The sequence below is a fragment of the Blastocystis sp. subtype 4 genome, assembly GCF_000743755.1.
Source record: "Blastocystis sp. subtype 4 strain WR1 chromosome Unknown seqid_0005, whole genome shotgun sequence".
In the NCBI taxonomy this organism is placed as follows: Eukaryota; class Bigyra; order Opalinata; family Blastocystidae; genus Blastocystis; species Blastocystis sp. subtype 4.
Window position 1 is genome coordinate 1 of NW_014569542.1, and position 66,561 is coordinate 66,561.

General features: G+C 39.7%; 28 protein-coding genes across 28 annotated transcripts in view; 14 read left to right on the top strand and 14 right to left on the bottom strand.

Moving 5' to 3' along the window:
• Window positions 1–735: 735 nt before the first annotated feature.
• On the top strand, window positions 736–1,961 carry JH06_2969 (putative rRNA-processing protein Fcf1; the record flags this gene model as incomplete). The annotated part of the gene is made up of 5 exons (XM_014674604.1): window positions 736–1,182; window positions 1,213–1,349; window positions 1,441–1,553; window positions 1,583–1,698; window positions 1,728–1,961. The coding sequence occupies 5 exons, from the start codon at window positions 736–738 to the stop codon at window positions 1,959–1,961; spliced, it is 1,047 nt and encodes a 348-aa protein (XP_014530090.1).
• Window positions 1,962–2,190: 229 nt separating this feature from the next.
• JH06_2970 (hypothetical protein) lies at window positions 2,191–3,885 on the bottom strand (the record flags this gene model as incomplete). The annotated part of the gene is made up of 4 exons (XM_014674605.1): window positions 2,191–2,247; window positions 2,283–3,522; window positions 3,553–3,753; window positions 3,785–3,885. 4 exons carry the CDS (start codon window positions 3,883–3,885, stop codon window positions 2,191–2,193), a joined length of 1,599 nt encoding a protein of 532 aa, XP_014530091.1.
• Window positions 3,886–4,354: 469 nt separating this feature from the next.
• Window positions 4,355–5,268, bottom strand: JH06_2971 (E4 ubiquitin conjugation factor; the record flags this gene model as incomplete). The annotated part of the gene is made up of 3 exons (XM_014674606.1): window positions 4,355–4,651; window positions 4,682–5,194; window positions 5,224–5,268. The coding sequence occupies 3 exons, from the start codon at window positions 5,266–5,268 to the stop codon at window positions 4,355–4,357; spliced, it is 855 nt and encodes a 284-aa protein (XP_014530092.1).
• Window positions 5,269–5,594: 326 nt separating this feature from the next.
• On the bottom strand, window positions 5,595–6,565 carry JH06_2972 (hypothetical protein; the record flags this gene model as incomplete). Its single annotated transcript, XM_014674607.1, has 4 exons — window positions 5,595–5,891; window positions 5,922–5,991; window positions 6,022–6,158; window positions 6,188–6,565. The coding sequence occupies 4 exons, from the start codon at window positions 6,563–6,565 to the stop codon at window positions 5,595–5,597; spliced, it is 882 nt and encodes a 293-aa protein (XP_014530093.1).
• A 267-nt stretch (window positions 6,566–6,832) lies between these two features.
• Window positions 6,833–9,149, bottom strand: JH06_2973 (CAMK protein kinase; the record flags this gene model as incomplete). The annotated part of the gene is given in 10 exon segments (XM_014674608.1): window positions 6,833–6,985; window positions 7,009–7,160; window positions 7,177–7,240; window positions 7,276–7,331; window positions 7,409–7,499; window positions 7,530–7,802; window positions 7,881–8,324; window positions 8,348–8,512; window positions 8,543–8,698; window positions 8,730–9,149. The coding sequence occupies 10 exon segments, from the start codon at window positions 9,147–9,149 to the stop codon at window positions 6,833–6,835; spliced, it is 1,974 nt and encodes a 657-aa protein (XP_014530094.1).
• Window positions 9,150–9,244: 95 nt separating this feature from the next.
• On the bottom strand, window positions 9,245–10,523 carry JH06_2974 (peptidase C13 domain-containing protein; the record flags this gene model as incomplete). The annotated part of the gene is made up of 2 exons (XM_014674609.1): window positions 9,245–10,413; window positions 10,445–10,523. 2 exons carry the CDS (start codon window positions 10,521–10,523, stop codon window positions 9,245–9,247), a joined length of 1,248 nt encoding a protein of 415 aa, XP_014530095.1.
• A 1,247-nt stretch (window positions 10,524–11,770) lies between these two features.
• On the top strand, window positions 11,771–13,700 carry JH06_2975 (hypothetical protein; the record flags this gene model as incomplete). The annotated part of the gene is made up of 3 exons (XM_014674610.1): window positions 11,771–11,978; window positions 12,024–13,612; window positions 13,668–13,700. The coding sequence occupies 3 exons, from the start codon at window positions 11,771–11,773 to the stop codon at window positions 13,698–13,700; spliced, it is 1,830 nt and encodes a 609-aa protein (XP_014530096.1).
• Window positions 13,701–14,182: 482 nt separating this feature from the next.
• On the top strand, window positions 14,183–16,101 carry JH06_2976 (hypothetical protein; the record flags this gene model as incomplete). Its single annotated transcript, XM_014674611.1, is given in 8 exon segments — window positions 14,183–14,342; window positions 14,373–14,693; window positions 14,760–15,110; window positions 15,141–15,403; window positions 15,435–15,625; window positions 15,638–15,687; window positions 15,797–15,955; window positions 15,986–16,101. 8 exon segments carry the CDS (start codon window positions 14,183–14,185, stop codon window positions 16,099–16,101), a joined length of 1,611 nt encoding a protein of 536 aa, XP_014530097.1.
• A 145-nt stretch (window positions 16,102–16,246) lies between these two features.
• JH06_2977 (ribose-phosphate pyrophosphokinase) lies at window positions 16,247–17,746 on the top strand (the record flags this gene model as incomplete). Its single annotated transcript, XM_014674612.1, has 6 exons — window positions 16,247–16,396; window positions 16,431–16,510; window positions 16,542–16,620; window positions 16,652–16,744; window positions 16,775–17,542; window positions 17,573–17,746. 6 exons carry the CDS (start codon window positions 16,247–16,249, stop codon window positions 17,744–17,746), a joined length of 1,344 nt encoding a protein of 447 aa, XP_014530098.1.
• Window positions 17,747–17,776: 30 nt separating this feature from the next.
• On the bottom strand, window positions 17,777–18,171 carry JH06_2978 (hypothetical protein; the record flags this gene model as incomplete). The annotated part of the gene is given in 3 exon segments (XM_014674613.1): window positions 17,777–17,953; window positions 17,983–18,097; window positions 18,113–18,171. 3 exon segments carry the CDS (start codon window positions 18,169–18,171, stop codon window positions 17,777–17,779), a joined length of 351 nt encoding a protein of 116 aa, XP_014530099.1.
• Window positions 18,172–18,288: 117 nt separating this feature from the next.
• Window positions 18,289–18,780, bottom strand: JH06_2979 (hypothetical protein; the record flags this gene model as incomplete). The annotated part of the gene is given in 2 exon segments (XM_014674614.1): window positions 18,289–18,666; window positions 18,682–18,780. The coding sequence occupies 2 exon segments, from the start codon at window positions 18,778–18,780 to the stop codon at window positions 18,289–18,291; spliced, it is 477 nt and encodes a 158-aa protein (XP_014530100.1).
• Window positions 18,781–19,378: 598 nt separating this feature from the next.
• JH06_0227 (chaperone HSP70) lies at window positions 19,379–22,030 on the top strand (the record flags this gene model as incomplete). The annotated part of the gene is made up of 1 exon (XM_014674576.1): window positions 19,379–22,030. One exon carries the CDS (start codon window positions 19,379–19,381, stop codon window positions 22,028–22,030), a length of 2,652 nt encoding a protein of 883 aa, XP_014530062.1.
• Window positions 22,031–25,550: 3,520 nt separating this feature from the next.
• On the bottom strand, window positions 25,551–26,386 carry JH06_0228 (hypothetical protein; the record flags this gene model as incomplete). The annotated part of the gene is made up of 4 exons (XM_014674577.1): window positions 25,551–25,751; window positions 25,781–25,986; window positions 26,018–26,250; window positions 26,271–26,386. The coding sequence occupies 4 exons, from the start codon at window positions 26,384–26,386 to the stop codon at window positions 25,551–25,553; spliced, it is 756 nt and encodes a 251-aa protein (XP_014530063.1).
• Window positions 26,387–26,619: 233 nt separating this feature from the next.
• Window positions 26,620–28,251, bottom strand: JH06_0229 (hypothetical protein; the record flags this gene model as incomplete). The annotated part of the gene is made up of 4 exons (XM_014674578.1): window positions 26,620–26,809; window positions 26,839–27,990; window positions 28,074–28,199; window positions 28,229–28,251. 4 exons carry the CDS (start codon window positions 28,249–28,251, stop codon window positions 26,620–26,622), a joined length of 1,491 nt encoding a protein of 496 aa, XP_014530064.1.
• Window positions 28,252–30,792: 2,541 nt separating this feature from the next.
• JH06_0230 (hypothetical protein) lies at window positions 30,793–32,118 on the top strand (the record flags this gene model as incomplete). Its single annotated transcript, XM_014674579.1, has 6 exons — window positions 30,793–30,919; window positions 30,951–31,157; window positions 31,188–31,305; window positions 31,336–31,430; window positions 31,460–31,615; window positions 31,646–32,118. The coding sequence occupies 6 exons, from the start codon at window positions 30,793–30,795 to the stop codon at window positions 32,116–32,118; spliced, it is 1,176 nt and encodes a 391-aa protein (XP_014530065.1).
• Window positions 32,119–36,309: 4,191 nt separating this feature from the next.
• Window positions 36,310–38,160, bottom strand: JH06_0231 (hypothetical protein; the record flags this gene model as incomplete). Its single annotated transcript, XM_014674580.1, is given in 8 exon segments — window positions 36,310–36,567; window positions 36,589–37,059; window positions 37,089–37,273; window positions 37,319–37,405; window positions 37,437–37,544; window positions 37,565–37,814; window positions 37,832–38,068; window positions 38,083–38,160. 8 exon segments carry the CDS (start codon window positions 38,158–38,160, stop codon window positions 36,310–36,312), a joined length of 1,674 nt encoding a protein of 557 aa, XP_014530066.1.
• Window positions 38,161–38,229: 69 nt separating this feature from the next.
• Window positions 38,230–38,785, bottom strand: JH06_0232 (hypothetical protein; the record flags this gene model as incomplete). The annotated part of the gene is made up of 3 exons (XM_014674581.1): window positions 38,230–38,346; window positions 38,395–38,586; window positions 38,621–38,785. The coding sequence occupies 3 exons, from the start codon at window positions 38,783–38,785 to the stop codon at window positions 38,230–38,232; spliced, it is 474 nt and encodes a 157-aa protein (XP_014530067.1).
• A 165-nt stretch (window positions 38,786–38,950) lies between these two features.
• Window positions 38,951–44,860, top strand: JH06_0233 (hypothetical protein; the record flags this gene model as incomplete). Its single annotated transcript, XM_014674582.1, is given in 7 exon segments — window positions 38,951–39,107; window positions 39,223–39,272; window positions 39,285–39,380; window positions 39,413–39,532; window positions 39,562–39,684; window positions 39,715–39,840; window positions 39,872–44,860. The coding sequence occupies 7 exon segments, from the start codon at window positions 38,951–38,953 to the stop codon at window positions 44,858–44,860; spliced, it is 5,661 nt and encodes a 1,886-aa protein (XP_014530068.1).
• Window positions 44,861–44,906: 46 nt separating this feature from the next.
• On the top strand, window positions 44,907–45,744 carry JH06_0234 (SCY1 protein kinase; the record flags this gene model as incomplete). Its single annotated transcript, XM_014674583.1, has 5 exons — window positions 44,907–45,073; window positions 45,106–45,187; window positions 45,225–45,334; window positions 45,365–45,488; window positions 45,520–45,744. 5 exons carry the CDS (start codon window positions 44,907–44,909, stop codon window positions 45,742–45,744), a joined length of 708 nt encoding a protein of 235 aa, XP_014530069.1.
• Window positions 45,745–45,914: 170 nt separating this feature from the next.
• On the top strand, window positions 45,915–48,116 carry JH06_0235 (kinase-like protein; the record flags this gene model as incomplete). The annotated part of the gene is given in 5 exon segments (XM_014674584.1): window positions 45,915–46,162; window positions 46,193–46,562; window positions 46,575–46,679; window positions 46,709–47,417; window positions 47,446–48,116. The coding sequence occupies 5 exon segments, from the start codon at window positions 45,915–45,917 to the stop codon at window positions 48,114–48,116; spliced, it is 2,103 nt and encodes a 700-aa protein (XP_014530070.1).
• A 43-nt stretch (window positions 48,117–48,159) lies between these two features.
• On the bottom strand, window positions 48,160–49,674 carry JH06_0236 (hypothetical protein; the record flags this gene model as incomplete). Its single annotated transcript, XM_014674585.1, has 6 exons — window positions 48,160–48,278; window positions 48,309–49,189; window positions 49,219–49,399; window positions 49,431–49,484; window positions 49,515–49,620; window positions 49,651–49,674. The coding sequence occupies 6 exons, from the start codon at window positions 49,672–49,674 to the stop codon at window positions 48,160–48,162; spliced, it is 1,365 nt and encodes a 454-aa protein (XP_014530071.1).
• Window positions 49,675–50,762: 1,088 nt separating this feature from the next.
• Window positions 50,763–52,812, top strand: JH06_0237 (phenylalanine-tRNA beta subunit synthetase; the record flags this gene model as incomplete). The annotated part of the gene is made up of 9 exons (XM_014674586.1): window positions 50,763–51,005; window positions 51,037–51,099; window positions 51,133–51,200; window positions 51,231–51,405; window positions 51,436–51,578; window positions 51,610–52,001; window positions 52,032–52,122; window positions 52,152–52,680; window positions 52,711–52,812. The coding sequence occupies 9 exons, from the start codon at window positions 50,763–50,765 to the stop codon at window positions 52,810–52,812; spliced, it is 1,806 nt and encodes a 601-aa protein (XP_014530072.1).
• A 1,671-nt stretch (window positions 52,813–54,483) lies between these two features.
• On the top strand, window positions 54,484–56,610 carry JH06_0238 (hypothetical protein; the record flags this gene model as incomplete). Its single annotated transcript, XM_014674587.1, has 8 exons — window positions 54,484–54,594; window positions 54,627–55,083; window positions 55,114–55,627; window positions 55,697–55,911; window positions 55,941–56,030; window positions 56,060–56,239; window positions 56,270–56,443; window positions 56,489–56,610. The coding sequence occupies 8 exons, from the start codon at window positions 54,484–54,486 to the stop codon at window positions 56,608–56,610; spliced, it is 1,863 nt and encodes a 620-aa protein (XP_014530073.1).
• Window positions 56,611–57,374: 764 nt separating this feature from the next.
• Window positions 57,375–58,652, top strand: JH06_0239 (hypothetical protein; the record flags this gene model as incomplete). Its single annotated transcript, XM_014674588.1, is given in 5 exon segments — window positions 57,375–57,504; window positions 57,536–57,744; window positions 57,762–58,130; window positions 58,158–58,346; window positions 58,377–58,652. The coding sequence occupies 5 exon segments, from the start codon at window positions 57,375–57,377 to the stop codon at window positions 58,650–58,652; spliced, it is 1,173 nt and encodes a 390-aa protein (XP_014530074.1).
• A 1,620-nt stretch (window positions 58,653–60,272) lies between these two features.
• Window positions 60,273–62,799, top strand: JH06_0240 (coatomer subunit beta; the record flags this gene model as incomplete). The annotated part of the gene is made up of 10 exons (XM_014674589.1): window positions 60,273–60,479; window positions 60,509–60,643; window positions 60,676–60,894; window positions 60,925–61,082; window positions 61,113–61,182; window positions 61,214–61,573; window positions 61,602–61,778; window positions 61,810–62,100; window positions 62,131–62,664; window positions 62,695–62,799. 10 exons carry the CDS (start codon window positions 60,273–60,275, stop codon window positions 62,797–62,799), a joined length of 2,256 nt encoding a protein of 751 aa, XP_014530075.1.
• An 80-nt stretch (window positions 62,800–62,879) lies between these two features.
• JH06_0241 (hypothetical protein) lies at window positions 62,880–63,504 on the top strand (the record flags this gene model as incomplete). The annotated part of the gene is given in 4 exon segments (XM_014674590.1): window positions 62,880–63,069; window positions 63,100–63,299; window positions 63,314–63,415; window positions 63,445–63,504. 4 exon segments carry the CDS (start codon window positions 62,880–62,882, stop codon window positions 63,502–63,504), a joined length of 552 nt encoding a protein of 183 aa, XP_014530076.1.
• Window positions 63,501–64,419, bottom strand: JH06_0242 (amino-hydrolase; the record flags this gene model as incomplete). The annotated part of the gene is made up of 5 exons (XM_014674591.1): window positions 63,501–63,586; window positions 63,617–63,697; window positions 63,728–63,999; window positions 64,031–64,136; window positions 64,170–64,419. The coding sequence occupies 5 exons, from the start codon at window positions 64,417–64,419 to the stop codon at window positions 63,501–63,503; spliced, it is 795 nt and encodes a 264-aa protein (XP_014530077.1).
• A 149-nt stretch (window positions 64,420–64,568) lies between these two features.
• JH06_0243 (inositol bisphosphate) overlaps window positions 64,569–66,561 on the bottom strand; it is a gene marked incomplete at both ends in the record, with an annotated part of 4,466 nt that continues 2,473 nt past the window's right edge. Inside the window, 10 exons of the mRNA XM_014674592.1 lie at window positions 64,569–64,952; window positions 64,983–65,276; window positions 65,307–65,483; window positions 65,513–65,612; window positions 65,638–65,738; window positions 65,769–66,034; window positions 66,079–66,152; window positions 66,183–66,277; window positions 66,307–66,502; window positions 66,533–66,561. The exon at window positions 66,533–66,561 is cut by the window's right edge and continues 220 nt beyond it. Coding sequence (XP_014530078.1) covers window positions 64,569–64,952; window positions 64,983–65,276; window positions 65,307–65,483; window positions 65,513–65,612; window positions 65,638–65,738; window positions 65,769–66,034; window positions 66,079–66,152; window positions 66,183–66,277; window positions 66,307–66,502; window positions 66,533–66,561 — 1,716 coding nt within the window. The remainder of the gene's footprint in view (window positions 64,953–64,982; window positions 65,277–65,306; window positions 65,484–65,512; window positions 65,613–65,637; window positions 65,739–65,768; window positions 66,035–66,078; window positions 66,153–66,182; window positions 66,278–66,306; window positions 66,503–66,532) is intronic.

A 66,561-nucleotide genomic window follows, 5' to 3' on the forward strand; every position in this document is an offset into this window, starting at 1 on the left:
TTGTGTAATAGAAACACACATCTTCGGGAAGTTTGGTACGAAGAGAGGTTCGAGCAACATTGTATAGCAATTCGCGATCATTCTCGATATCCTCTTCAGATTCCTACAAATCACTTGGAATAAACACTCCTACAGCAAAATCGTCAAGGAACTTTAATGTTTCATTCTTTGCAATTTCAAATCCATCTGTGAGTAGTCTAGGATGCACTCCCTATGGATTACTTTGTAATCTAACACAAACCTCAGCTACATAACGAGAAGCCATCTTCATCAATTCACCAATAAATAGGACTGTTGATGTTGTTCCGTCTCCCTATAGAATCATCGAATATAACTGCGAATCCAACAGTAATGTCATCCTGAGCCGTTGCTGTTCTGGCAATTAAAGAAGCGGTAGGATGTTGAATTTGCATTTCGTGAAGAAGAACATTTCCGTCCTTTGTGAGCTTGATTTGACCAGAACTGTTCACAAGCATTTTCAATGTTCCTTTCGGTCCTGATTCGTTAATACATAAACTAATGAACTGATACCGAGATTTGTTTTCAAGACTTCTTGCATTCCCGTTGCAGCAGTGATCTGAACGGCCATTGCTTGTTGTTTCTTCATATACTCGGCCTTTGGGTTCAACAGATTGAGACTTGACATCTTCAAAGTTCCTCTTTATTGAGAACAAAGCCAGACGAGAGAAACGGGAATTTAAAGATATTATCTTAATGTGAAAACCTCCACAAAAAATGACTAAGAAAACCAAAACTCGCAAGTATGCTGTGCGGGCGAAGATCTTGTCTACAAACGATACTCGAATTACGGAAAATGTGAAGAAGAAGGAGCAGAAGGAAAAGGAACGTCTTGAAGCTTTGGTTGTTCGAAAAGAACAGATCCCATCAAGTATGTTCTTCAAATATAATACTGCTTTGGGTCCTCCATTTCGTGTGTTGATCGATACGAACTTTATCAACTTTTCTATTCAGAACAAACTGGACATTGTGAAGAGCATGATGGATTGTCTGTTGGCCAAGTGTATTCCTTATGTAACTGATTGTGTGATTGCAGAATTGGAGAAGTTTGGATCTCGTTATCACTTGGCTCTGTGTTTAGCAAAGGACCCTCGGTTCCAACGTCTCACTTGTACTCACAAAGGAACCTACGCTGATGATTGTATTGTAGATCGTGTCCGAACGGTAAGAATAATCCTTTTGTTTCATTTTTAGAATCGTTGTTACATTGTTGCTACTTGTGATAAGGACCTGAAGCGTCGTATTCGTAAGATTCCTGGAGTTCCAATTATGTTCATTGTTAATCATCGCTATACTATTGAAAGACTTCCTGAAGCCTTTGGAGCACCTAAGTAATGTTCTTTTAGTAGCTGTTTGTTTGAAAGTGGATGGTTCACTAATCATCTCATTTTCCTTCTTTTTCGAGATGACAGACACTTCTAGGGATAGTGCGATTGTCAAAGTCTTAAATGTGAATGTGTTAGACAATCCAACGTGTCTCACGAATCCATTCCAATTTGAAATTGTTTTCGAATCAAGCAAGGACCTTAAAGAAGGTAAATCATTTGTAGTCTGTAAAACGTAGATTTGGAATGGCGACTCATTTATGTGGGAGATCATAGAACCACTGACGGAGATCAGGTCCTTGACTCTATTCTTGTGGGTCCAGTAATCCGAGGAACTCACAAGTTTTGTTTCCAAGTACGAATTATCAGTTTTGTTCATTTTAGACATCAGCACCGGATGTATCAAAGATCCCAGAAGACTGTTTGATTGGAATCACTGTTGTGTTGATTACTTGCAGTTATCGGTCACAGGAGTTTCTGCGAATCGGATACTACGTGAACAATTCGAGTCCAATTCGATGTCCTCAAGTGTCGCAAATTGAACGATCTATTCTTGCTGATAAACCTCGTATTACACATACTCCAATAAACTGGAAAGATAGCTATGTTGTTTCTTAACGAACAAACACAAGAACCATGATCGCGAGCTACATGTTCAAGAAATGCAGCTAATTGTTTAAAATGACGATTGCAACCACAAAACTGGCAAATCTGTTCGTTTTCTTTCAAACGCTTCAATATACAAAAACGTCTTTTAAACAGCGCCAAGTAGTTATGTTTATACTTATTACTATGATTACATTGATAATCCACAAATAGATTCCGATATCGAGATTTCCAAATCCATTCATGGGTCCCCAGTGTTAGAAGTTCCTTCGAACACGCACTCGTCGACAGTAAATCTCTGACTGTCAAGTACTGCATAGTATGTAGCAGTACATCGCTTCCAATATGTGAAAAGGCAAGTACTGCTTGATGGGACTCGGTGAACACTCGCTCAATCTCTTCAATACGATGACGTTTGGCTAGAGGTGCTTCGCTATCCTCTGAACTATTGGAAGTTGAATAGTCATAACAGCGAGTGTAGAACCCTTTCTTACAGAGACACGAATGAGATGAAGTAGAACAATCCCGATGACAAGCTGGACAATCATGAGTTGATTGAGGAGGTTGCCAAGAACAAGCAGATGAGTACGGATGAGGAACATAGTAGTTGAACGATAGACTATGAGATGTCGATGCACAACAGAGGACACAGTGTGTGTCAAGAAGAGCAAATGAGGATTGAGAACATATTGGACACAGATGCAGACACCATCGAGAACAACACAAGACCGTGGTTGGCGACAGGCGATGGATCTCACTACCACAACACCAGCGGAGTCGATATGGGATCTGTCTCCACAACGTCTGTTCGACTGTATCACACCATGTCAGAAGTCGGTGAAGCATCGTCAACGAGACTGCATCCAGTGGAGTCGAAGCATGAGAACCCTGAATCAGGATGCAATGGAGGATCAGAAGTAGACTCGATTTAGAAGGAGCCATCTCCTCTGTGATCATCCCTAGAATGTGAAGAATGGACTTGAGATCGAGAAGTGGTGAATGGGCAATAAGAGAAGAGAGTAGAGAAAGATGCTTCAAGGAATGAGGTTGATTCCAGAGGGACTCGATCACATCCAACAAGGTGTTGGTTCCAAGAGCATAACAACAAGAATGAATCATCTCAACTGTTACCAAACTTATTCGAAAGTGCTGTTGTGATGTGACTGAAGCCAATGTATATTTCAAGTACTCCTTAATAATCTTCTCGGCATGCAGAATATTGACTCCTCGTATGCAATTATTCCATGTGCTCATCATGGCTTCTCGCTGTTGGGAAGGATGGATCCGATACACACTTCGATGCTTGCTCTTCCCAATACAGTTCGAACACTCACAATTCTCAAGGAACACAGATTCTTTGGCATCCTTGGTAAGAATCAGGAACGAACTAACTACATTTTCGAGATGAGAGCCAAGCTCAGGATAAAGAGAATCCGGAAGAAACTCAAAGAGCGATAGAACCGTAGCCAAGGAAGAAGTAGAGGTAAATGAATGAGTAGAAAGAGCCTTCATTACTTGCCTTGTGGCCTTGGGATCGATTGAAGACTCCCTTTGCACACAGGAACCCACAAATCTATTCCTAATCCAAATCACCAAAATTAACCGAAAAAGAGATCGAGAGAGCGTTGCAGACATCGAAGATCCACACAACAGCAATTCCTTCATCACATCGTTTAAGATAATTCGCTGCTTCTTGGATCTTTTGGATAGTAAAATCTCAAATAAAGCATCAACAATCCCAGATTCAAAACCCTCATCACTAATCCACTTATCTGGAATTCGATGCACCAAATCAAAAAGAACCCTTTGTATAAGAAATAGATAATACATCTTACTGAAAAGCCACTTCATTCGCTGGATCCGTAGTAACGAGGAGAATTTGGTTTCGAATTGCTTGAAGTTGTGGAGATACTTGAGTTGACCACGATTTCACCATTCTAGCAACCCATTTCGTTACGATTCTATCAGAATCGACAAAAGAGGGCTACCGCAAGCCGAGAATTGGGAACCGAAATGACCCAAAGAGGATTTATAAGAAACATGTCAAGTCATAATATAATGATTATCACTAGCCCATTGATGGATTTTCTCTCTCAATTCATCTTCTATAATATAAATACGTGTCTCCAACACTTACGTGGTATCAACTGTTCTTTAGTAAGAGGAGTACGATCGAACGGATCCACAGGCTTTTCTAATAGTGCTCTTTCAATATTCGACCGGTCCAGAATGGTATGCGAGTTGGGAAGCATTACAGGATCATACATTAACTCTCCAGTTAGCTCATCCAGGAACTCCATTGGAGCCTGTTCTAACAGTTCTTCACGGCTCTTTAATTGCGAACTCTGAGATACAATCTTCTCGACAAAGATATCCAGTCGATGCTGAGCCTCCTATACATCACTTCACTGGGATTCTGTTACCGAGTCCAGTAGTCCTCGATTCCTACAGATTTGCTGAGCTCTCTGGAAGATATGAATATCCAGAGTCATTTCCTCGTTCATTCTGAGAATGAACTGTTCGTTTTCACTGAAGATCAAGACAGCTTGAATCAGGAGTGATAATAGCTTATCAGGATCAAAATGATACTGTTCTGGATCTTCCATTTTGAGAGTACTTCCTTCACTTCCGACTAACTGTTTGACAAGACGAGGAAGAGAAACAGCAAGAGGCTTCAATACAGCTGTACTCATCCACACATCCTATAAATCACTCTTCAATTGAATTGCTACTCCCCACGGCCGAGCTGCATCTAACAGAAGAAGAAGCGTCTCATATGTTAAGTCGAAATTGTACTGGACACTACGTTTCATCTGAGTGAGATGCAATTGTTTGTCATCACGCTCCTTCTCCTCCAACTTACTGAATTCAGGTTGGAGCATCTCCTTGATGAGATCTTTGATCTGCGGTAACATGCTGAATGCATCGTCTGTAAGCTTGGAGAAAGATACGATCAAAGCCTGAGCAAAATTCTGGACAGTTTCAGTTTCAGCCTTCATACCAATAACAGTACTCTGACAACGAGGATCATTCCACATGAATCGAATGATTGTCATGATGTACTTACGATACTGAGAACTCTCCAATCCAATACGCTGAACATCACTGAAGAGTTGGATAAGAGAATGAAGAAGACACACAATCAGACTGTTATCAGTCAAAAGGACTTCGGATGCATGAGGATTGGTTTGACTAAGAAGATGCTTCGAATCGGCTTGTTCAGGAAGATATACAGATTGAATACACTACAATCATATCCACAAATCATGCCCACTTTTGCAATATCAGCTTTGGTATGGACATTGAAGAAATGTCCCATACTTTGGTCATCATATGACAAACAACTGACTAAGCACTGAAGGATTGGTCGTGTGTAAATAGATAAGAAGGTTGTACTTGGGAAAACGAGACTACATAGATATCAAACACAATCACTACTTATCAAATACACTAAGCAGAGTCAAAACACAGTCAATCAAATAATAGGGCAGATAACATAAGGAAGAAGTAAGTTCGAGAGGATAATGATTGAGAGATGAGATGTACTCACAGAGGAAGGAGATCGAATACAACCATCGATTCATATTGGAGAGATTCCCTAAATAACACATTGTCTGTAATTCAATGGAAATGAACAGTTCAGCTTCATTCTATTGTTAACATAAATTGACTTGATGGTACAATATTGTCAGGATTTATGTCATTCACAGAACGATATCCATTTGGGCAAATTCGTGATAAATTACGAAGTGCTTTCTCTCGAATATCTACAATAGATTTGATGCTTCGATACAGAGCAGCACAGAGAAGCCAGATACAACGTGTTCCAAAAGATTGCTCACTGTGATTCACAGTACATTTAGATTTGTCAACATCATGATAGAATCGCGGTTCATTTAACAGAAGAGGATCATCAGAATAGAGATAATCAGAACTTGGGAACTAAGCATGATACGTCTTACAAAATCCAACCATCTTCTTATCAAATAACTTCTTCGAGAGATTGAACAAGCATGCTTCCATGTTCAACATACAGCCAATTCTAGTCATGAAAGATGACAAATAAACGAACGGAACTGATAATTGATAAGAAGGATGGGATTTCAAGAGTTCATTTCCTGCCTCACAAACAGTCATTAGCCACTCTCGAATGATCATACGAGAATCTGGACATCGCAAGAGTGAATTTAGAATCGATGTCTGTAAATTCTAGGTTGAAGATTGATACAATCACTCACATTTGTCACATTCATCGAATCCATTAGAGAGATATATTGAGATCGCATCATGTTGATCGAAGCCGAAGAGGAAATATCAGGTGAAACAAAGCGGAATCCATTACGGAAGTCGGCAGGATGCAAGTCAAAAAATGGGCAAAGATAATCAGATTGGAATGTCAGAGCAAGGGTTTTCGGATTGGGGTTTTGGGTGACAAGCTTCTGTGTCTCCACAAGAATCTTACAACCATCCTTGGCCTTTAAGAGAGTGTTAAGAATCTCTAAACACTGATTAAAGAGAGGAAGATTCGCAATTTGAATGGCTTTGACGACTTTACTTCGCAATTCGGAGAAGATAATAATGAGATGATCTCGAAGTTGAGCACTTGATGTTTCCATTTGGATGTATTCAGAAACAATTTGTTGAGGGTCACGAGAATACTCGAAGATCTCAAAGAAATGTTCCAGAAAGAGACTTGTCATTCCAGGTCTATGGGAATATTAAAAAATAGTAGTACTGATAGAAGTTATTGATGGTACTGAAGAGCATACCAAGAATCTGCTGTTTACAAAAGGATAATAAATCTCCCAGAAATGGAAACTCTAGAAATGAGAAAGAAAAGATGAGACCGACGAGAAACGCTCGACTCTTGAGACTACACATGATTACAACAAGTCATAGGTTACCTTGTCTGTGTAACGGCCAAAACACTCACACAAATACTTCACTTCGCTGTATCCCTTAGCTACAATAGCCTGTTTCTCTTGGTACAAGAACACTGGAAATGAGTCGATTGTAATTGATTCTCCATTAGGATTCTAATATTAAAAGAACAAAACACTTGTACAAAAGGTTCCTTGATACCAATGTCAAGGATAAACGTACAGGTATTATGAATCATTTCCCGCTCCTTCATAGCTTCATCGTAGACGATTCGAGGGGCAATCCTCGTGGGTGTTACTGGAGACAAGGGTTTCACTTCTTCTTTCACCACTAACGGTTACGAAACCGAGAAGTAGTTTCTTACCAGGCTTAATGGAATCTTTAAAGCGTTCTTCGCGAATGCGACGCAACTACAGAATAACAGGAACTAGACATATCTGTTTACCTCCTCTTTCGTTTTCTCCATTGGGATCAGAATCCAGAAGACTAACAACAGTGAATCTAACAAACAGATACAACTAAACAACACTCCTAAAACACCGTTCACCGACTTTAACAGTCACCATATGTAGTTATACTTGGGATATGACTTCCAGGAAGTGTAGAAGGCATACTCATCTGCATGATCGGTTGTGTCTTCTTCTCCCAACGCTTTTGCCACTTTGCACTCTACACATCACATTAACATCAAATTCAAACAGAAGGAGGTGGGTTCATAACCCAAGGAAACGAAAGAACTTCATCAATTGATAGACGTTCTTCAGGATTCTTAGCAAGCATGTTCTTCACCAGAATCATCGCATCTGAGGAAACAGCACTCCAATCAGACTCAATATATTCAATCCGATCACTCACAGTCTGTCGGAGAAGTTCTGTTGCTGTCTCTCCTTGAAACGGAGAATATCCCATCAACAAAATGAAGAGTGTAACGCCCAGTGAATACACATCAGCTTTCGCAGTATAATTACAGCTCTATTTCTGATCAGTTCCACAGAAATCCTACAGTAATCACTTCAGGAGCCATAAAGCCTGCTGTACCAACAATTTCACTAAAATGAAGAGAAACGAGTAAACCCACTTCGTATCAGCATTCAGATAATCTGCTTGCAAACTACAGCCAAAGTCCGCAAGCTTCATTGGAGAGTGATTATCATTACTCTCATAAATGATGTTCTCTGGCTTCACATCTAAATGATAGATGTGTTTGGAGTGAAGGGCCCTTAAAGCAGACCCAATACGACGAATCACATTGGCTGCCTCTCGTTCTGAGAAGCAACGTTTCTTCACGATACGATGATACAAATCACCTCCTCCCATGTATTCCATCACAATATGGACAAAATACGTATCCTCGTACAAATCAACAATACGGATGAGATTTTCATCTCGAACTTCATCCTTCAGTACCCGAAGGATAGATAACTCCTGATGGAGAATATCTTCGTTCATATTCCCGCGGTGAATCACCTTCACTGCATACATTTCCCCGGTTTTCTATGATTAACCACTGTACAAACCCGAACAGTGTTCCGGCCGAGTCGAACCACTCCATATCGACCCTTTCCGAGAGTATCGAGAAGGGAAATATGATCATGAATGGATGCTGAGACCTTTTGCGTTGGCTTATTAGAAAGACGACGGACTAACGTCAACACAAAGGTAAGAAATCGAATCCATTGATCCTATTGTCAATAACCATCGACCAACCATACGCGCTGATGAATACTATATGCTTCTAATACATAACTCCGTTCATTCTTATTGGGAAGAATCGAGAAAGCAAAGGGATGTCCAGGAATGTTCTCAACCATCACTTTGCCATCGGCGGTAATCTCACAACGCTTCCTCGCCACTCTTCGGTTGTTAACCTACTTATAACAATGGTCAGTCATTCTCTACATCAAAATAGAGTAGCGAAGAACCCATAATCTCGAAAAAACGACGCTTCCACAATTGCAAGCCCCGAAATCCTCGTTTTAGCAGATGACCTTCCAGACAGACATGAAACAAGAGATCTTTTACTGCTTCCACAGACATTGCATCAACTTCCTCTGAACTATAGGAGAGAATATCTCTCCCGTCAATAATTGTCTTTCGTAGAGATGAAGAGTATTCCGGGGAGTTTTCAAACCTGAAATTATCAAAGAAGACGTTCTTGAGCGACGACAAAAAGGAATTCTTCGCTAACTTGGAAGACTTTGGTTGAGGTGAGTCCGAAGGTGTCCTAGGCGAAACAGGCGATCGCTCCGAAATGACAGTACATCCATCGTTTCCGATAGTATACTCATCACTATCTGATGCACCCTCATTCGATGGCATCTTAACCGTCCTCACACCAACTTATTATGGAAGAGGCGTTTCACAAATAAGAGAAACGGAGAAAGTTGTATCAAACAAACAAACTGCATCACCCCTTACATAGCCTTAAGGATATCAGCATCCTCACCATTGTAGAGAGAACACATGTTGGCAAGAGTACGAGCATACTTCAGAGAGTAGTCATTGAAGCCATAGGTGGACTCATACTTAGCAAGAACAGCATTGTAGCAAGGCCAGTTCTTCTCCTCAATGTAGGTGTTGAGCAGGAGATCGTCGCTTCCCATCACCTTCTTCACCAGCTTGCTGAAGTATCTGTCAACGTTCAGATTTCTCTGAGCAACAGCCATGTACTTCTCATAAGCCTCGCTATCGTTCTCGTTCAGAGCACGGTTCTTCCAGTACAGGAGCTCGTTGTCACGAGAGTCCCAGACAGAAGGACGCTTGTTCTCAGAGCGCAGGAACTTTCTGCGGCTCACATCACCAGAAATGTAGTTGACAAGCACATCCTTAGCAATCTCCATATCTCCGAACTGAAGAGGATGAGAAGTAGTAGTGAACTCCTTAGCATCATCAAACTGCTTCTGAAGGGTCAGAGTCTTCAGATCAGCAACATCATCCTGCTCCAACCAGAAGCAAGACCAGACCTCTCCCAGGCAAGAACCAACATGCTTTCCATCAACAACATCATCAGGAGGACAGTAGGTACCCCAAGAAGACTCATCAGGAAGAGTGGAAGAAAGAGCATAAGCGTTGATATCAGTAGGAAGCTTCTGCCACATCGAACCAGACTCGCAAGCCTCAAGATAGTACACCAATCTGTTGTACATCTTCTTCTCGTACATCTGCTTAATCAGACCCACCAGAGTCTCAGCAGTCAAATAACCGCCAGAAGGCATAGCAACGATGTTATCACCTCCGTGATCAATGTAGTACAGGAAGATGTTATCCTCAGCAGTGGACTTTACAACCTTAGGATTCTTAATTCCAGTAAGCTCAGTAACCTTATCAGCATCACCCAGAAGAATAGCAGAGTACAACTCCACGTTAATCTTCACAGACTTATCATAATCAACAACCAGTCCATCATGATAGTTACGCTGATGATCACCAGGGTGATTATAGATGGTTCCAGGGAAAGGATTGTGAGAGCTGTCAGGAAGATCATCAACCATCAGAACAATGATGTGATCAGGATCGTACTTGTGATCAGTCAGGACACCATACATATGGGCAACATCAGACTGGTGTCTGTAGTTCGAATATCCTAGATATGAGAACGTTAGCAATTGTGTTACCCTCAGATCCAGCAAGAAGGACAGCCCATTCAGAGGCAGAAGCCAGGGCCAAAATCAAAGCAAAGGCAAAGTACTTCATCGTTTACAAAATAAAATGTGAACAAACATCATGTTTCGGTAGATGCGTCATGTGTGCGTTCCTATCTAAAATGCACATACAACTAGACGCAACGACATACACATCACATTTTATGTTGATATCAAATAGCTCCCAGACGCCTAACTGCGATACTTTGAAGCGGAAATTGATTTTAATGTGGAAAAGCTAGTTATAATGGAGATTCGTAACAATGACCATTTCCATAGAAGGGACTAGTTGTTATCATTATAGATCCCATCCATTAGGATCAATTATCTTATTCTACGGACACCACGTTAGCAAATTTTTGGGATCCCAACTCAAGATAATAAGAACTTACTGGTTCTATTTGTGGGAAATACTGTTCCCATGACCAAGGTGATACTTGTGGTAACACTGCTCCTCTTGAGCCTATCTCGTAAATCTCGTCTCTTTTTAGTTACTCTTAGTAAATGCAGAGGATTGCAGTGGCGAAGAGGTTTTCACTATCTTAGCTCGAGTTTCCTCCGCTAGAGTTACTCTTCAATATCGACTCTATCCACTACAATGGAAAGATTCTGATAAAGCTATTTGGAAGCAAATAATTGTTGAAGAATCAACAATCGCGGAAAACCGTGTCTGTATAGAAAAGAGCGTAGCAACCACGTATTCTCTTTCTGTCACATCGTGAAAATGTTAAGTTTATGTGATTCTATAGACAATCGAGAGTTTTAAACTTTGATATCCTCTTCTCTGTTTTTCAAGGATCACGAATAGAGGAATCGTCTCTTTTAGTTGAATTGTCCCTACCAAAGGGAACGACAGGCATTATAGAAACTGTAATCAATCTACATCAAGAGTCTTGTGAATGGGTACCTCTCCACCTTATTCACCACTTCCAGGATTTGAGCAATTGGGTTTATATTACTTTGGGTATTCATTGATAGGAAGCCTTTCAAATCGTGGGCACAAATGAGGACACAGGGAAATCAGAGGTATTATTGAATGTTAATGAGACACAGAAAATCGTTCGATCTCACTCTTTCTGTGTGAGTCCTGTCTTTACAGCGATTGAGGTACACTACATCTCCGACTCATTGATGGAACCCAATCTGTCATTTATCCAACAGTTCTATAAAGAATTCTCATTACCTACATTGTTAAAGACAGCTCCAGTATCCATTTTCCCACTAACTACCTCGTTTGAAGCATATGAACGTAGAGAAATCGGTCTTCTTCCTGTACGATTCCATTTTTCTTCACTTTCAATGATTGATCGCTTAGTCTCAGTTATTCACATTGAGAATGATCCTTATGTGTTATATGTGACCTATTCAGGGCAGAATGATGTTGCTTGGATACTTCCTGTGCCTTCAGAACATGGACTCCAGATACAGAATTATTGTCATGTGTCGTCTACTGTAACTATCACATTCGCCAATCAATCTATCCTTTATTCTCTTCCTCAAACCTCCAGTAGTTTTGTAGACTGTTGTTTCCTCCTTTTTCTCTCATTCATAGTCCAGATGCCAAGTTGTCCTCCAGATGTGAAGCAAGGGTTTATGTTCTATCGTCATGTAACGAATACGGATCAAATCATCGTTTCAGACACAGGAACATCGCTTCTGATTCGACATTGTTCAGAACAACAAGTTTGGGAGGATGTTCTGGTGAAGGATTGTGATTGTCCTTCGGTTACTTCTCTCTGGGGGATCGAATGGCCACAGACCCATAGCAATAGTATGGTAACGAAACCCTGCCCAGATGGATACACAGGAACTGTAGTACGTTGGTGTACATCGCGTTGTGCTTGGGATTCCTTAGAGGGATCCTGTGTGATGAATCAGTGTCCTGAAGAACTGGCTGAGAATGTTCTTTGGGAACGAGAGGAAGTGAATCGAGACCAAGTCAAGTACTGTGCTAATGGTCGAGATATTGCTTTTACCCGTCACTGTGCTTTGAATGGTATTTGGGAACCTGTTGAATATTATTCTTGTACTTGCCCTGAAGAGACTGTTGATGGAATTCATTGGATGAAAGGTCACAGCAATCAGTATTCACATCTTCCATGTCCTGCAGGATATAATGGTTCTATCATACGTCGATGTGATCGTTTTGGTCGTTGGATGCCTGCTGTGTATGAATGTTCAGTGAAACATTGTCCTTCAATCACTCTTATGGGTCATACTATCTCAGAGTCCTTAGAAGGAACCCGTATCACTTGGCCTTGTGATATACCTCTTGCAGGGTACATTTCGATTCGCTGTCTGGAAGGAGGTCGCTGGTCCTCTGTTGAGGATCACTGTCTACCAGTGAATTGTGACATGTTTCTTAGTGGAGATACAGCGATTGATAGTACCCGTTTTGTATACACTGGATCGGAGAATGTAACACGCACAACTGTGGAACTAATTCCGACTACAACAGAACTTGTGTGGTCAGATGTCCGAGAAGCTGGTATCAGTCGTTATAATTCGAGGAAGATTTATGATGTGATTCTAAGAGCCTATGCAGAGAATGATATTGAGTATGTAGCTGCTTTGTGCATAGTCAGATCGACCCAACTCAACTATATGTGTCACACCATGGACGCTCCCTTTCTTGAAAAACTCAAAATGGACAAGAAGGGAGGCATGGTTGCAACGATTGGCTTTGTTTATCCTCCTTGTCGTTTTGAATCACCTCCTGATTTTAATGTTCGTGTGATGTCCGTTGACCCTTGTCCTGTTCCCACAATCTTCTCATTACGTTTCTCATGTACAACTCTGGTGAATGAATGCAGAGTGAATACTGTTGGTCGCTATGTGATTCGAAGTGGACTACGATCGGATTGTTCCTATTCTGTATCTGTTGAACTTCTCACTAAGAGTGAGAGTGTCAACGTTCATCATTGGTCTCCACCACTTCTCATCAATCCATTCTCACCTTGTTCTTCATGGAAGCCACTTCTGACAGTGACACCTGTCTCTGTTCATGCAGTTCGTGTGGAATGGGCCATCAACACAACAGATCCTGGATTCTTCCTTCAAACAGTATTGATCCGCAAACGTAACAAAGCAACCAGAAAAGAACTCCAGACTTTACCATGGGCAAGTGCCGCACTGACCGAAGTATGTAGTGGAGAACAATCTTGTTCTCATATGAATTCAGTTCTGGTTCCTATAGAAACAGTGGACGTTTATCATGAAATTGATATGAAGTTCGAAGCTGGTTGTACTATGTGTGATCGAATTCTTTCCTCTTCACTCATCTATTATGCATCCCCTCAACCACAAGTCAGTCTCCTCTATGAAGTGTATGATACATACCTTGTTCTCATCCCTCAAAACATCTCCATGATTAGCCAACTCAGATATATGATACGGAATACTCTGGGTGAATTGGTTTATTCAGGAGACATTTCCATCTATCCTAATCATTCTTTACGTCACTATGTTAGTCGACTCAATCCAAACTCTCGTTATATGGTGCAGTGGAATGTGATTGACATTCTGAGTTATTCATACTCAGATTCCTTCATCATATCCACTTTACCGATACGTTTAAGCAAGCTTGTGTTTTCCGTGGTTACCACAGCACGAAATCTAGTTACACTCCGATTAGAACCAGATCGTGAAGGTATGTTGGTATGTCTCTCCGGTCAGCATATGCTCACAGAGAGAGATAACAAGTTCATACAAATGAATGGAAGTCATATGGGGATTATTCTACCAAGTGATCTGGTGTTGAAAACATTAGAAGTGGAAGACAAGGATACTGTTGTGAGTTGTCTTCAAATGGATAAGACAGAATCCTTTGTTATCTCTTCAATTGAGAGTGTTTCCTTTGTTAGGAATCGAAGTAGGCTTTTAAATGATGGATAAAGGATAGATTTACCAACTCCAGAACAGTATTCTGTTACTCCAGAAATAGGAACGATTCTTCAGTATGGAGAATTGATTCAAATTCATTATACATTCCCTGTGATGCTCAATAAATCTGTTCCTTGTCATCCGATATATATTCTTCCTTATACTCCATTCATTTATGTTGATTACTCTTCTGTCATCAAACAGATCTCAGAGAATACTATTGGGTTTACTGCAATGGCTCTGTTACCTGATACAGTCACATATGTGGCAGTTTCCAGTGCTTCTGCAATTCTGGGTACTGTAACTCAAAAGCCAGTGAGGTATCTCGATTCATTTGAAAGTTATTCATTGATATATCGTTACAGAACTCGGCCAGGTGATGGATTTTTCTCCTTCTGATAGATAGATGTGTTTCCATTGTACAAAACCATCCAGAATCAACAACATCGATCTGTTACGATCCGATTAGAAGATTCATTGACTCATCTTATTCCTTATTCGGATGTAACACTATCAAATACGGTTGTGTACCTCGTGGATTATGTGACAAAGGAGGTTCAAAATGTCACATTGCCGAATCCTTGTATTACAGTTATTCCTGATCAAGGAAAGACTCTTCTAGATGTTCGTCTGCGGATGTGTTTCCCTTCGGTCAAACTCTTCACCACGTACATACTCTTCTCAGCAGCTCCTCTCTTCCAGTTGGGAGTTCGTACTTATATTGATGACTTCATGACCTATGTTCGAATCCAAGGAAGTGAGAGAATGAAGGAGATATGACAACTAGGTGTGAAACCTCTTACATTGTTAGAAATCTCCCCTTCACCTCTTGTGATCCATCCGCGCCAACAAGTCTTACATTTCCTCTTTAGCGAACCGGTTATGGTTGGATCTGGTTCAATTGTATTCAGACAGTTTATTGACGGTAATGAGACGTACATTGTGGATACGATTACAGTTGATGTATCTCAACTGAATCTAGTGGAGGATAAAAATGAACTCATCTTTGATGTCTCCAGTGCTGGATTTGTTCCGAATGCTCAATATATAGTACTAGAAGAGTGAATGAGTTGACATCTAGATGACAATATCACCGTTGATTGTAAAGAACGATGCTTGGAAGTCTGTGCAAACACTAAACGAATGGTATTTGCTTACAACCACGGATGACAATTGTCTCAAGTATCCAGATACTGCAGTGGATCGATCATTGCTCTGTAAATACGAAGACTCTGTAGAACAGGGATTCTGTGTGTGTAACTACATTTTTGGGTAATCTTGAAGTTCAATTCTTTGTTATGTCAAAGAAATCAAAGAAACGAACAGAAGAAAAGGTTCCATTAAAAGAAAAGCCAGCAGCTGTGACTGCATCAAGAAAAGAGACCAAAGACGAAAAAAAAGCTGGAACAAAATGTATCATTCCTTTACTTTACTGAAGTATAGTACGAGATAGTTTAGATGCGCTATTTAAGGAGGCAAAGGAAAAGAAGGTTCAAAATGATGAAAAGCGTGAGAAGGAAGCTGCAAAAGAAGCGCGAAAAGAAAAGAAGAGAAAACAAATGGAGTTTGAAGCAATCAATTCAATGAAGGCTGTAAATGGAGGTTGGATTGTCTCTGTGGAATGAACATTAGATCCTATCGGTTATGACGAAGAGAGTGGATTGAAGGTATATCGAGTTGACCAACTGAATATTGGTAAGGGAGGTAATACTCCTCTGTGTCCTTTTGATTGTGATTGTTGCTATTAGTCTTGTTTGTTGATGTCGCAAACTGCGCATTGGGAGCCCATTTTCGGCATCTGTTTCTACTTTTATCCTTGCATATTCCGATTATCCAATGTGGAGCCGGTTTATCTCGAGCGCTACAAGACGGTCAACGAGATTTGCGAGAAGAATGAACTCTTCTCTGGGTGTGGGAGCTGCTCAGACGCGTTCTCACTCCAGCAGAAGTGCCTGGACGAATGGAATGCTCCTTGGCGCTGGAGCTCTCGGTTTGACGTGTGCTTACTTGACAACAAAGGCCTTTGCGCTAAACAAGGATCCTGTACTCATTTCATCCTTTTGAGCTTACAGAATAGAACAACCCGCATTGGAAGACAACCCGAGGTAATTATGTGTACAAGGGTGAGAGTGGCCAGTATCACAATAAGGAACTCCTGTATGTTGTAGGATGTGCTTTTCACAGATAGGATTTTCTCGGGAAGTGGTAATCGGGATCTTGCAGAGTCGATCTGTCAGTATCTGGGAGTTCCTCTTCAGAATGCGACTGTAGTATCTTTGCGTAGTTTCTGATTGATAGGTTGGTCGTTTCAATGACAATGAGATCAACATCCAAATCAACCGTAACGTTCGTGGAAAGAAGATCTTCATTGTCCAGTCTACCTGCCCTCCTGTATGTTAATAGGATACTGTTGAAAATAAGGTCAATGACAACCTGATGGAGCTTCTTCTGTTTGTGAGTGCTGCCCGAAGAGCTTCCGCCTCTAGTATCTGTGCTGTAATTCCTTACTATGGGTACGGTCGTATCACAGAGATTGGAACGATGCACAACTGCTTGACTGGTGCTGATGTAGCTGAGATGCTTCAGGCAGCAGGTGTAAACAGTGTGATCTCCATTGATCTTTACAAGGAACAGCTTCAAGGCTTCTACATGCCTCAAGTCACGGTGGATAGTATTCCTGTGATGCATCTGTTGGCAGCGTATATGATGGAGACAGAACAGTTGGATACACCTGTCGTAGTAGCTGCCAATGCTCACAATGTGTATCGAGCAAAGACATTCCGTGAGTCATTGGATATGCTGAAGTGTCCCAACACGTATCTGGGAATGGCCATTGAGGTGGATCGAAGTCACGTTCTGAGCGTGGATAAGAATAATACCAATGTGATTGATAGCACAGAGCGTGAGGCAGACTCATCAGCGTTGAAGACAGAATATTCAACTGTTGAGAATACTCATGAGATTGTGGGTGATATTGAAGGCAAAGATGCAATCATTGTGGATAATTACTCTTTAACAGGTGATACTATCTGTCGTGTAGCTAAGATTTTGAAGGAGCATGGTGCTAAGAAGATTAGCGTTGTGTTATCTCATGCTTTGTTTACGGAGGAGGCTGTAAAGCAGATTGATAAAGCACCTATTTCACGTGTGATTTCAACGAATACGGTACCTGCTTGTGAGATGGAGATGGTATAAATGGATGAAAGAGTTGAGGAATAGGAGAATCCAAAGTTTGAGAGATTGAACATTGCTCCTCTTCTGGCAGAGATTATTCGTGGCGTTTATCTAAACCAGAGTGTTTCTCCTTTGTATTCTTTGCAGAGTCCTGAAATGGTTGAGAAGAGAAAGGCAGAGATTGCAAAGATCATTGCTGAAAAGCCTACTCAAAGTTAAGTTTATTTGTTTCGATTGTTTACAAACACGTCAATCTGTAAAGTAATCAATCTCATTTGCTGCAATCCATGGATTTGGAGTTGCTGGCTGTTCCTGTAGATCGGAATCAGCGTCAAAATCAGCATCAAAATCGACTCCAGTAAATCCCTTCTTACTCTCTTCCTTCTTCTCTACTCGTCGAATGAGTGGGTTCGATGCAAAACATCCCTATTCTTCATTTCCTATTCCAATACTACAGCTTCGTGCCATTCAATCATTTGAGCGGTGTTAAACACGCCATACACTTCTGATTCGCCTATAGATCCATCTTCCTTAACTTGCCATTTGTATTCCCATTGTTTTTGACTTATACTATAATTCATCTACACATGATTCTTCGTCGGTACATCTACTATAACTAATCGAGCTAGATATTCCTTTTTCATCTCATAAATACTTGGAAACTCATCTAATAGAGACGAACAACATTCAGTAATAGATTCAATCATCTGCCGATAGAACCTCACTTCGTCAGGTGTTGCAACATGTTCATCATCTAATGGTCATTGCACAGTTCGGATCCAACCTTTTTCAAAAGCCATCAAATGACGTTTTGATTTGCTTTTCTTTGGATTTAAAATCTTTCCAAATCGTTGAATTGCATCTCTAGGGACCTCTTCGGCTTGTAAATAACTACAAAGGCGAACAAACTGCATATTCTGAGAAAAAGACTTGGTTAGGACATCCTCTTCCTTAGGTATAGGTACTTTGGCTAGCCCTTCCTTGTACATGTCACGAGTATAGACATCCATCTCGATTTCTTCTTCATCTTTGTTTTTCTTAGCGTGGAAATCACCATTTGCATCAAAACGTCCCTCTTCATTCTCTTCTTTGAGATTGAACGGAGTGATTCCAGAAACATCCTTCATCAAATCATTTTTCTATAGATCATTAACAGTTCCATGAATAACTGTCAAGAAGATACTTCGATCATGTTCTTTATCATAATCTGCTTCTGCTCCCAGATGCTTTAGTGTCCGTTCACTGCGTTTCATCTACTCACTGATAATGAGTCATGAATCCAACTTCTTCGTAGTCCTCCTCATCTCCAGAAAAATCCTCTTCCATTTGCCTTATCTCTTTCTTTCGTTGTTTTTCACTTTTTGAGGGATCATTTAGAGAGTCTTCATCAACATACTCTACTTGATCTTCAAGAATTGAAGAATCGAGAATATCTTCTTTCGGAGAATTCGGTTTAATCAATTTAGAACGTTTATTATCCAGTTTTGCAGAATAATCAGCTTCCTACAGTTCATTTGTATATTATTATCTACTCGTTTAGAATTCATTTTCCAATCTCATTAAATATTCTCCTTGTATTTGTTTAAAGTATCAACAAAATCATGTCTGAATTGGGAATGACAAATATTGTTCACATTCTATTTCATATGGTTTATATAGAATTGAAAGAGTATTTGTAGATATTCATAGGATGCAATTGAGACTTTATATCGACTTTTATCGATTCAGCAAAAAGGAAGATATGAAAGAAGATAGAGATAATGAAAGAAATCAATTAGATAAAAGAATCGTGGAGTTTCCATACAGAGATTCAGTTAATAGTAGTCTGGGACATATTTCAGGACATAGAGTATGTTCCACAAGAAGAGTGATTCTCTTCTTGCTATTGATTTTGGTCTCTGCAAGTCCGTTGCTTATTTATATGAGAGTAGATGTACACAAGTTTCTTTTGGTTCTGATTTTGATTTCCTTCCCTCATTTGTTGCATATAGAGGATATGAAGTATATACAGGCAGAAGAGCGAGGTCTTTCAAATACTGTGTTAGTTGTGTTAAGAGACTTCTTGGACTCACATGGGATGAATATGAGACTCTTGAGAAAAAGGATATCTTTGGATGTAAAGTGGTTCGTGGAACTGATGGTTATCCTCGATTCATTGTCTCAGATGATGGTCGTCAAGTTAGTGCTGTTGAAGTGGCTTCTGAATTGTTTCGTAAGATCAAAGATTGTTCTGAAAGGGAAATCAAAGCTCCGATTGATGAGTGTTACTTGACAGTTCCTGCATACTTCAATGATAATCAACGAGAGGCGATCAAGACTGCTGCTCGAACTTCTGGATTGAATGTTAAAGCACTAATACTGGAGCCAATTGCAACAGTCATGTCATGGTATTTAGGTCATGAAAAAACACTATTTCGGGATGATGAGATGTTAGTATTCGATATAGGACACAGTTGGTGTGATATCTCATTATTGAAGTATGATGATAAAGGTAATTTCTCTGTACTGGATACAGATAGAGATCCCAATATGGGAGAGTATGATGTTGATATTGAGATAATGAATAAAGTGTGTAAAACGTATAGAAGGTTCTATGGATGTGAGCTGATTCCTCAATCTTTGCCTTCGGCGGTGAAGAAGCCGTACAGAAGACGACTTCTTGGTATTTGTAAAGATATCAGAGACACATTAAAATATACAAACGAGACTGAAGTGAGTATACCAAGTCTTGTTAATGTAGCTAATGATACCGAGGACGAAGACTTCAAGTTCTGTAGAGATGATATAGACAGTATCGTGGATTGTCTATTCATGAAACGGATTGATGGTTTTATTGATCGTATTACAAGAAAGCCAGACCAGACTCGGGAAATGATTAAGAAAGTATTCATGATTGGAGAATCATCCCTTCAATGGCTTGTAAGAGAGGGATTGAAAAAACGTTTCCCTCATGCTGAATTCCCTGATATCAATCCTGAAACGAGTGTGGCTGAGGGTACTCTGAGAATAGCTCTGGATCAAATACAATCAAGAGAAATCTCTCATGGATCAATCAGCTGTTCATATGGTCTATTAGTTGGAAATGAAGTAGTGATCCTTCTACAGAAAGGAACTCATGTACCATGTGAGAGTGGCCCATTCACACTTCATAACAATACTGATTATCCTAAAGAGATTTCTGTTGCCATCTATCAATGGAATGGAACTCAAAGAGATGGAATGGATCATATTACCATACCAGTGGCTGAATGTACAAAAGTGAGAGAGTATTCATTCTCAAATAGTAATCCTTTACCTAAAGAACAACAAGTATTTGAGATTGTAATCCAATTTGATAATGAGCTTAAAGTAATTTGTAAGAATAAAAGTACAAATAAACTACTGAATTGTAAGGAGAATCAATCTGATATCAATTTGGCTGCTATGAGTAATATCAGTGTTAGAAATTGTGGTTCACTTGAATTCCTTGGTGATTATGTGATAAAGAGTGTTGAAATGAATGTTGATGAATTGAATGGAGGAGCGATAATGAGATTATTGATAGATGCTGAAGAATATGAGATGAGAGTATCAATGAAAGAAGGAAAGAAAGAAGGAATTGGTTTGTTATTGAGAGAGGATGGAACACTGTTTATGAGAATGATGTTTGTAAATGATGAATGTGAAGGAGAAGTGATAAAGAAGAATGAATATGGACGAACAGTATTGAAAGGAAGAGTATCGAAAGGAAAGGAAATGGGAATGTGGATAGAATATGATGATGGTGGAAAGGATATATGGAGAGGATTGTATCGAAATGGAAAGCCATATGCAACACTGAAGGAACAAGAAGGAATGAAAGGATTCTATTCAGAGATGCGTCTGAATGGAGAATTGTTGAGTGTGAGTGAATATGATGATAAGTGGATGAAGAATGGAAGATGTTTTGAAATGGAATCAGGATACCTGAAGAGAGAATGTGTGTATGAGAATGGAATGAAGAAGAGAGTGATTCGAGAATTTACTAATAATGGATTGATGATATTGTTTGATGATAATGGAGAGAAGGTGTATGAAGGAGTATGGTTTGGAGATATGGTGAATGGATTTGTGATTTATCCTCGAATGGAAGGAATGAAAGGATTCTTCAAAGAAATGAATGAGAAGAGAGAATTGTTGAGTGTAAGTGAATATGATGAATCTGGATTATTGAAGAATGGTAAGTGTTTTGAGTATGAAGGAGGAAGATTGGTTAGAGAATGTGAATACAAGAATGGAGTAATGATGAGAGTATTGAGAGAATGGAAAGGAGAATGTATGATTGAATATGATGTGAATGGAATGAGAGTATATGAAGGAGGATTTGAAGGAGATATGATGAAAGGATTTGTTCGAGAAGGGAAAGGTAAAGAATATGGAATTGATGGAAAGAGTGCATTGTATGTAGGTGGATGGAAGAATGGAAAGAGAAATGGATATGGAAGTGAATTCAAAGGACACTCTGCTGCGTATATTGGAGAATGAAGAAGTGGTAAGAAGAGGAAGATGGATAGAAGGTGTGCACGAAGATAAAATGAAACGATTTGAAGATGATTATGGAAATGATTTGAGTGTATTTGACACTGACTGTCTGAAAGGAATTGAGAGAATTGAGATTGGAGATGATTGTTGTAAGAAAGTGACTCAATTTGTAATTGATGGATTGAATGAATTGAAGAGTATAAAGATTGGAGAGAAGAGTTTCATACTCGATAAAGACACTAGAGAAGGAACCAAATGTGTGATAATGAATTGTGATCAGTTGAGACAAATACGCATTGGATACAGATCATTCTGTTGTTATGAATCATTTGAACTGAAGAATCTTCCTTCTCTTATATCCATTCAACTGGATCGATATGTATTCAAGTATTGTCATTCCGTAGTATTTGAGAGTATGAATGATTGAATGAATAATGATGAGATCTAACTCGACTTCAATCCATTACTCTTGGATCATACGCTCTTAAAGGTGATTCTGATACCAAAGAATTGAATGAATTGATTCTGAAGAGTATGAATGATTTGATATGAACTGATTGATAAGATCTCCCTTATCTATCTACATTCAAAGGAAAAGGCTTCTATGAGATAGGCAAAATGAAATTGGAGAGTGATGATTGATGATTGTATTTGAATTAGATATTCCATCACTCACCGAACATGGAATTCAAATGGGAGAGAATGTATTCAGTAGTATGAATGAGTTATTGAAAAGAATTGAGAGAGTTGAGATTGGAAATGAGTGTTTAAAGGAAGTGAATCGATTTGTGATTGATGGATTGAATGAATTAAAGAGTTTGATAATTGGAAAGAAGAGTTTCTTTCTCTATGAGAAGTTTAGATGTGAAAGCAAATGTGTGATAAGGAATTGTGATCAGTTGAGCGTACTCAACATTGGAGGTGGTTCATTTTATAACTATGAATCATTTGAATTGAAGAATCTTTCTTCTCTTATATCCATTCAAGTAGGTGATAGAATATGGGGTGCTGCATTCTATTGTTGTCATTCAATAGTATTTGAGAGTAAAAATGGTGAATGAATGATAAATGAGATCTGACTCGACTTCAATCCATCAAACTTGGATATGTAACTTTTTGTGGTGATAATAATACTGTTGAATCAAATGTATTGATAATGAAGAGTATGATGATAATGATGATTGATTGATCAGATCTCCCTTCTCTATCTTTAGTCGATGGAGATGATCTCAATTTCTGTAGGATAGGCAAAGTGATATTGGAGAGTGATGATTGATGATTGTATTTGAATTAGATATTCCATCACTCACTTCAAATGGAATTCAGATGAATGGGCGTACATTCAGTAAAGTGAAAGAATTGACTAGTTCGAGTATGATTGATTGAATTGATAATGATTGAGATGCCGATTCACTTGATAGACTCATTCGACAGAAGAGTGATTATCTTTAGAAGAATAGTTGTGAACAAAGTGATTATATAATATGCCAATGAATTGATTGTGTTAATAATGAAAATGATCTAACTCATTTTGTCATTCATTGTTCACAATGGAAGAGAGAATTGAATAATGAAAACAATGAGAAATGTGACAAATAGGATAAAGTGGATGAGAATAATGTACGTATTAGATTGATGAGGTAGTAAATCATGATATCATATTGAATATGATTTCATGAAGATAGATTAAAGTGATTGATTGAATTGTAGATGTAGTATTGAGTGTGTTGTGATTGATAATTCAATGGAAAGTGTGCTTGTTGAAGGTTCCTTTGTATAAGAGTGGATAGAGATTATGGTGATTGATCGTACTCCTATTCCATATTCTTCAACTCATACTATCCACAACACATCTCATTCTATATCCAATCATTATGATTTGAATATGAGTTGTGTGTCATCTATCTCTCTTCAACACATCTTGTTTTCATCATCATTCAATCCCATACACTCTATTAACATCTCCTATCCAAATCAACACACTCAACTATCTACTCTCTCTCTGAGGAATGATATCGTGATGAATGATAATATGAGAGACTGTTTGGAGAGTGTATGAATGATTGTATGAAGAAGGAGTTGAGATCCAATGGTGTTTTGCTGAGACTTATGAAGCGTATGAACATTGTGAGACGATATGAATTGGATAAAATGAGTTTCTGTTTATTGGTTCCTTCATTATTGGACCTAAGACGACTATAACTCACTGAAACACCTTTATCATACCAGTTGCAGAATTCATGTTTCTCACATAGGCGAAGTTCTTGCATATCATTCTTTTTCACAATTCCAATTGCTTTGACATTAGATAAACAGTAGATGAACAAGAACAACTGGTAGAAAGAATACTTGATGGACCGAACAGGTGAATTTCTGTCAGCAGTACGAAGTTCAAAGCACTTACGGGATGAAAAAGTAACGACAAATGATATAATTCGACCTCATCTTGTGATTGATCCTTTTCTTCAGAATTGTATGCAAATTGTAGTCTATACGCTTGATTAATGATAGTTAGTATAAACAAATAGTGATTTCCAAGAGATACATCAGTCGTTTCTCGAAAGAATGGAAAACTAAGTATCCATTATAGTTTTCAAGTAACAGAGTAGAAGTGTATCGATAGATGATGAGGCTGAAGAGTCATTTGGAAGATTTGAAACGGTACTACCAGAGTCAGAGGATTATTCGTAGGAAGTGAAAGCACTCCTTGCAGATCTTATGTCTCAGGTGAAATCGATATCTTTGTCAGAAAGTACTCTTCCATCACTCCTGAAACAGGAGGTAATCATCGATTTAGAAGAAGTAGATAATGTTATTCAATGTCACTTAACAGAATCTGAAAGCAGCTCAGGATCTGTATGACTCGGTAGTATTCTCTCATTCTTCATACAAACATATGCTAGCGATGTAAAGACTCTGTCTTAAATGAACTGTAGATTACAACCATCAAATATCTCCGTTAGACAGAATCATAAGACTCACTTATAGAATCCCCAAGTAAAACGAACCTATTCTATTGCTTCCAGCTCATCACTTGATTCTCTTCTTGAATCCATTCCTGACGAGGAAAAAGAACAGATGTTGAGTGAAAGTGTGTTGATTGAGGTACATGAATGGTAGTTTGTTTAACTATAGCGAGAATTAGAAAGTGAGTTGGTGAAAGTGAAGTGAGAATACTAAGTTTGCATAATCAACAGACAAGTGGAAAGAAATGCTCGTGAGTTGAGTGACCTGGTTTCAACATTCAATGAGCAAGTGGTCGAACAACATGATAAAGTCGAAACAATTGAGGACAACACCTTACGAGCGAAAGAGGATGTTGATGAGGTTGGAATATGGGAGCAGAATAATTCAAAGGGATATAAATCGCTTTTGAAAGCTGAAGAGAACAGCAGGGGATCCACGATGACTATTGCTTTGTTTATTCTAGCGATGGCTATTGTATTGATCCTATTGAACTATTTGAAATGGTGATATACTGTTTGATCGGATCTGCAACAATCATTCAATTCTACAAACATGACTACATATGACTTGCACAATAGTCCAAAAACTGCTGAATCTTTTGAATATACAAATCTTTATTCTTCTCGTATAGGTTACAATGTTGGCCATCTTCAATCCACCAGGGTGGATAAGCCGATTTCGATGCACTATACAACTTCTTACCCATTGAAAATGGAACAACTTCATCTTTCATCCCATGAATGTGAAAGATTGGACACTAGACTCAAATACATACCTCAAGCATACAGAAATATATGAGACCTCGGCTCCATTATTATATGGATCTTTCCTTCGAATCAAACACCCTCCTATAAGTGCTGAAGAACCCGAATACAAGGCAGATTGCAGAATCACACCTCCTAAAGGAACTGGTCTGGTACTCTCATGACCAGTATTCATCCGATACTCTCTCCAGAGAGATGCCCCAACTTGGCAGGTAGGAACACAACCAACTAAGAGGAACATTAGCTAAAAACCACATACTACTATCACCAAAAAAGAATATGTTCTTTCCCTCATAGAACTGACGAGCAAAGATATACACATTCATCAAATCCCGAAAAAAGTTTCCATTCTTCGCTTGTCCATCACTACACCCATAGCCTTCATAATCATAACAAATAACGCTAACTCGCAATGCATTGCCAAGTGTCTGCATAAATTCAACATAACAGCCATTATCTGTAGCATTTCCATGACTGAAAATGATTACTTGACTATGTGTTCACTTTCATACACTTCATACTTGGAATCAGGAATTCTATAATGAAATAGGCAGACAGAATACTTCTCATTTACTGTAACATAATGAATCAATATAGTTTTAGGGATTACCTTCTCGGTTGTATCCATTCCATACTTACCAACATACCCATCCTTAACAGTATCAACTTTGTCTATCTGTCAGTTTACAATAGGAATGACAACAGTACTGCGGGTATGGAGGAAACAAAGAGAGACAATCGATGACTTCTGATAGATTGCAATCTTTCACATACAGCAATCCAACAATGGACATAAGCTGCCCCATGATAAAAAGAACAATGGTGATTCAACGTAAACAACAAACAACATAATCTAAATAATTACTTCATTCCACTTTGAATCCAATCGATAAATCGGATTGCGTTACTTAGAATCTCCTGGAGATACTCCCTACAGTCTTCATCCAAAGCTGCATTCGAAAGAGAATGCTGAAGAGCACTTGTTGCATTCATCACATAGTTTGAGACATTCAATTCCTTAAAAACAGGTACATAGGATTCATTTCCAAATCTACTCTTCAGCCATCTATTCATATATACATCGTCATCATAAAATCAAGAACAGCTCCAAGAATCTCTGCATTCGAATTATTAACAGGATTATCCAGAGAGAGTACAACTTGGCGACACACCTCTGTAAGACAACCACGATTAACGTCAGAAGGCTTTGTAAGACTGAGAAGGCTGGAGAGCGTGTGTACTATCTGGACAACGATCTCACCAGAACTCATCGTAAGAAGCTGGAGAGTAGGTGCAATTTGATCAGCAAAACATACTGGATTCAATGTATCATTGAACGAAGTACTCTGAGTAGCTAATTGCGACCAGACCCACATTCCCTTGATACATGCTTGTGTAACCTCTATACCCAAGGTCATATGAGTTTGAAGAAGCGGCCATATGGTGACAAAGACATTCGAATCTACATATGGAAGTAGTGCTGTTGTTGCATCCAGGGCTCCTGCTAACAAACGTTGACGTAGGCTCTCCACTTGAGAATTGGAACCAGTCCCAAGGGCATCTAATTGGTTTATAACGGCTCCTACCACTCCTTCAATTCGTTTCACTAGTTCAGTAGGAAGACGAAGAAGTGATGTATTAGCATCGTCTTGTGAGAGGATACGAGTGATCACATCCAATACATTCAAATAAGCCTCAAGATCACGTGAAATCTCTTCACTACGTGTAACCACGTCTGCTTCTCGATCAGGAGAATTTCCATCCAAAGCTTCAGTATCCATCTTCTGTGTTGCTTCGTCATCAGCAATCACTTCTTCCTTTTCATCACTCTTTTCTGAACTCTCCAATTGCTTGAACTCATCATAACAGGCTTGGAAGGCCTGGAACTGGGCTGGAAGAGTGGCAACCTCCAGGATCTGAGAAGCATCATTCAGAATAGTCATTTTTTCCTGCAAAGAACTATCATTAACGAAACCCCCTTCTATCTTGAAACGCACAGTCCAAGGTAAAGAGGAAGCTCTGCGTCGGATCTCCTGTGTGAAAGCTTTGTTACTGACAAACTGATCACCCATTACAGAGATAAACTCAGCGACGGAGGATTGCATCTGCTGGGCCAATGAATGGAGTTTGTTACTTCCTTTTGGAGAAAAGGCAAGAAGGAACAACATTACAGAGAAGATGGTTTGTTCTCCTTCAGATTCTAACTCGAACAATCCACTCATGTCATAGTCACTATCGTAATATACATCATACAAAGGTACAAGATAATTGTTAAGAGGGAAAAGAGTTGCAGATACAGATTACAGCCGATTAACTGGTCATTCTCCTTTCCATTTTGAAGATTGATCACATTTCGATAGAGCAGACTCTTCAGCGGGAGGATGATATTTTGCTCACATAAAATGCGGATAAAGTCGTCACCGCCGACAATACACATATTCCTACAATAAACAAAGAAAAGATGGAATACCGTAATGCACCGAGGATGTTCATGCAAACAAGATATTCACTATCAGTTGCTCTTCCGATAATCTTCTTCAGAAGAGGAGAATTGACAATTAACGCCAAATTTTCCTTGTATTGGTTACTGAGATCTTCTGAAAACTTTAAATCGGATTGTAGGTCTCCAAACAAGGCACCAATTGCTCCGCTCGTACTAATTCGAGTTTGAGGATTTGTACTATCCAACTACATGTGATTTATACAAAGACAAGCATACTCCATAGAGGATTTCCTTAGTAATCCCGTTTTCCACTTCCGAAATGTTTGGATTTTTGTAAAATTGCCTCTTCTTGTTCCCTTTGTTGCGAGAAGCCTTACCCATTACCGTTTTCTAGGCCATTAGTCGATACCGCCTTTTTCTGTCATTCCTAAAATCGGTTAATAAACTCAAATTGCCTTGGTATTTAGTATAAAGAAAAAGACGGTGTTGTACATATCTATGGTACAATATTGAGAAAAAAGAACTTGCACTCAGCCATGTTCATAATCTGTGTTATTGACCTTTGAAATGGATAATTCATGTTCTATGAACCACAGAAACACTATTCGATCCTTCAAAAGGTAGAGTTCCTTAACAAACAACTCCCTATTTGCTAATGATCTGATAGGACTTGATACATTCTTTTGAGATATATAGCTGGAATAGTGATTGCTGATCAACGATCTTGCCCAATGGCTTATAACAGACCGCTACCGGCATTAGAAACAATGTAGTACCATAAAATAGACTGGATAGATTCACAATCAGATACAGACAGTTCACATGGAATTCCCGTGATTTTTCCGATACAACTGTTACGAGCCAATCAGATTCACTGGTATGCATTTGGACAGGTAGCAGGACGAGCAAATGACGTCTCATGTGCAGATTCTGATTCTTATTTCTCTTTTTCTTTCTGTTCTCAATATATTCGCTATGAGTACTATAGAGAATACTCAGATGTTGTATAATACGCTCATAGAATATAATCGTTTAGATGCCGGAAATGTCTTTGTAAACGGCCATTATCTGATTTTTCACAAGACAATGGAAGCAGGTTCCTGTTGAATGGTATCTGTTTACTCTTAGTGACATGGCGGTGTGTCTAAAATGTCTTACTGCTCTTGCAGATGGAAAAAGAATAGATCAGAAAGTTCATTCCATGACGTATTTCGTTGAAACAGGTAGTTACCAGTAGAAAGATTAAGTGTTCTCGTTGTCGATGTTGGAAATATGAAAAGGAATTTTCGAATCCCTCTGAGTAGTATCCTTCTTTATCGTTTATTGTTAGTTCTTCAAGGATCATGCGAACTTGTAATTCTTGTCGAAAACGAAGTAAACCATCATTTAGCAGGGCTTCTTACCGTTCGCGAATGCCTATAAAGCGTGAAGTCATCTCTGGTACTGTTTCTTTCTAATGTTCACATCTAGAGACTGAGTCTACTCGGAAAGGTTCATCATCATGTAAGACCGAGAGTGGCGTTACAGCAACTCCTTTACCTAGTGTAGGTGAGCATCTTATTCTTGATTGTAGGGACTTCGTTGTTCAAATCCCGCTCCTTTATATAACAATTCTGTCTCCTCGTTCCCTCTAGGATCGAATCTGAATTTGCAATCCATGACAGTGTCAAGTTATGCCAACAGTTATCAGCAATTTGTACCAAGTATTTACAAGCAGAAGCCATATCTTCAGCAGCCGAGTAATCCTCTCTATCGAACTGTACCCACTCAAGTGACTTCGGTACCTGTAAAGCCAGAAGTTCCCTATACTATGCCTTCATTACTCAGTTCGAGGATGACTCAACCTTTGGTATACCAACCTGTTCCCTCTGGTGTATGTGGTATTCCATCATCCTATGTGTCATCGTTTTCATCCCAGCCGTATCCTCCCCTTATCAGCGAGGTACAGGCCATTCCTGTTGTTAATATGAAACCTTTCCAGTCGCACTCATGCTCTTCCGAACCTCACATTGAAGCGGGAGATGTACTCAACCATTCTACGGATGATAATCAATCAAATCGTACTTACAGAATGGAGTCTTCATTAATAGTATCCTCTTTGACTAGTAGTCCTCAATCGTACAGTAATCTGGATATATTGGCTGCTCTCTCATTGAAGGAGCTTTCCACATTTAAGCGTTTGGGGAAGAGAACTACTCCTCCAAACTCGACTCCTTACTCAATTCTTCAAAGTAAGGAAAGAAAAGCATCTCTACAAGAGAGTACATCCGTAGTTTTGCTCAATGCTTAGCGTCGTGATTTCTTTTGAGATGTCTGCACATTGCGTTCATGTTTGTTCAAAATATTCTCTATTGACACTCTAGAGAAGTGGTATCGGATGATGGTGGTATTTTCTTCAACTACCTGCGTAATCCTGAAGTGGTAATTTGGCTGGATCGTATCCCGATTTGGTATGGAGAAGATCCCTCTTCATGGAACACAATAAGTTTATGCGGACTCTGATGATTTGGGTACATATATCTAGAATGGACCCGAACAATGAACTTTAGTGTTTTTCTGTAGAATCAAATCATTATTTATTTAGAAAGTTTATGAAGACCCTGAGTGTATTGCTTTTGCAGCTATTTATTGTATGTTCATTCTCAGAACAATTGAGATTCGACTCCAGGATTGGATCTGAATACCGTCGTTTAGAGGCGTTGGATACTCCAACAAAAAGTACAGTTTTTGGAGATCAGATTATGATTAGTGTGTGGTACATTCAAAAACTGTTATCAGGTTCAAGATTATTCGTTTGAAACTATTACGAAGCACAATGGAAAAGATGGAAAAGTTGCTGAGAGTTATTCAGTCGAATCGAAGTTGTATTCTGATACAGATTGTTCTGGTAATGTGATTGTTGACGAGAAGGTCACCTTCAAATGGGTGGACTATCGGACTGTGACAAGTTATCCCTGTAGGAGTCGGAAGTCTCCTTAAGAACTAGACAAGGTAATTGGAAAGAGAAGTGTGGATTCGTATTCTATTGTGTTCAACGAATGGAACTATTTTGGTGTCCCAGTCACTTGTACAGGAATGACTCTTGGTCAGAGTTATTCGTTGAGGTTGCCTATTGTATTTGATGTAATATCTAGTGATGTACATTGTGAGAAGGAAGATGGAACAAGTCCTATCACTGCGTATGAGAGTGCTTCAACTACTGAATGCACTTACACATGGAAGGATAGTGGTAGTGATTGATGACTTGTTTTATTCTAGATGATGTGACTGACTGTGATGGAGTTCCTGCTACTCGTTCAAGTAATTCGGGCTGTAGTAATTCAACAGCTGTGATTATTTGGGTTGTGGTGATTGTCGTTATTGTGATAATTATTGTGATTGTTGTAATTGTAATGATGCAGAATAAGAAGAAGCGTAAGAATGATTGATATGATTTAGAAATAGGCTTAGAGAAGGAAAGAAAGGAGAAGGAGAAGAAAGAGAAAAAGGAGAAGAAGGAACGAAAGGAAGAAGAGGACAAGGCAACGAAGATTATTGAAATGACAGCTGTTGAACCTGTTCCTGTTCAATCGACTCAACCTGCTCCTGAATCAGTTCCTGTTCAGCCTGTCCCTGTTGAATTGGCTCCTACTGAGTCCCCTGTTGAATCAGTTCCTGTGCAGCCTGCTCCTGTTGAATCAGTTCCTGTGCAGCCTGCTCCTGTTGAATCAGCCCCTGTACAACCTACTGAACCTACTCCTGCTCAACCTGCTCCTACAGAGCCTACTCCCATTCAACCTGCTCCTACAGAAGCAACTCCCGTTCAGCCAACACCTGTCGAATCTGCTCCTGTAGAGATGAAACCCACAGAACCAATTGAAATTGTACCATCTGTCTCTCCAGCTGAAGTATCCACTTCGACAAATGCTAATCTGTAAACTGTTTCTAACAAACACTACAATTTTCAAATATTCAGAATAGAATCAAGAAGCTCAGGTAAATACCATACACGATTTGTCTTTGTTATACTTTCTAAGAGCAATTTACTTCGCTCATTATAATCCATAGCTCGGATCACATCATTCTCCGAATCCAATGTTCCTGTCTTTGAGTGATATACTGAGCCAAATGAATAGACCAATGAGGGTGTTACTAGTATCATAATCTCAGCAACATCAGTATTAAACAGTACAGTACAATTGCATGCCTTCTCGTCAGCATTTTGATCAAGACAGGAATTCTGTTCCGATAGTGGACAATACTACATTATCATCGTTGAAAATTCATACCATTCGACCACACATCAAACAGATCAAGGGATTACCAACCTTCTTCTTGCATCCCCAACACTCATGACAACGCTTACATCTCTTTATTTCTCCTCCATTGTGCTATATTTCATTGATCCCCATGATTCTTACAAAACAATGATTTAGTTCTAATAGAGTATACACATCTTTGGGGAAAGGAATGAAGAGTGAGTTGTGGTGAAGTAACTCCACAGACTTGTATACAGGAACCCGAGTTGATATCGGCTTTTGAATCCGAAAAGCGATCGACAATCTACACTCAACTCTCTCTCTTGGATCTACGCATAACAATCACTGCGAAACATGGCAAGGGAGCGCTCACTGGTGACTTTGACTGCTGGCAAATCTTCGAATACTTGAGAATACTGGCTTGGTGCTGGTAGCTTAAGAATGTTGAGCAGGTCATCAACAGAAGAGGGCATAATATAAGACTCAGTCTGATTGCATCCATACGACATGGCGTATAGAAGAATCACTAGATTTACAGAAATATACCAATCCTTACAACACTTCCTTAGATACACCGATATCAACTCTTTCACAGTCACTTCAATCTAATGATCAAAGGAGATTATCAATTTGACTCCTTGTTTAGTCAGAAGGTCATCAATCACAGATAAGTAACCAGTATCTGCATCAAAACCCAATGGACTCATAATAGAAAACAGTTCTTGAAGAAGTGTGATTAACGGTGAATTCCTTGCTTTCAGAGTTTCAAAATCAGGACAAGAAGTAATCTCTATGAAAATCAATGCATTAGTGATATTCTACGACTCCAATTCATGGTTTGATTCAAGAGAATAACAATACATGCTTGCTGAATAGCATGGATATAGAAGACTCGAATACCTGAGATTACACTTAAGTAATAACGATCTAAGAGATTCAGAGTCTTGTCTTCAGGAGGAACAGTGAAGTGGAGGTAACGTACCAGCTGAGAGAAGGAAGTATCCATCTTAGCCTCAGTAGACTCTGGATCAAACGTTTTCTTCTGGAATGAAACATACCGATTACTGCATTGTGTTGAAATAACCTCAAGCAATTTGGTTTTCAAGAGTTCAGATTGCAAATGCGAGTCTAATGGATTCTCGGTTCCCTCGAAGGTTTGTTGCTTATCTAAGAGATTCACGAATTGTTCTGAAAGAGATTTCACAGTCTCAAAACCTGTAGAATCAACACCATCCAGTTTCAGACGTTTCGCGTCATCCATTGTAGAACAGTTCAGATAATCACTATCTACCTGTTTCAAGAAATCTGTTATTCGTTCCACATTCCTGATAAATTGCTGATCAGTTGATAATAATTTCTCCTTGATTCCCGTGAAAAAAGAGAAATAGCATTCAAAGAGAGATGGGTAAGGAGCATATGAAGTGGATAAAACAACTCTGTTATCATCGATCAGAAAATACTTTCCTAACATAGAGACGTATTGAATGAATCTAGAAAGAGAGTTTAAACTTGGGTCTTCCTTATCAAGAGATTCAAATGAATAATGCTGAGAGATTATCTCTCCTTCTTTCATTATCTCTTCTCGTTCATTGTCTTCCATAGCCAACTCAAATTCCTTAGTCGACATACTCTCTTCATCTTGCATTTTGCGATGTCGATCATTCGCTTGAATCGATAGAATACACAATCCTCTCAATAACTGATGAATCGTTTTATTGAAAGCGATTACGTTGTTACATGAACTCAGAGTCGAATAATGATCCCTGATTGAAACAGCTTGATCATAGTAACCGAATTTATGATTCTTATTAGATACAAATGACATCAGTTTTAGTGTACTTAAGGATGTCATGTATTCTGAGGTCATATACTATCTGATTAGCGAGATATTTGTCAAATACCTGCTGATTGTAACAACAAAAGAACATATTGGTGAGGAATACTTGATGAAGTGTTTGTATCGAAGAAGGACTCAACAGAACTTCACCCTTGTCATTCCGATTCACAAAAGGAACTCCTCCAACTATGAATCATCCCTTTCTTTCAGTCCTACTGAGAAGACATTTGTCTTCACGAGCATTCAATTCAATTTGAGTGATTGAAGAATTGAGAATACCCATGCACCAATTCTCAAGGAAACCATTTGTGCTATCCACTTTGATTTCATCACGATAGTAATGAAACTGTCGAAGAAGTGTTGGTCTTTCTCGAATCTCTTTGAATAAGAACTAAAATGAACGAAGGAGTGAATTCTTACTCGTTGAGAATGATCTGATAAACTTGAGATTGTCTAGTGTTGAACCAAATCGTCCATTTGTACATCAAGAATCTCCTGGTTCATAGCATCAGCATACTGATCGAATATAGATCGAAGACTGCGTGTATGAAACCCAACATTAATGGTAGGCGACATGAACAACGGGAAATAAGAGACGAGACGCCGACACACAGGACAGAGGAAAGTACCTTGAATCTTGTCAATATAAGCATGCTTTCTAGCAAGCATTCGTTTCAAACAACGATAATGAACGAAGTGAGTACAGGACATGATTGTATCTGCATACCTTGACTCCAGACTGGATTCATTTGTATAGAGAGCCAAGAAACTAGAGTCAGCCTGCTGTTGTTTTGATACAAAGGAAGCAAAATCGACTAATTATAAGTCTGGAATCGAATAGTATACAAGATTCACTATCAGTTGCTGTATTGAAGGACTGATTAACAGTTGCTCCTAATGCTTAATATGGAATTCAAGTTTTACTCCACGCAGAATTATTATTCATGTGACAGAGCATACAGGGAAACATATCCTTCTCTGTACTTGGCCCACATCGACACAATACACATTCAAATTCTTGTATTGGATCAGCTTCTTCTGCTGATTCTGGATCCGATTCATCCTCTTCTTCATACATTGAGAGAAATTGACTAACATTGTTGGACACAGATGATAAAGCAGCATTTGCTTGTTCTCGAGATATTGTACTTCCAGATACTTCTACGACACTTCGCAGCTGGTCAACCACTTGCTGATCCTCAGGATGATCAGTACGGGCAATCATTTGAAACGTACACAAACCTAAGGACTTAACATCCTCTGAAACTTGGGGATCCCTCACAATATAAGCTATGAGATTTGCTACACTCGGTTCTGAATCCAGCTTTATGGATGAGGTGATTATTACATTCTCCCATAAAGCATCACAAGCCCATGATACAGTCTCAGTCATTGGTATCTCTTCATTATTATATGTAAACTCTCTCTGTTTCAGCCATTCTTGATATTTAGTGACATCTAGATCAAATGAAGAAGAAAAAACTACTGCATGGATGAAGAGGACGTCTTTGCTTGCCATATTGTTGATCAACTCGAGGATATACTTGAATTAGATAGAACAACATTTCCACAAACTTCATATTCGTATATCCCAACTGGATTTGGGTCTGAAGACTGTGATATATGAAAGCAAGTAACGTATTCGAAGAGATAAATGAATGAACAAAAGAACTCAAGGCATATTCACAAGGAGAGAAAGGAGCAATCTGATAAGCTTTCTGTTTCAGGTTCGTGTTTATCTTCTAGAATGATAATGGATTCATTGAGTTTACATCAATCAACAAATTGATAAGGCTTAAATTGGAACAGAATACAAAGATTGGTACCATTGGCATCAATTCCTGTTTTAATGAGTAGACACACTCGACTTGATTCTCTTGATACTCCATTATCGCAATCTCGGGAAGAAAGGAATGAATAATATTATCATAATCTCTCATCGTACCAATAACACTACTAATCTCATTCAAAGTAAGCGAATCACTACATAAGATCGCCATAGTATGCTGCTTCAGTATCTTCTAAGAGTCAAATCATTCTAATTCCTCTACTGTAAGATCATATTCAATTAGATTCCTGGAAGTAACAACTGACAACAGACATATCACACAATATACCATCATTGTTTCCATTCCCTTAATCTTTGGAGTAGCCATTTCATCAGGTTCCAAACATAAATCATTACCAAAGTAAGCTAGAATGTTTTGAAACACATTGTCAGGATTCAATACTCGAAAAGCCAACTGAATTGACATAACATAACAGTCATTCATACTAACAACTTCAATATACTGAGTATCATTCTCTACTACAAGAAATTGATTCTTATTGAATCGAATCTCACCAACTGCGTATACGAAGAATGAACAACACAAGCAACGCAAACTATTGTGAAGGATACGTTGCACTACATCACTGTATTTAGAACATTTTGCATATACCTGCTCAGCTATTGAATTCTTATGAAGGACGAGAGAGAGAACACATAAAAGGAGATAATCATGAGCATGAACAATATAACGACCTTCCATATAATTACTATCATGTTCACGCTGAAACACATTCATTTCATTACTATATCTGTTTTCACGTGCTTGGTAATCCATCAAACAACCTTCAACAAATGCAATAATCTGAACGTCGGACATAGAAGAGAATGCATTGACTAACCACTTCAATATTAATGCAACCATTCTCTCTGTCCAATTAATTGCACCAAAGATATGAGCCTCTAATGGATCCTCTTCAGAGAGTTCTGTGTAATAGGATTGAAAGGTATTGTACTACACTCAATGATCACATTCAATTCAACTTGATAGAAAGCAATGTACTCTAGAAACTCTGGAACAAATCGAAGTGTTGATACATTATCAATCTCCTCGGTAACGAAAAAGAATTCTGCAGGATCTAATGTTTCTTCAATGATTGTAAGAAGGATGGTTGTCGTGAAGGAAGGGATCTGTGTAACTGGATAGACATTCGTGACAAAGAAGGTTTCTATAAATGATACTTTGAAATCAGAGTCACGCTTTGGAAACACACTTAGGAGCTTGTCCATCATTTGTGCGATCTGTTTCAACAGTTGACGTAAGAACACAGAAAAATAAGGTCTGTGATGAATAAGAGAAGCTATCCAATGAGATATAAACAATGAAAATACTTGCATGGAAGAGTTGACAATGGATAGAATCAAGGAATCCTGAATAGATGTTAGGAACACATACTTCAATGGATGTGTCTTCGTTTCCTTGTAACCATGCCCATGTATCTAGGATCAGATTAACACACTAGCAATACTCTGATACACATTTACTAATTCACGGTAATTCCTCCGAATTCTCTTTCCTAAATACTGTTCCAGTGAGAGATTCTCCTCTTTCAGATATGAAGCAATATCTGAGTAATACCCATAGAGATGAAGGACAGTATCACAGTAATCTGACATCAGAAAACCGAGTTCAGTGAGATATACATCCGTAAAAGCTTCTTTGAATTCAGAATCAAATAGAAGAGTAAGGATAATGGTAGTGAAAAAGTGCTTAGATTAAGAAATACAAAAATAAGTACTGCATTTGTTGCTTTACCCAAAGAACGAAGCATGAATGACATGATAGACCTTCTACTATATGCTGGATCATTTAACAGTTCAGAAGACAGAGAACAACCCCATGTTATCAAGCATTTTTGAACTGTATCTCGATCATATGTTTTGATGAAGCAACGTCCAATCAGTTGCATCGTTATCTTACTGATGTTGGCAAAGTCAATAATGAGAGATGATAAAGCCTGTGTCTAATATGAAGCACACTTAATAGAATCACATTGAAGGGAAAGGGAGTAACTGAATAATCACCAAGACAAGCCAAAACCATTAACGCAGTCATGTCGAATACTTCAGTAATCCGATTTGCATCCCTATCTGATTAAGGAGAAGATTTGTAACAACATCTCGTTCAGAGAAGCGAGTTGTGACTCATCCATTGTTGTACACTGATGTTTTGGGCACCATAACTCCTTTTTCCACGAAGTAATGTCTCCACAATCGCAGCAACCACCTTCAGAAGCCATTTCTATACAATAGTCATGATTCTACCATTCACAGTAAAAACAACCCTTACACTATGAAGATTAACATCAAAGCACTCCGAACACATACAGCTCGAGTCTCCAAAGCTGCAGTCCTTGCATCGATACGAATAATCATTCTTTGTAAAGATATGGTGACAACGACAATGTGGTGGAAGAACCTTTTCCAAAGAAGTTACATAATCCTCATATTCCTGATTCAGAGCTAAGCAATTCTTCAAATACTATTCATCAGCTTCCTTAGCTATCAAAAGCTACCGTAATGATAATTCCATCCGACTCTGTCTCAGATTCATTAGGATCATGACCAAATCGCAAATACCGAATATTCTCTATGTGAAGATCTCTTCCATCTTGATTGGAACAATTCCGCTGACCGTAAAGCATAACAAGCATATCCACATCTGCTTTCTCTGTAACCATCCTGAGAAACTATTTCACAGTGCTCCAAATCGTAGCTCTAAACAATTAAATTGGTTTCAAAGCAATTGTTATTTGCTACAACGATTCTGGAATCGAATCATAGTCACTCTATAATAATCATAACCACTGTACGGTTTCGTTGTCCTGTAGGTTCTTTTTGTTGAAATGGGACAAGGTGAATCTGTTCCTGCACAGAGTTACAAAGCTCTTGTTCAAGAATACAAGAAACTTCAATTAACCTATGATGAGGTTGAAGATGAACTAAACGATCTATATACCGACTATGATGCTACAAGAGCTGCACTTATGAATAAACATCGCAGTATGAGCGAATTAGGAGTTTGGAGTATGGCTGGTCTCTCATGATGTAGAGCAAGTTTGATCGAGATGATCGAGTCATGAATGGTAATAGGATGACCTGCATGTTTGATCCGTAGAGATGACGGAGGAAGATGCGAAGGCTTTTTCTGTCAGGTTGATGTACCTGGTTGATTTGTAGGCTCGCACTAAGAAATATGGTAAAGGATCTGAAAATGATATAACCGAGAATTTGGACGTTTTGAAGAAGAGATTAGAAGATGAAAAGAAATGGAGTGTAGGTTTCATAGTGATAAGGCTAAGTGGTAGCAAGGAGAGCGTGAAAAGTTGGAGCATCTTGTGTCGCAATACAGAAATCATGCTTATGATTCCACTAATGACCCAGAGGAGTTGAAGACGCATCTAGTGTTTAACGAGGCTCAGTATTATGTATCTCTTTTTTGAAGTGTTCACTGTAGGCACTTCGTCAGTACGATGATGATTTGATGAATGAGAAAGAATCTGAGATTGTATCACTTAAGAAGAGTGGTGCAAAGACTGATGACAGCGCTTCTTTGATTGCTGAGAATAGCAACCTTCGTGTAGGTTCGTAGCTGGAAGATGATTTGCAGAGACAATTAGAGGAAGAACGTCGTAAGTATGATGTGATGGAGAATGGCTACAGAGCTGTCAAACAGTACTTAGAAGATGGAAGTGGTTTTGGTGGGTCGAAGGATCTGCAGAATGAAGTAGAACGTGTAGATGGTAATGGAATGAAATGATTTCTAGTTGAAGGCAGAGCTGAAAGCAACTGAGAGTGATCGTGAGTACTATCAGATGATTGCCAATGACTATAATTCTCTTCAGGAGGAGTTCCAGAAGCAGCGTCTTCAATTAGGAATCTTGAGCTCTCAAGCGAAAGAAGGAACTGCCGAGTCGGCTCGTCAGACTGTTATCCTTGAGGATGAGTTGGAAGCAAGAAAGAAGGAGAAGGAGCGCATGGAGGCGGAAATGAACAGTGAATTGAAGAGCTATCGAGAGATGGCAAAGCAATGCATTCTAGCAGCGCAGCAGAAGAATGAGAAGCTTCAAGAGGAGAATGATCAGATGCGTGAGGAGTTGCGTGCCTATAACATGGATGTTGATGTGGATAATATTACTCCTGAGCAGCAGGCAGTTGTGCGTGTGGCATTGCAGAAGCAAGCGAAGGTATATCGTCAGCGTGAGGAGGATCTGCAGAAGCGTATATTGGAGTTGGAAGAGCAACTTACGGATCCTATTGATGTCTCTGCTGCTATTAACGAGGCTGTTCGTGAGATTGTGGGACGTGCTGCCGATATCCAGACTCGATTGAAGGCAGAGAATGCTGCTCTACGTAAGCGAATCCGAGAATTGGAGCCTATGGATGCTGATGATGACTTTGAGAATATTGAAGATATCGTGAAGGCAATCGTGGAAGGCCCGAATCCAGAACTTGAGGAGTTGCTTGAACAAGTGGAGATGTTGTACTCACGACCTGATGTAACAGCAGAATTGAAGGAGCGTTGCTCGGATCTGTTGGTAATGAACAAGCAGTTGCGTGAGGAGTTGGATGAGCGTGATCTTGATATTGAGAAACTTGATACACAAGCTATTGAGCTATCGAAGCATTGTGGTGCTATGGGAGGTCTTTTGGAGAAGTATGCTGGAATGTGTGGTGTATCGGAGGAGGAGCTTAAGTATCTCCTTATTGAACTGGGTCGTGATGAAGGTGAGGAAGTGGAGGTGCTAAATGAGAGCAATTATGTGTTTGATGCTCGTATGAAGGGCATTGTTCATAATGCTATTGATCGTCCACCAGCCGTCCTTCAGGTTACTCCTGAGAAGTCAGAATTGCGTCGTTTGATGGAAACCACTAGCGAAATGAGCTATAGAGACAAGTGTAATATGAAGAAGTTGTCTTTCGAGAATAAGCGTATGAAACAGATTCTGGAGGAGCACGGCTGGGACAATACGGGTCTCAGCTCATTCGAGATGATGGAATTGGATCAGCTGCATGATGAGCTCTGGAGTGACCGATCTGAGTTGCTGAATGAGATCCAGGAGCTGCGTGTTATGAATGCAAATCTGCAGGATCAACTCAATCATTTGCCCACAGAAGCTCGTCTGTATCGTGAGAGTGTAATGAAGGCCATCAGTATGGATCAGGATGATGATTTGCCCATGGAGACTTCACGAAAGACATTTGTTCCTGACCTGGAGCGTCGGAACCGTGAGTTAGCGAAGCGTCTCGAGGATACGAAGAAGGAGTTGCACGATGCTAATGAGGAGTTGAAGAAGCTCTGTGAATCGATGAAGATGGTTGGAGGAGGTGATAAGGGTATGGAAGAGTTGTCTCGTATGGTCCAGGACCTGAATGCGATGAAGGAGAAACTGGAGAAGGAGAATAAGGCAAAGGAAAAGAAGATTGCGGATGTGCGTGCGGAGGTGGTGGAGAAGAAGCGTCAGCTTGAGGATAAGAAGCAGGAGGCGCAGATCTATCATGAGTTAGCAGAGAAGCGTAAGATGGATTGTGAGGAGGCACGTGAAAAAGTGGAAGAAAAGGAGAATGAGATTGAGCGACTTCGTCAAGAGTTAGAGAATAAGGAGAAACAATTGAAGGAAGTGGAGCATAAGGAGATTATATCAGATAGTTCTGACAGTGAGGTGGAAGAGATGGAAGATTTGAAGAAACAACTGGAGCAGAAGGAGAATGAATTGAAGGAGCTGCGTGAGAAATTGGATGAGGCTACATCGGCTGCAACCAGCAGCGAGGAACTCCTCCAGAAGTTGGATGAAGTAAAGGAGGAGAACAAGAAGTTGAAGGCAGAGCTGGAGGAGTTGAGAGCGAGATTAGAGGAGCTGGAGGAGGATAATAAGAAACTGAAGAAGGATATGGCATTGAAGGAGAGTATGCGCGTGATTGTTGATAATGATGCCGAATCTAAGGAGAAGAAGATAAAGGAGGCTGAGGACAAGCGAGAAGAAGCTGAAAAGCGAGTGACTGAGCTGGAGAAGGAAGTGAAAGACTTGAAGAAGGAGTTGAAGAAGGCCGCGAAGGCTTCTGTGGCTGCAGCAGCTGTAGCCGAAGTAGGCAAGAATGATAAGTTGGAAGAGGAGCTGAAGGCGAAGGAGAAGGAACTTGAGGAGGAGAAGGAGAAGAAGAAACAGGCGGAACAGGAGATGGAGGAGGCCAAGAAGGAGAAGGAAGAGATTGAGGAGAAGAAGAAGGAATTGGAGAAGGAATTGGAAGCGATGAAGAAGGAATTGGAGGAGAATAACAAGGAGGCTGCTGTTGCAGCTGCCACTGCTGCTTCTCTTGCTGCTACGAATGCCGAGAGTTTGCAGAAGGAGTTGGAGGAGAAGAAGAAGGAATTGGAGGAGATGAAGGAAGCCAAGGAGACAGTTGAGAAGGAATTAGAAAGTATCAAGAAGCAACTGGAGGAGGCAGAGAAGGCACGAGATGAGATGGCTGCTCGAGAGGAGGAGAGAAAGGAAGTTGTTGATAACGAGTCGAAGGCTGGAGCGGAGGAGTTGGAGAAGAAGAATGATGAAGTAGCCAATTTGAAGCAGCAGTTGGCAGAGAAGATGGATGAACTGAAGCGTACTGCCACTCAACTAGAGGAAGCTGAGAAGGAAAAGGAAGAGAAGGAAAAGGAGCTGGAGGTGTCAGAGGAGCAGAGGAAGGAGGCCGAGCAGAAATTGGAGGAGCAAAAGAAGGAAGCAGAGAACGCTCTTGCTGCTGCCATGGCTGAAGCTGATAAGAAGATTGCTGATATTCAGAAGGAATTGGATGAAATGAAGGAGAAAGTGAAGAAGGCTGAGGAGAAGGCTGAGGGCTTGGAGAAGGAGATGAAGGAGGCGGAAGCCAAGAAGGAGGAAGCTGAAAAGAGAGTTGAAGAGCTGGAGAAGGAGTTGGAGAAGGCAGGTGATGTGGATGAATTGAGAAAGGAATTGAATGAGGCGAAGACTGACAAGGAGAAGGCGGAGAAGGAAGCTGCTGTAGCTGTAGCTGCTGCCGCCGCTGCTGCGAAGGAGTTGAGTGATGCCAAGAGTGAGAAGGAAGAGGCTGAGAAGAAGGCGGAGGAGGCCGAAAAGAAGATCGAGGAGGCTGAGAAGAGGGCAGAGGAGGCTGAGAAGAAGATCGAGGAGGCTGAAAAGGCAAAGGAAGAGGCTGAGAAGGAGAAGGAAGAATTGGAGAAGAAGATCGAAGAGCTTGAGAAGAAGATAGCAGATGCTGAGAAGGGAGAAGAAGATGCTTCGTTGAAGGCAGAACTTGAAGAAGCCAAGAAGGAAGCAGAAAAGGCAAAGGAGGAAGTGGAATCTCTGAAGAATGATCTGGAATCGAGAACGGCGGATTTGGAAAGTGTGCGTAGCGAGATGACAAAGAAGGAGGAGGAATTAGCTAAGATGAGCGAGGAAATGGAGAAGTTGAAGGAGGGAGAGGAAGAAGTGAAGAAGGAATTGGAGGAGACAAAGGCTGAGAAGGAAGAGGCCAAGGCGAATCTGGAGAAGGCTGAGGCTGAACTAGAAGAGTTGAAGAAGGAACTGGAGACATCAAAGAAACAGACTGATGATCTGTTGAGAGATGCTGAAGAGAAGAAGAACGAATTGGTGAAGGCTCATGCTGACAAGGAGGAGTTGGAGAAGAAGGCTGCTGCTGCCGCTGCTGAGTCTGCTGCAGCTCTCGCAGCTGCGGAGAAGAAGGCCTCGGAGAATGCGGAGGCTGCCAAGCGTGTGGAGGAGCTGGAGAAGGAGGTTGAGAAGAGTCGAGAGACGGTTGCAGACCAGCAGAAGCAAGTCGAGGACCTGACACGTCAGCTGGCAGAGGCGGAAGCTGCGAAGACTGCTGATGAAGAGTTGGAGCGAATGAAGAAGGAACTGGAGGAGGCACAGAAGAAGATGGAGGAAGCACAGAATGAGTTGGAAGAGGCAAAGGAAGCGAAGGAAGATGCTGAGCGCAAGCAGCGTGATACGGAGAATGAGCTGAAGGAGATGGAGGAGAAGATAGAAGAGATGGAGAAGAAGGTGGACGAGAAAGAGAAGGCTGTGGCTGAAGCCGAAGAGAAGGAGAAGTCCTTGACAGAGGAATTGTCGGTCGCCAAGGATCTGGCAGAACAGAGTAAGAAGGAGTTGGAGGAGACGAAGAAGACAATGGAAGCTGAGATTGCTCAGTTGAAGGAGGATGTGGCGGCGAAGGAGAAGGAGTTGGAAGCGTTGAAGGAGGAGTTGGAGCAGGCTAAGAATAGCAAGCCGGAGGAAAAGGAACCTGAGGCCACCCCAGCAAATCCTGAACGTATTGCAGAGTTGGAGAAGGAGTTAGAGGAGAAGAAGGCTCGTATTGCTGAGCTGGAGGCCTCACTGAAGGACAGTAATCGTGTGGTGTACATGGAGGATGATGAAGTGAAAGAGATGAGCCGCGATTATGAGGAGCGTATCAAGGCTCTCGATGAGGCTTTGAAGCAGAATGGATCGAAACAATTGATGCAGAAGCGAATGTTGGCTGAGATGCAGAAGACAAAGAAGACAGAAGAGGCTTTGCAGAGTATGCGTATGAAGAGCAAGGAGAATACGTTCATGATTAATAAGAAGGATAAGGAGCTGAAGGATTTGAATGATAAGATGAAGGCTATGGATCGTGAGCATCAGCATGCTGTGAACGAGTTGAAGGAGAAGCATAATGCCGAAGTAGATGAATTGCAGAGAAAGATCACTGAACTGCAGTCTACTATCGCTTCGTTGAAGGAAACTACTATGTAACCTGTTTGTTGAAAAGGAAGTTGTGAGGAAGTCAATAGTTTCTTCGATGGGAGCTGCTGAGAGTAGTCAATGTGCTAACTATGATATTTTTCAAAAGGACGGTTCATTCGTTTCTCCTTTTGATTGGGAACTGCATCATGCCAAGAGCAAGACGGATGGAACCATAGTATCAATTTTCAGGACTTCTGTGAAGGGTGCAACATCTTCGAATGCGTATTCGTTTCAAATCTGGTATTGATGCGTAGTTTGAAGAGAATTCGAATGTTTCGCCATCCAAGTATTCTAAAATATATTGAAGGAGATGAATCTGAGAATGGAGTGTTTTATGTATGTTTGTATGCAGGGATGCAGTTTATCTGTATAGGCGACAGAATTGGCTATTCCACTTTCAGAATGGCTAGATTATGCAAAGGGAAAGAGTCAGAGGAGTGAAACAGATCCTCTTTATTCGTATCTTCCAAACAAGTTGGACAAGTACATATCTTTCTCTTTTCATCATTATAGTGATCAGCTAGTTTCATGGTGTATGTGGGGTTTGGCAGGAATTCTGAAAGCATTGAAGTTTGTTAATGAGGATGCAAAGCAAGTTCATGGATGTCTTCATCCGTCAAGTATCTTTGTAACACAAGTAGATCATTCATGAGATGTTTAATAAGTAGTCTGGCTCCTGGAAGCTTGGAGGGTTTGATCTTACATATGAATTCAAATCAAAGGAAGAACCACCATTTTACTATTGGTTTGAACACAATATTGATGTGATTGATAGTGACAAACAGAAATTGCTTCCATCTGAGTATTGCAGTCCTGAGCGTGTGAAGAGTAATTATTCTTTGATTTCTGATTGTGTTGTCTGGAGCCAGGATATGTACAGTTTCGGTCAGTAGGTATTTCTTCAGATTTCAATCTAGATTGATGGATTGTGTATTTTCTGGTCTAAAGATCCCAGAGCAATTATCCAATTACGCTCTTAAGTGTAAATCGGCTCCTTTGGGTCGACCTGCTCCAAGTCGTCTTCTTAGTGTCTTTAGCAAGCATCCACTTGTGAAGTACTTCCATGAGTCACTGCCTAATGATCAGATCTTTGAACTTCTTAGAGGAGAAGGCTATTAAAGATCCTATTCAGAAAGAAACCTTTTTCAATCAGCTTAACTCGAGTCTCGCTAAGTTCCCATCAGCTATTACAGTTGAATACATTCTTCCATTGTTGATGGATGAATTAGTTCATGGTCAGACGGAATTTGCTCCAATTGTTCTTCCATCTGTTATCATTATTGGAAGCAATCTTCCAGCAGAACGATTTGCGTAATGAATGAGTATCCCATTAACGTTAAGGAAAGAAATCTCACCTTTGATAACCCAGCTGTTCAGTCGTCGTGATCGAGCAACACGTCTTCAACTCCTTAAGAATCTAGATAGTTACATTCAACATATTGATAAGCGTGTGATCAATTCTGATATCTTCCCTCAAGTTATCAATGGATTTGGAGATACTTCAGCCAATATGCGTGAAGCTACCATTCGAACGATGATTCCTCTTGTTCCCTATCTAAACAGTACTTCTCAAGAGAAGATGCTTCGATCGTTAGCATCTCTACAAGATGACCCTTTACCTGCAATTCGAACGAATGTTCTTGTCTGTCTGAATAAGATCATGACTGATCTTGATCCTGTTGTTCGCCGTCAAGTGATCCTTAATTATCAAGTTAATGAATAGTTGGCATTTCCTTGTATTGGAAGAGGAATGAAGGATCCTTTCCCGAAGGCCCGTATTCAATCACTTAAAACGATCAAGAATACACAACATTACTTTGATGACGGAGTAAGAATATGATCCCATTCTGATGGTAGTTATTGGCTCGTCGAATTCTTCCTTCGTTATGTCCACTACTGTGGGATGTTGAACCAACTGTGCGTGATTCTGCCTTTGATGTGGTCCAATCACTTCTTAATCGCATTTTTGCGGGACATCAAGAATGGACGAAGACTGGAGTAGAACCCAAAGCTCCTGTGAATCCACCAAAACAGCCCACATCCGTAATTGGAGTTACTGGGAGTTATGTTAGTTCAGCCATCAATTGGGTCTCAGGATCACTTCTCAGCAAAAATGATGCTGCTACTACCAAGCCTGTAGAAGACAAGAATGAACCTCCAAAGGCTGTTAGCAGCAGTAATGTGAATCGTGTATTGCCACCAACAGCCAATATGGAGCTTTCGATGGAAGAATTGGAAGGATTAGGGAAACCTAGTGAGAAGGAGTCTCTACAACGAACAGAAAGTCAAAAGGATGAGGATATGTGGGGTGAATCAACTCCTGCAGCTACAAACTCAACAGATTGGAACTCAGGATGGGCTGAAGAATCAGAAACAACAGAAACGAAGAAGGATCCGTTGATGAGTATGGGAGGCTGGGATGATACCAATCTGACATTCAGCGATGACAATGAAGAGGAGAAGAAGGAGGATGCCAATCTAGAGATGATTCGACGAATGGCAAAGAAGGAAGAGCCTGCTCCAGTGAAGGATTCATCCAGTACGAAGCCCGGAATGACATTACGAGGTAGGAGTGAAGATAAGATATGATTTAGCTCCCAAACCTGTGAAGGCAACTCCAATGGATCTAGATGATTGGGCTCAGACACTAACAAAAGAAGCAACAGCGAGTGCTCCGAGAACATCTCGTCGTTCAAACAATCGTCAGGCCAAAGCAGTAAAGAATGAAGTAGATGTGATGTCCCTTCTGGATGATGATCCGAAACCTTCAAAGACGAATGGATGGGATGAGGATAACTTGTTTGAGGAGAAGAAGAAACCTGTTGCCTCTTCCGGGTGGGATGATGACTGGAATGAGAGGCCAAAGAAGGAAGTGAAGAAAAGTGGTTGGGACGATGATTGGGATGAGAAACCGAAAGCGAATGTATCGAATTGGGATGATGACTGGAATGAGAAACCAAAAGAGACAAAGAAGGCTACATCTGGCTGGGATGATGATTGGAATGAAAAACCGAAGGAGACGAAATCCAAAGCAGTTGTGTCAGGTTGGGACGATGACTGGAATGAGAAACCAAAAGAGACAAAGAAGGCTACATCTGGTTGGGATGATGATTGGAATGAAAAACCAAAAGAAACGAAATCTAAGAGAAGTTCAGGTTGGGACGATGATTGGAATGAGAAGCCAAAGAAAACATCTGGATGGAGTGATGATTTCTCAAACTCAACAACAAGTAAACGAAATGATGGTTGGGATGATGATTGGTAAGAATAGTGTGAGTATTTGTAGTATTTTTGTTCATGAAACAGTATTATGCAAAGAGAGTTAAAAACTCTTGTCTCACTTCATCTGTGATTAAGTTCAGCGAAAGTACAGCATCTCGAATCGAAAACCATTCGCTACCAAAAAGACTTGCTTCCGCACACCACACTACAAATCAAAGAGAAAGAAAAATGAAACAGATAATATACAATAAAAACAGTCGATATTTGGAATTTAACGAACTATCATCAATTCGTTCGAGAATGCCATTAGCGTTGAGACTCTGAATAGCATAAGCTCCTCCACGATAAATATATAATAACACAAGACTCTTCCCAGCTATGGTAAACACATCAACATTCTCTTGAGTGAATGCTTCTGTATTTAGTATACATTGCAATGCACTGGCTTCGATCTCAGACAGCTTTTCATCCCAATGACCATCTAAACCTACATACCATTCAACCATGTCATGATAAGAATGCAACTCATCAGCATGTGTAGTAAATGTGTATCCTATGATGCTGTTAATAATAGTATCATACAAAGACATCTCAGCATAGACATCCTGATCATGTTTCCAAAGTGTATAAACAACTTGAAGAGGGAATTCTCCAGCCATTTTAAATATGGCATAGATAGTTTGTTTAAAAGGATCTTCCATATGATTAATCCTGCAGAGATCATAAAAGATGAGAAGGATCGCAATGAATGGAGGTGAAAATCGTTCTTTTCGAATATTGATGTGTTTTACAAATATCTCTGAATCAAGTTGTTCCTTCAACGAAGGAAAACACATCTCAGAGAACTGAAATGACTCAAATCGTGTAAGAAGATAATTGAGAAGAGCTGAGAAGAGAGAAGCACGCTGTTCGATGGAAGGAACATCATATTCTTTTAGAAGAGATACAGACTGAAGCATGGCCGCATACATAACATTATATACAATTTGAATATTCTCATTCGTGATGTGAGGTCCCAGAGTCAGATACAGATACTCTTCTCTAGGAATGAAAGGAGAATAACAGCTGAACATATTGCTTTTCTGAATGGCCATCATTACAGAACGTTTAAGAGTACTACAATGAACAAATGTGATTAGATCTACCTCTCCGTGAACTTTGGCACTGTTGGAGCTTTGGAGGTCTTCTTTGCAATCTCTTGGATACAGTTGCTTGATTCCAGAGTCTGTAAACTTGCATCAATTCGCCGCCGTTGGACTCTAGGATGAGGAGGAGTTGGTTCATGAGCTAAAGAAGCAGATAGATGAGGTGATTGAAGTATTGTTGCTAGAAATCACAAAATACAACAGAATGCAACTCGTTTCAGATATAGCTTTGTTACTTACTCTGGATTCATACATAGTATTCATATCTACACATAAACTACACTTTCATGTAAGACCTTCTAATAGCTTAGAAACATCCTCCAAACATCGTTCATATAGTTCCTTCTGTGCCTTTAATTCATTGCGCAAACGGAGATTCTCTAATCTCAGTTCAGAGTATTCCTACAGTGAAAGAAGTTGGAACAATCATACTCGGATTGAAATCTCCTTACTCATATGGAATTTGAATTGTAAGGAAAAGAGACACAACAAACAAAACTCTATGATACATTAAAACTACCTATAGAATTGTTAGATATATGAAGCAATATAGCCAGAATGAGTTTTCGCAGTCATTCAAGTCTGTTTACTACAACACTCTAGGAAATCCAAAAATGCATCACCCAACCAGAGAAGTGATGAGAACGATGATTTCCATAATAATGGACATCCACTTACATGTAATTCTTGAAGAAGCTCAGGATGTCTTGATAACGACTCAAAAGGTCTGAATTCACTGTGTTTAGAAACTGAAAATCCTAGTTGTAAAAAAACCCAGAACAGACATGCTGTAATAGCAGAAAGAACCACATCACGAATCCTTTTACGATAATCACTCACAAGGATTTCTTCTCCGTATTGCTGAACAAAAGAACTGGAAGGTGAAAGCGAAGATTTCTGATAGAGTTGAAAGACTAATTCTTCGAAACTCCGAATTCCAGTAGAGATCATACTACATATAAGAGAGAGAAAGAACCTCAACCGTTCATCTGGTTGATTCACTAAAATTACTGCCATTCTGATATAAAGAATACAAAATTCAAAGTTACGAAATACTTCTTCCTTAATTTCTTCCGGTATCGAAAGAATCAACTCACCTACAGTCATCATGGATGCCTATGACTTCAAACCTTTTGCTGACACCAACTTCATCGTGAATATCAAGGATACAACTTAATGCTTCCACATACTGTCGATTTGTCCAATATCTCGAAAATGACTACAAATAACCTGTCAAGGCTGAGATCACTCGAAGTGTCAGCTTCCGTTGTTGAAGTGTCGAATATATGGTTTCACTCATTCAATAACGTTAGATCGATGTATACCCCGCCTGAACAGAGAATACAATAGTTTCTTCTCTTGAAAACGAATAGTTAGTCCAAAAGTAATGAATAAGCAATGAGCAAAAAACAGGATCTTTTCATCCATGATCAATGACAGAAACCGAGCAAATCATAGGGATCCCCTTTTGCTGCGTCAAACCTAATACTTGTCGCTACTCGCAAAAAGCAATAATCATGCCTAACGTTCCCCTAGAAAGAGATATGCTGTTCCGGTCTTTGGGAAAGACCTTCACTGACAAGGAGTTTGATGAGTTGTGTTTCGAGTTTGGCATTGAACTCGACGAAATCGTTACGGAAACGAGAATGAAGAGAAAACAAGAAGGCAATGAAGAGAGAGAAGTGGTTGTGTATAAGATTGATGTGCCTGCAAATCGTCATGACCTTCTCTGTTTAGAGGGTATTTCACGTGCCCTGCGTATTTTCATGGGAATGGAATCAAATCCTGTAGGTATTTCGTGTTGTTGTTGATCTTTAGGTTTACCGTCAATTAGAGCCTAAGCAAGAAAGGATCAAGATGTACGTGGAGAAAGACACCAGAGTAACGTTTTCTTTGTTTGAATGAGGATTGTAGTTAGTCCGTCCTTACATTGTGGCTGCAGTTCTCCGGAACATCCACATGAATCACGATGTCTATAACAGGTGTTGAAGAGGTTTAAAACTGATTGTTAGTTTCCTTGATCTGCAGGATAAGCTCCACTTCAACATCTGTCGTCGTCGTTCTCTTGTCGCAATTGGTACACATAACTTGGCTTCCGTCAAGCCTCCATTTTACTACCGTGCTCTTCCTGCTGAGCAGGTCAAGTTCAAGCCTCTGAACCAGACTCGTGAGTTCAACGCACGAGAAGTAGCTATGCTGGGTGGGCTTCATAGTTAGTTGATGGACTTCTATCGTGATCCCAAGAACGATTGTAAGCATCTTGCCCCATACACGGATCTGATTTATGATGCTCCTGTCGTTCCTATCGTTTGTGATAGTAATGGAACAATTCTGTCTCTTCCTCCTCTGATCAATGGCGAGTACGGAGTTTGAGTCTCTCATCAACCATAGTCATAGTAAGATGGATCAGAATACAGAAGATATCTTCATTGAATGCACAGCAAAGGATGTGACTAAGGCCTCGATTGTGTTGAATACCCTCGTTGCGATGTTCTCACAGTATTGTGATGAACCTTTCACTGCAGAGATGGTGGATGTGGTCTATGAGAAGGATAGTGTGTTCCCTGAGGGTAAGGAGATTACATATCCCATCTTTGAGGAGAAACAGTTAACTTGCTCTGTGAGTGACTTATGTTCCACGATTGGTGCTGAGATTCCTATGGAGGCTATTCAACGTGACCTTCAGAAAATGCAGCTATTCTCTGAGAAGGTTGATGATGATCACATTCGTGTCACTATTCCGATCACACGTAGTGATGTGATTCATGCAGTGGATGTATATGGTGAGAGACGAGGAATGGAATGAGTCCTAGAGGATGTGGCTATTGCTTATGGTTACAACAATATTAAGAAGGCCCAACCTCCTACTCTGACCATTGGAAGAGAACAGCCTGTGAATCAACTGTAGGAATAATGAAGAGATGTGAGTGTAGATCAGATATGCTTCGTCAGCAGGTGGCTATGGCTGGATATACCGAGGTTTTAACGTTGTCTCTATGTAGCAAGGCTGAGAATTACAGCATGCTTGGTCTGGAGAATGATGGTTTGGCTGTGGCTCTTGCCAATCCAAAAACAATTGAATTTGAAGTATGTCGTACTTCTCTGCTTCCGGGTATTCTGAAAACATTCCGTGAGAACAAGCATGTTCCATATGCTAAGGGAGTAAAACTGTTTGAAGTGAGTGATGTGGTATTGAAGGATTCGACGAATTATGTGGGTGCTCGCAATGAGCGTAGACTGTGTGCTGTGTATATGGGTCAAGCGGCTCAAATTGAGATCATTCATGGTTTGATGGATCGAATTATGAGGCTTTTGGATGTGTATCCTGCTCCTCAGTATTCAGGAAGTGCAGAGGTGGTTCCTGAAGGTAAGAAGACATACTACATTCGTGAGGGAACATATGGAGCATTCTATCCTGGTCGCTGTTGTGATATCATTGTAGTGGATGGTGATAAGGAGATTGTACGTATGAACAGAGGTAATGAATTATAGAATGTTGGTCACTTCGGAGTATTGCATCCTAAGGTTATCAAGAACTTCGAGTTACGTTATCCTGGTTCGGCTATTGAGATGAATATTGAACATTTCATCTGAGGGATTCATTTGTTTGTTGATAAAGAAACAGTGAAATGGTATTTGTTGTGTTGAACCATGTTTCGGAGATCCAAAAGATACTGCCATAATGTGAATCGATCGATATATGCCTCATATTCATCTGTTGCCTCTTTTTCAAATATGGAAGTTTCTAACTGATGATGAGAATAATAGACCAAATCGAAGCCAACCGCCATATTATTGTAAACTGCATGTTTTTCGCCTTTTGGTAAGATCTCTAGAACACCAGATTGAGGTAGCATAAACAGGGCTAGTGTCATGATTGGACCTGAGACACCAAACAACACATCAATCTTCATAGCTTCTGTAACCAGATCTCGAGTCGTTGTTGCTTTTATCTGATACTTTCGAATAATGGATGCTCCCTAATTCTCATGCCTTTCCTTAACTCGAACTCGAAGCTTCTTATGAACATAATCGAAAGCGTTCCTATTGATTCGTTGTTCTGGGTAAGACTGATTCAACTGGGTAACATAATACATTTGAATCGTTTTATCCTGTCGGTAATTCTGGAGATCCAAAATACGGTAGTTTTTGTAGATTGCAGCACGATAGAGATGTGAATCATAGACATGCTGAACGAGGCCTGCCATGTCTCCTCGATGAATTGATCCTAATAAAACAAGAGAAGGAAAGAAGATCCATTTCTTGATAGCCTGTTGCGTTAATTCTGACTTGTATTTCACTGAAAACGCATGTCCACCTTCTGATCGCATGGATGCAATTACTGGAATGAGGGCTTCTAAGCCTTGCGCTGGTAAGTTATCTAATGAGGGAAGGAGAAGTGAATGCATCTGCCCTTGAGTCATATGAAATCGTATACTTCTGGGTAGAATTGAGGATACAACTGCGTATTCAGAACAGCAAAGAGAAGATTCATTGTCAAGAAGGAATCCTGCGAAGGAGGAAGGAGAAGCATCCATGGGTTTGGACCATTCCACTGAAGAGAGGAGCCAGATTCATGTTTCTTTCCTGTCTCCGTTTTCACAAAAGGGAAGTGCTCTGATATGATTCCAACAATTTGGTCTAACCTTTTACATAATTCAACATATCTGAATCCGAAATGTCCAGTATTTCATCCTCCGGATTAAAATACACATCTTGCAAAATTGCATAATCCACATCATCATGCGACGCTAGAGTCATTCCAATGACCCTATCAATTCAAAAGAATATGAATAACACACCCTTTACTTCGTTCCTCAATACACTTCATAGTATTATCATACTCGGATATCCTATACTAATAAACGAATTGGAACGGTTACCAATCCTTCGACTTTAACGAAAGTACTCGAGACATGCAAAGAACAGGATCACCTCTCTTCTCAGACTGAATATATGTTTCTTCCTGTGTACTAACGATAGAGTATGTTACATTCCTAGATATGGGATTTTTACTTGAAGAACTGAAGGAAATTCTGCAAATAATAAAGCATTCATTCTATTACCTATCATGGACATGATGCAATAATTCGATTCCTCCCGTAATAACTGCAGATGTAAATATTCCAAAGAGGAATAAGATGAAATTATTCCACTTTGCTCGCATTTCTTTACAACAAAGAGGAATAGAAAGCCATGATAATTTCGCATTTGCGATATTTCTCTGGTATTAAAACGATTTGGGATCATCAAATCCTTTTTGAAATGCTACCAAATGTCAGTCAACTGACGGTTATCATCATTTATAACAATCAGAAGTATGGGCTTCTTCTGCCTGGTTCATCTACAATCCGACAAATCAAAAAGGAGATTATGGTATATTATAGTTTATAGTACTCATCATGTAGACTCATCTAGGAATAAAATTAGAGAGTCAAGTGTTGTCATACGAGAGTGTGATTCTAGAGAATGATAAAACGATCGCATACTATGGAATTGGAGAAAGAAGTGAGATTCTTCTAATTGAAAATGCATTTCAAGAGCATTTGGTGAATCAAGATGTTGACCTAATTGAACTGGATTCTTGGTTGGATTATTTAACAACAGACTACGAAAACTGTTCTCGATTTGTGAGGGATATTGACTACATTGTGAACAAACTACATGAGAATGAGCATAAACCGTATGCATTAGAAAGTATCGATCGTGCTATGCAATATGTAAAGAAGTGTGGTGAAAGGGCATTGAAGTTACAGCAGGTTACAGATGAATTATCACAGAAGTACCGTTATTTGAATTCAGAATGTATCCGTTTCTACCAGGTGATTCGTGCTTCCAAGGATGAACAAATAGCACTGGCTAAAGGTTATTATTATAATGCTATCTGATTGGTAGAGATGGATATGCTGAATCTTCATATTGCTCAAGAGGGAGATCTCAATACGCTTCGAATGTCAAGTGCTTCGGTTTCTTCTCGTGTCTCAACTTCATTACCAACGCCTCAAGCAAGAAACCCAATTGAAGGCTATTTGTGGTCGCTCAATGCTATCTCAAATGACAAAGAGAATCGAGATACTCATGAAACGATTAGTGATGGTGAGGAAGACACACAGTCACATCTAAATCTTCAAGTACCTTCGCATCCAGCAGCTCGTTCTCGTTTGCGTATTGTGCGTGTGAATGATCAAGGAATGATTGTGAAAGGACCTTGTGATAAGCTGGAAGAGGAAGATGAAGAAGAGATTCGACAACGTGAAGAGCTTCGTAAGGAAGTCAGAGAACAAATCACATTGCCTCGTCGTTATCCTATTCGAGGAGAGATAAGTAAAGAACAATGTGGATTATTGAAAGAACATACACGAGATGAGGCAATGCAATTATTAGAGGATTTAGAACATAACACATCCAAGTATGTGAAGATGACTATCCTGGATTTGTCTTGTATCCAATGAGAAAGAATGTAATGAATAGATTGTAGTATTGGTAATGATGGGTTCATGCGTTTGGTTAATATATTCATGAATAACAAGGAAATACCTCTTCATGAACTTCATCTTGCTGGGAATGCCTTAGGATCCAATCAAATTATCTACCTCATCAATCAATTGCATTTAGACTCTCTTCGAAAGAGTCTTTCGACTCAAGATGATGATGTCTTTATTTTCCCTTATCTCCGTATTCTTGATCTGAATGGTAGGAGTATTTTCTTTTCCAATTCTCAGATAATCCTCTTGGAAATGATGGAGTAAAGCAGCTCTTCAAATTATTGGAGCATCATTCTCTTCCGGAACTTCAGCAACTGTTTCTTATCAGTAATTATTGGTGATGGCCTACAGAATAGATACGAATCTGACCACAGAAGTGACATCCATGCTTATCAATGTGAATTTACATGAGAGCAATCGTGTGAATATTGTGATTCCAGAGACGCAAATGGCACAAATGACAGAAGGAGAACGGGAACTAATGCTTCGTTTGTATGATAAGATTGAAAAGAAGACATGTGTCATTGATATTGATCGTATTTCTTTGCATGAAAAGTTACAGATAGAACGAGTTTCGGATACTTTCCTTCAATTATTCTTCTATACAGTGATATCATCTCTGAATGACATGGTTCAGAAGATTACCCTCAAAGAAGTTGATTTCTCTGGAAATTGTTTCTACATATTCTTTACTCTCCTATCTCGATACGTTCGATATGGACGTTGTAATCATCTTATGAGTATGACTATAACTCGTATTTTTAAAGTATGATTATGATCTGTAGGCTGCCGCTTATGTGATGCTCAGATTCCGACGTTATGTGACATGCTTCACTTATTCTCTGAGAAGAATCTCAAAGAATTCTCATTTCTTAATCTTGATGGTAAGAATGAAGTGGACATCTGAATCGAAGACAACGCCCTTTCTGCTACAGGTCTGAAAACACTGATTTGTACGATCATGGAATGCCGACGCAATAACATGTCTATTGATTTCTCCATTATTCACAATCCATTAGGTAATTCTGGTATTGAAGAATTACTGACTAATTATTACCTTCATAATTCGGAGTCATTGGATACCTTGAACCTGAATGGTTGTTCAATGACCGATCTTGGTGTTGAAAAACTACTACAGGTTTTCCAGTCTCTTGATGGAAAGAATACTATATATGCTCTGAATCTGAGTGGTATCATTATTGATCTCTCTCCATAACTAGAGAATCACATTTCAGATATGGCAGTACCTTCTCTAACAACTCTATTTAGTTTGTTACCCAATTTGCACAATCTCTATTTAGAAAGTGAGAATTCTGGAATGAATTCATTTTCAGACACTGATCTATCTTCTAATGGACTCTATGGAGTGATTAATTACTTTATTTCACACAAGCCGTCCAATTTCTTGTATGTCTGCATGAGAAGTGGGGTTGGTGGCGGTGATTAAGACTAGACAATAATGTGGATGACGTTGAGCGAGCGAATCTGGAGGAAATGGTTCGAACGAATTTTGGAGGCGATGAAAATGTCATAATAGAATTACCTTAGTTGTATTTTGTTTGATCGATAACTGAATTATAAGAAGGTGGATAAAACTACCAAGAAAGGAGGGAAAAATACCTCTTAGATTGCCCAAAAGGATGGCGATTTCATTTTCCACACAAATTTGAAATGCCCATTCTGAAAGCACAAAAGGCTGAAAAGATTTCGACCGACAAACTTGTTGGTGAGACGATGGACATTGTAACCGAAATGTTAGACATCATTGTGTCACGTACAGGTATGGATACAAACGATCATGGTATGTGAAAGATGACATCGATCATATGTAGATTTCATTCACACAGGAAATGAATTGAAATATTTCGGTGTTGGACATCAACTCAAGATTTCCAAACTCGCAGATACACTGTATTCTACAATGAAAGATGTAATTGTTTTTGTTATGGCAGAGATGGCAAAAGAGAGTGAAGTAGATTATAAATTCCAAGTGCCCAAACATACTAGTTTTGTTGGTTCTATCGTGAAGGTATACTTCCTTGTTGTTCTCTGATATAGTGTGTGGCAATTGATGTTCTCTCCTCCAATGCCCATTATAAAGAATATGTAAACTCTCTCTGCGAAATGACTGGAAAATATGTTTTTGATGTCAATAATGAGACCTTCCGGAGCATTTATCGAGATACGGTATTACGTCTGGATGAGCGTCATTTCCTCTTTGAAGATGATCCCGAACTCCTCAGTATTCGGTGTTCCATGAAAGGTCTTCCTCAGATGGATGCTCCTGTTTCTCAGTCGAATCCCTTGGAAGGCATAACCATCTCACCTGAAGATATTATTCCTACTATTCAGAACAACGGGTTCCCACCAATTCCTATTAAAGTCACAGCGCCATCAACTCAGACTGAAGAAGATATGGAAATGGTCGTGTTATCGTTGAACTCTAATTCGTAGTTACATTACTTTGAGAAGATCAAAGCAAGTTCTCGCAATCGGATCATCTTTCCATATTTGCGTCGACTTTTTGAAACCCATAAATCGGTATGTGTAACACGCAAACGAATCGAAATGAATGCCAGTTATTTGATGCCTGATGATGAAATTAAGCAGGCTTTTACACAGAAGTTCAATGAAGTCTATATGGTTGTACTGCATTTTGTAATTGACTCTTAGCATTCCCAAGGACAGTTAAATGCTTCGGGAGAGATAGTTCGGGGGCATTGTATGTTCTTGACACTATCCTATCTGAAAGAACATTATCCAAAGGATCGTGTAGATATGATGGAGCAGTATTTGAAGGAGGAGAAATCCTTGAACAGCAAACCTAGAAAGAGATATCTAAAGATGCCTTCTGGAAAACGATCTCGTTTTGATGTACCTTCAGGTGACTACAACATGGTTGCTTCTAATGAAATGGTCCAACATGAACCCATTATGCCAATACTTTGATTCATTTTATTTGGTAGTATTGCTTTCTTTTTGTTTTCAAATTGGATGTACAATTACTATCCTTCGCTACCTCCTACTGTAGTTTCGGATCGTAATTGTCAGCATTCTCTTTAATCTCTAGAACTGTCAGAATCGGCCATCAGTACTCAATTCCAACCACCAAAGTATGAAGAGGTATGAGTATTTGAGGATATGCATTTTGAAGACAGTTCCAAATCAATTTCCTAATTTCTATTCGCAAGCAGTACGTGTTGAAGATATGAATCATCATATTGGGCCCAATCGTCCATCTCTCTCTCAACCACGTCCTTTGAATCCCAACCTTGATATTCACTTCAATCAAAATCCGATATTGAATGCAACTCCAAACTTGGATCCCTTTTCGCCTTCAACTCCTATGACGATTCCAAAGAAGGAACCCCAACGATTGTGGACAGAAAACGATTTCCAGCTTGCTGTTGTACCGTCCTCTTCCTCTTCCTCTTCGTCGTTGATGGAATTGGAGCATAAAGCAGAGAATCAGACAGATCAGTTGAATACCTATGTAGGACAATGTGGTTTGCCAACACTTGATTTTTCAAAGATGAATTCTCAGAATAAGGATCGCATCGTAACTTCAATTGATGGATTCTATGTAGTATCAAGATTATATCTATCAGATTGCAGAGCAATATAGTCATAGAGAGAGTTTAATGAAAAAGATGGCCAAGAAAACCTTGTATACGCAAGATGATAAAGTTTCTAGTGATATAGTATTGATTTGACTGTCTCCTCATGAGATATATGATGCTAATACCCAATTGCAACGCATTCTTCGTGAAAATGCTATAACGAGCAAGACAAGTCTTGTTGACAATATTCAACGAATCGGTCATCGCTTGCGGAAGAGTAGCAAGAAATTACGTGGTTTGGAATTACTCCTTGATCTGATGTGTGTACTAAAGATTGAATTAATTGTAGTGAAAAGGATTCAACAGAAATTCCATCAGTAGAAGATGTCAGAACAATGGATTCAGAGTATGATAAACGGTTTGAAGAAGATGTGAAGCGATTAGTCCATATGAAGAAGTACAAGCAGAAATACAAGGAATTACTAGTACAATTCGTTACATTCTTTCTGAATCTAGTATGTCAAGTATAAGGTTGTGGACATGTTGAATCAGTTGACAGAATCATCCATTGATCAGTTTATAGATTGTGATAAGGTGAAATTCTCTTATTGGATTGTCATCTAGTTATTACCAATCATAGAAAAGACTCGAATCCCGATGAAGAGGATTAAGGATATTTTGAAAACAAGGGCATATACTCCCGAATGGAAGATTCGAGCATTGATGGATCTTTTACATATATACCTTGTTTGTTTCTGGATTCCAAATGTATGTGTCTTTTTTCCGTATGTGCAAATTATCGTTCATTTCTTCGAACTACAGCATTTCTCATTTTTTGAGACGATCTTTCACTTACATACATTGAATATACGAAAATATGGTAGATATCGAATGAATATGTCATAATCGTGTAGCCTCTTCAACTTGAGATCCAAGTATCTGTTTCTTATTGTACGATAGAGTGTAGAAGCTCCTGGTCAATCACTCCGATCGAGTGAAGTGCGTTGACATGCATTCAACTGAACCTTGGGTATTGACTTCTCTGTTTTCGGGAAAGGTGTACATCTGGAACTACAATACTGGGGATGTAGTTCGTCAGTGGGATGTCGCAAGCGTTCCAATTCGCGCTTGTAAGTTTGTGGAACGGAAACAATGGGTTGTTTTAGGATGTGACGATCTAAAAATCCGTGTTTATAACTTTAATACAGCAGAGAAGGTAGGGATATGGGGAAGTGATCACTCTAGGTGACAGAATTTGATGCACATTCAGATTACATTCGTTGCATCGATATTCATCCAACGGAACCACTTATGTTGACTTGTGGAGATGATATGAGTATTAAGCTTTGGAATTGGGATCAGGACTGGAAGAACATCCGCGTATTATTTGGTGATCACTATTGATGAACTAGACATATGAAGGCCATTCTCATTACGTGATGCAAGTCAAGTTCAACCCAAAAGACAGTAACACATTTGCATCCTGTTCTCTGGACAACACAATCAAAGTATGGGGTTTGAACTCGACATCTCCCTATTTCTCACTAAATGAGCATAAGATGGGTGTGAATTGTATTGATTACAGTATTGCAAGCGACAAGCCATACCTCATGTCTGGGTCGGATGATAAAGTATGCATGATAGGCATCATTTCTCTCTAGACAATTCGTATCTGGGATTATCAAACGAAAACCTGTATTCAGACTCTTGAGGGCCATACAGAGAATGTTACGAGTGTGCTGTTCCACCCTAAACTCCCGATCATTGTAACAGGAAGTGAAGATGGAACAGTTCGGATTTGGCACAGTGTGACATATAAGTGAGAATGGTAATATGGAGTTAGGAATAGATGTGAAATGACATTGAATTATGGAAGTGGTCGTGTATGGTGTATTCAAGGTGCTGATAATAGTAGCAAGGTAAAATAGAATGAATTATGATGAAATATAGCTTGGTATCGGATTTGATGAAGGCTGCACAGTAATTCAACTTGGATCAGAAGCTCCAATCATGTCACTAGATTCGAATGGTCATTTGGTTCTTTGTGATAATGGAGATATTCGTACAGCCATTCTCCAGAATCTTCATTGTGATGAAGAGAAGGAATTGAGTGTAACTTACAAGGATTTGGGTCGTTCTGAACTCTTTCCCCAGTCTCTAACTCATAATAACAATGGGCGATTTATGCTCCTTTATGGTGATGGTGAATACTCAATATCTACAACACGTGTTCTTCGTAGTAAGTGTTATGGTTCTGCTATCGAGGCTGTCTGGTCTGCTGATGGCAATGGTGACTTTGCTATTAAGGAGGTACCCTTTATTTAGGACTATCAAATAGACCACTACCAAATTGAAATTATTCTCAAATTTCAAGGAAACAGTCACTATCGCCACTCCATTCCCAGTTGAGAAACTCTTTGGAGGTAAGATGCTCGGAGCTCGTGGTTCTAATTTCCTTGTTTTTTATTCCTGGCAGTCAGGAGATGTGATTAAAAAGATTGATGTGACTCCAAATGTAAGTCAAGGATATGCGATTTCATGTCTAGAATGTGTTCTGGTCTGAAGATGGTTCATTGGTAGCAATCACAACAACAGATGGATTTTATGTGTTATCAGTGAAAGAAGAGGAAGATGGCTTTGATTTCGAGCTGCTTCATGAATTAGGAGATGTTGTAATTAGTGGATGTTGGTTTGGCTCATGCTTCATCTACAATACAGAGAAAGGTGTGAAATATTATGTTGGAGGAGAACTTATCATTGTTAAACATATGTCTTCTCGTATGCATGTACTGGGTTATCTAGAACGAGAGAATGCAGTAATTGTTGTTGATAAGGATGTCAGAATGGATTGATGGAATGATTTCTAGAAGAATGTTATGGCTATTCCATTGGACCAGTATCTCTTGAAGTATCAAACTGCTGTTCTTGCTGGTGACTTTGATATGGCCAATAACATCTTACCGCAAATCGGATCCCGTGAGTTAGAGAAGTTATCACTCTTCCTTCAGGGCCAAGGGTATCTGGAGGAGGCTATTAAGGTGACAAAGGACCCTATGCGTAAACTCGATTTAGCAATTTCGTTGGAGGATGTTCAGCAAGCGATGGATTTGTTGGATACTCAGGGTAATGACAATGAGTCCACAAAGTACTGGTCACAGCTTGGAGAGATTTGCTTAAAGAAGGGTGATATGAAGACTGCTCTAACCTGTATTGAAAAGGCAAGAGATTTCAGTACAATGCTGATGTTGGCATCATGCTACAGTGATCCTCAGTTGATGGATCGAGTTGAGATGCTGGCACGAGAAGCCCAGTGGGGTAATGTCGCATTTATGGCTGCTTTTATGCAGAAGGACCTTGATGGATGTATGGATATTTTGACGAAGGAGAAGCGTTATCCCGAAGTTGGTATTTGGGGAGGTTGTGACACATAGGCTGCTTTCTTCGCAAATAGTTATTGCCCCGAACGACTGGAAGAAGCTATGAACAAGTGGAAAGAGGAAACACGGCATTTGGAGAGTGATAAGATGATGAATTAACTTGTGTGTTATTGTTTGTTTGATGGATGGGATCCCACAGATTTGAGAACTCTAGAATTCAGTACAAAAACGTTACAAGAATGGCTGCGCAAGAAGAATCTGCAATAATTAGGCTTGTGAGTTGCGATAACAAGGAGTTCGAAGTCCCACAGAGAGTTGCTTTCATGTCCGAACTAGTGAAGCAGATGTGTACCGTGAGCAGTGAATTCTCTAAAGAGATTGTGATTCCTGATGTTACGGGGGACATTCTTAAGAGGGTCATTGATTTCTGTTTGGTTTTGTTTTCCTTTTAACAAGTAGGCACATACCATGTTGACAATCCGATGAAGGAGATTGAAAAGCCACTGAAAAGTGACAACATGGCTGAGAATGTTGGTGTTTGGGATGCCGAATTTATTGACCTGGATGATGCAACACTGTATAAGCTTGTTACAGCAGCCAACTATTTGATGATTCAGTCCTTGTTAGATTTAGCATATCCTATAACTGATCGTTTTCGTGTTCCTTCATTTAGACATGTGCTAAGATCGCTTCGTATATCAAAGGAAAGAAAACACAGGAGATTCGCGAGCGTTTCCATATCCAAAGTGATTTCACACCAGAAGAAGAGGAAAGAGTATTTATTGTCGGATTGTGGGACTGTAGATACGACAAGATAACAAATGGGCTGATGAACTGTTCTGTGTTTTCTACAAACAATCCTAATCACGTCTTCCATAGATCTCAAAGAGATCCTTTACATCAATCGACGATATTTGCTTCCAGCCCTCCGGTTTTATTAGATATACTATACATCAGACCCTTTCTACTCTCTCACAATTATTAATTCCTCCACTCATTGCATCACGGTGTGTTGCATGGAAGATGGCTCTTTTACCAAGATCAATAGCTTCTTCATCTACTTGTCATTACCCTTTCATGTATCTACCAGTCATATCCCAATGATACAATTGATCCAATACACCATAGGCATAAGAACTTCCGGATCCAACTGAGAAGTAGGATCGTCGTTCATCTGCCTTCAGTCGAGTTCCATCATTGTCAACATAATAAATCTGAGGCCCAGTCTTATCCCAACCGCAAATCATGGTTCCCACACTCAAACCATAATCCTTGTAATGGTACAAAAAATCAACAAGAATCTTGCTGGCGCCAGCCACAGAGATGCGCTCACCATTTCGGAGTTCATATAACCTGCATCTTATCTAACATCTTTACTTCGTACCTGCACTCGACTCCCATTCGTCTTTCCCAGAAGTAGCAATCAGAAGCACCTCCTGCCATTGTTCCCAACAGGAAAGGATTGATCTCAATGACTTTGTGTACTTGGTTCGAAGCTAGGGATTACGACCACATCATCTCCGTCCTACCAATGAACTGACCCTGTGTAGCTCTTGAATCCACAGAAACAATAACTCCTCCCTGATATTTGAAAGCAAGGGTAGTTGTACCCTTACAAAACTTTACCATTTGATGTTGATCATTGTACTCTGCTCCAAAGTTGGTTTTGCAAAAACTCGAAGCATTAGGCACATTTGGCAACAGGAATCCATCGACTTGACTGATCTCTGTGGAATACTTTGCTGATGCTTTCTTTTCACCTGGCAGACTAACAGGCATCTTCACAATGACTCAAAGTGAAGTGTCAAAGAATCGATGCAGTCCCGCGGGAAGCTACTACTAAAGAAAGGCAAACTATCATTGGTATCACTACAATTGTAATTAACAAACAACTCCTTCTCTAAAATACAATTTCGTTAAACTTAGGATTAGGTAATACCATGTCCCCTTGTGCATTTCGGTGCTTTAAACTGCTTGGGTAAAAAAGTGTTCTGGATAGAGTTAAACATGTATTGTGCTTTTCCAGTATTCTTTTCGGTATTCTTAATACGAGTTCCATATCCACGAATGAGGTCCAAATAAGCATCAAACGAAGACTTATTCACGATATGCGATGATTCCAATATCCGAGTTTCGCGAAGGGTAATGAGCATTCCTGTGCGATCCTTTCCACTCTTACACATAACGACAATTCCAGCATGAAGTCGTTCACCAACCACTATCCATGAACCCATTACAATATTCATACTAAGATAGCTCTGAATCAGATCAACACTCTTTATCGAATTCTCAAGTAAAACTCTCCTTACATTCTATGAATCACATACCTGAACCTGTCATACACTCATTTCCTCCGAGAAATCTCCATTATCACAATTGAAATCAAGATTGACATCCTCATAACAATTGTAATTGCTCATGATATAATGAATCAATCGTTGTAAATTGATTGTATTTCCAGCACGACTATCAGGAGCATTGTACAAATCATTGAGTTGATTTGCAGGTTGTGTCCCATGAAGAAGACAGTTTGCATAAGTCACCAAGTCACGATAACACAGCTGATTAATGTGTTTTTCAATCGCCACATTGTGAACACTAATCAGATCTGTAATAGTTTGAGATACATCAACTCCCTATTTGTGAGTCTGCTAAATGACTCCAACCATAGTAAAGAAGAATGGAACAACAGATATCATGGCTCCTTGTAGTTTGTGTTCTCTCAAAATATTAAATTCTTGTAGATGGAGATGCTGAAGAGTACAGTACATAGTAATTGGTATGATCAGTTGATGATTCACCACTTTCATTTGGGAGTCGTAGGTGATACTAAATTTCGAGCACTACATCATCACTATAGAAGAAAAAATACTCGACGAATCACCAGTTTGAAACGAACAGCTCGGAGACTCTCAATAGCCACAAGAGAATCCAGAATCATTGCTTTTTCCTTCGAATACATCGATAAGAGACTAGAGAACATGATCTAGAAATGACTGGAGTGTTTGGTATAATACAGGATAGCCACTTGTAAGCCATTGTTGGAAAATATGATTATCATGAATACTACTGTTCAGTGATAACACCATATGACGAAGCTATTATTCACAGATCATTTCCATTCTTACATCATTGACAAATGAAGTAACAAGAATCGAGAGAGCTTGAGAAGTAGCAACATCAAATCGTTCTCGAATCTGTAAGGAGGAACGTAATCCTGATTCGGAACGAAGATATCGTTTCGTATTCTGTTCATTCAGATCGTGGATAAGAGTGAATAACCCTCCACAATGAAATTTATAGAAGTAAGCATTTGGAGTTCCACAGGACAACATAGAATAAGCAGGTACTCGAGGAGGAAGAAGTGATTCTTGAATGAGAGATATGATAAAGACTTACGAAAGAGACTGTTCAATGAATCACAAGACATGACATTTCGTCGTTGAATCACGATGTCGTTGATATGAAGATTTGTTGGTAACATTGCTGCTTCTTCAACTTTCTTCATTGTGCTAACAATCAAGAGAGTAATTCAAATTAACCTAGGTTTAAAGGTGAAACGACGAACTCGCTTATCAACTGAATGATCATTCTTATTCAACATATTGATGTGACTCTGAGCAATGTTGACAGCATTCTACCCTTCATCTCATCTTCTAAACATACTTCGTAAAAACGCTGACTCTGAACAAAATCACGACTCTCCTTCAACAACTCATCCATCGTATTGAATTCATGACGTCTCAATCGAGATTCTGCAAGTGTTTGCTGTTGCATATACAACGCTCTAAAGTCTTCCAATTCATGACTCCATAATTTCTCTGTAAAATGTGTGTATGATGCAGGAATATCAAAAGAGAAGCTACGGATGATTGCATACTACCACAAATACTCTGTCTCATTCATCACTTCACACACATG